The 72,089-nt window shown below is 39.2% G+C and overlaps 2 protein-coding genes across 2 annotated transcripts in view; both read right to left on the reverse strand.

Moving 5' to 3' along the window:
• Nucleotides 1-4,419: 4,419 nt before the first annotated feature.
• On the reverse strand, nucleotides 4,420-60,290 carry MAPK1 (mitogen-activated protein kinase 1). The gene is made up of 9 exons (XM_009888150.1): nucleotides 60,127-60,290; nucleotides 23,200-23,382; nucleotides 21,021-21,210; nucleotides 14,968-15,084; nucleotides 13,001-13,115; nucleotides 12,376-12,507; nucleotides 10,060-10,169; nucleotides 9,181-9,308; nucleotides 4,420-6,750 (listed from the first exon to the last, which is right to left on the reverse strand). The coding sequence occupies exons 1-8, from the start codon at nucleotides 60,288-60,290 to the stop codon at nucleotides 9,192-9,194; spliced, it is 1,128 nt and encodes a 375-aa protein (XP_009886452.1). The 3' UTR covers nucleotides 4,420-6,750; nucleotides 9,181-9,191.
• An 8,691-nt stretch (nucleotides 60,291-68,981) lies between these two features.
• Nucleotides 68,982-72,089, reverse strand: part of PPM1F (protein phosphatase, Mg2+/Mn2+ dependent, 1F) — a 20,238-nt gene continuing 17,130 nt past the window's right edge. The window contains exons 5-7 of the mRNA XM_009888151.1: nucleotides 71,553-71,696; nucleotides 70,455-70,548; nucleotides 68,982-69,355 (exon numbers count right to left, since the gene is read on the reverse strand). Of these exons, the coding sequence (XP_009886453.1) occupies nucleotides 68,982-69,355; nucleotides 70,455-70,548; nucleotides 71,553-71,696 (612 nt within the window). The remainder of the gene's footprint in view (nucleotides 69,356-70,454; nucleotides 70,549-71,552; nucleotides 71,697-72,089) is intronic.

Consider the following 72,089-nt stretch of genomic DNA (forward strand, 5'->3'; position numbering starts at 1 on the left):
GACTGAATTTTTCCATTGTTATTTCTGGGTTGTGTGTTCAAGGTCAGCATTAAAATCGTACAGTGGCATTAACAGACTGCTATCCTGCATAACGCCTTAGTTGGGGCCATCGCAGTACTGCCACAACTGAAGGCAGGAGAGGAGCTGTGCTGTGCGGTGGCTCGCTCTCCCCAGGGCCACAGCTCTGACCCGCGGCTCAGGCATCAGCTGCCTGCGAGCAGCGCCTGGCTCTGTGAAGCACAGCTGTAACTCGGGCTCAGCTTTACACAAGGAAAAAATTAAAAAAGCAAGGAAAAGTTGAGCTGTGAGACTGCAGGTAATCTACCACCACACAAGAGAAAGAAAAGTAAGAAGAAAGAAGCAAAGTCATCGAGTCAGTCAGTACTTTGGAGAAAAGTACTGTCGAAGTACTTTGGAGAAAAATGGCAACACAGACAGCGTAAACCCTGAGGAAGAGAAGCGTTGCTGGAAGACATAATTCAGGAAGATCAAAGGTCAGCCCAGCCCAAGCAGCAATGGAAGGAGACATGCACAAGTAGTTTTTCAGTCGACAGCTAATACAGTTGTGTCACACAAATTCATGGAAAGACTCACAAGATAAATGAAAGTATTGTTAAACTTTTTAAACTGGATTTACATCCGTTTAACTAATGGGATCAATAATCTGTTGTTTATCATCAGAAAGCTCATGAATCCTATAGAAGATTTTTGGAACAACTGGAACTTGTTTAGACTCACTTTGAACAGGAAAACAAAGAGAAAAGTAAATTATCAATAGAAGATACCCTGAAAAAACAGGCAGAGTTCCAGAAAACACCTGAAGGAAAGTTATCAGTGAGTAACTTAGACGGGTTACAGAACAATTCTCATATCTAACTTCCAAGATTAGCCTTCACACAACCACTGCATGAGCGGGGCCACATTTCTGACAGGGCATGTGAAACCTCTAGCACCTGGCACAGCACCAGGATGTTGTTTTGCAGACTCACCAAAGCCGCCTTCGGAACTGGAGTTCAAACTCTAGAACTCTTCTGAAGCTAGCTGAAGAGATTCACGTGTGGTGAAGAGAGACACAGAGCAAGATACCCATCAACAGACATGGCATGTATTGATGTGATGAAGTTTCTACACGCCTCAGATGTTTTTATTTTTTAAGCTTGTCAAGTGTTGCATATATACAATTTAATAGAAAGAGTATCTGAAAATGAAATGTACACAACACAGAAGGTGTCATCTTTGGACTGCAGAGAAAGTCCTGGGGTCAGAGCTCCACAAAGCTTGATGCCATCAAACCTATGCTAGTATCTCTTCAAGTAAATGTGGCTCGTACTCAAGAGTAGCAGTTCCTCACAAGCCTTCACAAGTATTTGAGTGCACCATATTCCCCAGTGCAGGCAGCTCAGCTCCCAGAACAGTCGGGGGCTCTCACCAAAACGGGCCAGCCCACACCCAGACCCAAGGGCCACTGCCACAGCCTTTGACTCCAATAGTCTGAGTGCCCATTACACTTGAAGCTTACAGATTGAGAGGATCGCTGTCCAATTCTGGTGAAATACAGGAAATATGCATGATATTTCAAACTAACACTACTTAAACGAGGATTACAAGAGCATTAAGTCAATCAGTAGCTTGTCAAAGCCTCCACTGAGACAAGCTGCAGCATAGTTACACCTTGAAGTACCTCACTGAAGTACATGCTATTGTGAACAAAGCCTGCTAGAGGGAACAAAGAAAGCAAGAGGCAGCTACAGTCAACAGAAAAGTAAGAACATACATAAACCTATCTGTGGCAAAAATTACATCATCTGCTGTGAAAGCCAAAGAGGGGATGGAGAGATGAGTTTTAACAAGCCAATTCTTGGGAGTTGTTACAGACCTGTCAGTTACAGCTAAGCTCTCTTTACTTTCAGGTCACATTTTCTGTGTTTTCATCTTAATTAGAGAAGTTTCTAGCAGCCATTATCCAACTACACCTTTTAAGAGTTCAGTTCTTTGGCACAGTCTGATTTTAGGCTGAAAAAAAAAAAATTAAAAGCCTATTTACAGTGATGTAAGTTTACCCACATTGAAACATGCGATTTCTGGGAGCAAACCCCTGGCCTGAGAAGAACCATTTGTAGTAACATGAAAACATTTGGCCTCTAAGGATTGCTCAAGTAATTATTTTCAAGATTTCATGGGAACAGGTCAATAGCTATATGAATATCAGTAAAAAGAGTGTCAAAAAGGCCTGTGAATCATCAGATGCACTGCAATCTGGTTGCATTACTCTGTGCTCAACAGTTCAAAACACTGATGGTTTCTTAACTTTCTTGCACTAAAGATAAAACATTTCTGCCTGTCTATAAAGAAACTTCCCCTGTGTTTTTTTGGATGGTTTCCTTAATTAAATTTCAAGCTGGTATAATCCTACAGTAGAAGAAGCACACGAGTATTTACAAATATTAAATGTAGGCTACTGGCTACTGCAGTGTTCCAGTGACAATAATTTCTCAGATAACCTAATGTAATACACATCCGTGTACCTCTGGTTTATAAAACAGCAGTTCATTTTAAAGCAAAATTCCAGTCATTCTATATATGCACAGTACTATGCTGATTTGGTAATACAGGGACACAATTTAATGATTTTCTTTGCATTTGTTTTTACAAGATTCAGATGCCAAAAACAAAACAGAACATTAAGTTACCTGATTTAAAAAAGAAAATCACATACGTTTACAACATCAAAAGAATAAGACGAAATATAAACCTTTGCTACTTACAATTGATCTATACAGATTAACCAAATCACAAATCCGTCACAATATAAACGTTTAATTGTTACAATGAATAAGAACATACAGAAAATGATTTATTTTTTTTATAAAATCTTCCTTTGCTTTTTTATTTTAAACTTACCATTAACTAAATTAGCTATGCAGGACTTGTGGGGTACATGACTAAGAAGGCACCAACAGTACAAAGCAAAGACAAAGCAGTTTGAGTATTTTAAGAGTGCTCTACACTGATACAACACAAGAAAAGGCAACAATAGTAAGTAAACCAGCTGCAACCTTTAGAAATTTGTTCTAGATTTACAAAGGTAGTCCAACTTTTACATTTCCTCCAATGTTTCACTTAGTTTGATCACAGCACATGCTACAAAAACCATTGTAAGCTTCACTTTACTAATGTGCACTTTTCACTAATTTAGTGTCTTGATTTCAATTGTTAACTAAACCATTTTGAACCACAAATGTATTTAAAACTTAGTAAAAGGATCAATTGGACTTTTTTGTTTAAACCACTGCATTTACAAAAATATTTCCCCTAAAATCTGGGATTGCTCGAAGACATCGCTGTACAAATATAAAAGTACTATGCAAGGGACCAAATTCATGAGTATATGGTGGGTATGTATAGACCTATATTTATACCATATCACTGTGCTGTAACAACACAATAAATTTATCAATAACCAAGGACTATATAAACTACACTAACATAAGCAAATATATATTAATAAAGTTTAAATCTATAGTACAGTTGCTCAGCAAACAACTTCGACATGGTATAAATATATCGTAGCATATTACAGTGGGCAGCAACAACAGGTTTTTCTTTTTCTCATTCCGTAAGGAAAACCACGCTCAACTCCTCGGGTTTCATTTGGCCACTGCCGAGTGATGTCATCACTGCTACTCCTGACAGCTCCCAGTGCACCACACCGCTCAGCCCACGTGCTGCGGTGAACACTTCAGATTTGATATAACGTGCGATATTGATGAGGAAGAGTCTGGCGACAGTCAGGACAGCAGAGTAAGACGCTTATTTGCCAAAGCATCCATGAGAATTTTACATTTGCATATTTTTCTTCAGCTGTAAGTTTGGAATGTTTTTGACAGTGAACTGTTTACATTCCTCATTCCCAAAACATCTTTACCATGAAATATGCATGTTACTTTGATTAAGATTTGCTGTTCTCCGCTCTAAAATATTAAAACTACATAAAGAAGAAAAAACCAAAAATCAATGTAAAATGATGAAATAACTGACCTAACACAGTGTTGTTATAGGCACCTTCTTCTAAACTATTCTCAAAATCCGACAAAAAAAAATAAAAATCATACTTCTGCATTTGACGCATCCACTAATTCAACCCAACAATGTTTACTGAATTCAGTCAGACTGATGATGTGGTTACTGATACTGATGGATGCCAATTGGATTCAGCAATAGGTAAGGAAGAAAGCCCGAAAGCACCAGATGTTAGGTAAAGCAAACCCTCGGCTTCTCACTTGGAGAGACAGAATGCAAGGGTAAGTCTACACCTCCCCAGAAATCCAAAATTAAAGAAAGTATTAAAAAAGGAACAGGGAAAGAGTAGGGTGAAGTAAGCTGCCAAACGTCTTCCTTAATAAATTAAAACTGAGGTGTTACAAACTAATTTCAGTAACAGTCATCTTTCCAACCATGCCAAAAATGATTCCTGTAGTGATGATCATACAAGTAGCAGAGATCCTAGAAATTTTTCAACTTCTCAAAACTGAGTGAGAAAAGTATTTTGGTAAAGATGCGTAGAAATGTCAAGAGAAATTTCTACACTAGTATCAACAGTCAAGTGCATATTTCTATAGAAATGTTTTTAGCATAGGTTCCATACCACAATCCAATGATCACTTGTGCAGCGTCCTGACAATGCTCCTAATATGTTCCCCGCAACAGAGATTTATGTACCACAGGAAGTTCCTAATAGAAAATGCCCTTTAATGATGAACCCTTGCTTATTAAAAATTAGTTTTGGCAGACTAACACTTAAACTATAGGAAAAAGAAAATTTTGAAATGGAATCTTGTAAGCACCCTTATCTATAGAAGTCTAAGTTAATGGCTTTCTAGGTTTCTTTGAAGAGCAGAATAAATGGTATGAGGAAGCCTGGAGTTATTAACCAGCAAGCATCCTTATATACTACAGTAGCAACTGAACCTGATTTCCATTCAAACACATTACCCAAGAGGAAACCAAAAACTAATTCTTAATGTTAATGTGAAGATATAAGATTTAAATTTATTTCCAGGAATTACAAGTGCATTTTGTTCATATTAGCAAGCAGTCTTTATACAATCCATTCTTCACTGCTGCCAAAATAAAATGAGAAAAAGACAGCAGAGATATGAAAAGCTAAAAATAGAACTATTTTTCCTAAGTTATTTGTTGAATAGCATTTCAGTTGAACACAACTCAGAGGTAACAATAGATTATTTTTTTTTCTCAATCATAGGCATGTGGCACTTAGACAATCATCTTTGCACAGAAAGCTTTAACAGTCATGCGAGGGCACAGTAATTATTTTAAACAAGGCAAATTTCTCACCACAGAGAGCAGTGGGGAAAGAAAAGGAGGCACTGCACTGGAACATAACACCTAGTAAACTCCACATTATACAATTTCAGTAACAAATACTTGAAAAGATCATTAAAAGGTATACAATTTTAAACATTATTTAGTGCTAGCTTTGTTTGGTTGTCCTAACTCAGCATTATCAGAAAAGTTTGATAGTACTTGACAACAGAACAGTACTTCATGTCACGAGCTCATGGAGGCTTGATTACAAATCACCATAGTGTAGGTTGCAAGAAATGAACTTGAGATGCTGACATGCTGTAGGAGCAAAAGTAAAATCAAACTTTCTCATTTAAAGATGCAGTGTTCCTCTCTGCAAGAATTCTGAATGTCAGTGATTAGATTCAAATGTAAAAACTATCAATCCTCATTTGAAGCATTTCATTAGTATGCAGTATGTAGACTGAGTTTATTAACTTCATATTTTGGTTTCTCGCTTGCCACCACATATGGATGCCTTCCACAGAGAAAAGCATTCACCGTTAGGTCATCATGCCATTATGTTCTTTGTTAATCTTCCACCACACGGTGAGCAAATATAAGTTGGCGAGCTGCCGCTCATTCTCTTTGCACAAGTCTTATAAACACTACTACATGGTATGAACTTTGGAAGTACTACGCCTCCAACATGGTTAAACTTTAAATGATCTCTTTTAGAAAAGGCGGGGAGAAAAAGGTACTAATTTTGTCAATACATGGAAAAAATGTTTCTTAGATGAATTCAATTAAGTTGGGTTCCTATGTGGCTCTTACGCTGTACAGAATACCTGTATGTGCAGCACAGGACACCCAAACAAGTGCATAAGCAAGATTAACATGAACAGGACTTATGCGGTAATCCATAGCATAATGGTATAAAATCCGCTGGATGCTAACCATTTATATTTAAAAAGGAAGTGCAAAAAAAATCTGGGATGTCACTGACTTAAAGTGCCCTGAATAGTAGCTTTTCTAAAAAAAATGCCAGCGACTTCAGTAAAGTCAGAAAAACATAGTTCATGGTGTAAACTTCTTAAAGGTTAATGAATTATCTTCTTGGATATTGATCCAGGAGTGAAAGGAACCACTGCATCTTTCAAACCAGAAAGCAAGCAGTTAAAATACGGCCAGCAGTAGGTGCACTTACAGTACAGTACTGCAACAGGTCAACAATGGGCATTACGCATAGGAGTGTCAATTACAATTCTTCAGGCTTAAAAGATTCATTGAAAGCATGAAAAGCCAAAACTACCAGGAACTGCCCTCCTGAATGGCTCAAAGGAGTTAGTGGATAAGCTGAGAGAGGCCACAAGACATGACCAACAATAAAGAACTGGGAAGAGGAACAGCAACGTTTGAGCATGCCCAGTCCTTTAAGTCCTTGTCCTACAAAAAAGAGCAGAGACATATTTCAGTGCAGAAAGTATTAACATCACCTTTTAAAACAAGCATACTTTCCTATTTCTATGCTTTATGTACACTACGTTTAGCACAGACAGCAGTACCAATATATGTTAAAAAAAAAAAAGCCCAGAGACAGTGAATATCAATACATTATATTTTAAATTAAAATTTTAAATCTTCAAAAGATTAGGAAGATTAATCATAACTAATGAGTGAAGTACATTATTTGATTATCTAAAGAATCTGTTATTTTCACATTGCTTTTCAATTCCAGTAACTACAGCCAAGAGGGAAGTTTTGAATTTCAAGAAATAAACACACTGAGAAGAGTTAGCTGATGAAGTACCGGGGGTGGGGGGTGTCGGGGGAGCAGCAATGCACAGAAAGAGACGCTTACTGTCCATTTTAATACAACTCCTGGGGGCCCGCCTTCACTAGGATGGCAACTACTTCTGTGTAAACCGTTGTGATGTGGAATAGCTAATAATTCTAACCACAAATGACTAGGATAAATTACCAGCTATCATTACCAAGCTGAGTACAACATTTAAATTTCAGTATCGTATCAGCCAAATCAACTCTTCCGAGTAGCATTTAACGGTAAGATTTTTAGCAAACCAGAAATTTCCATTAACACCAGATCACTGGTATCTTTATCCCTAATCCCTTTATCCCTTAATCCCTACTACAACCTAGGTCTGGGCAAAGAGGCAAGCAGGAGAGATCATAAACTACGATTTACCAGTGTTGGCTGCTTGCTCTCCCTTCCTTGATACTATGGCTTATTATTAATGGGTTTCATCTTGCTCCTAAAATTTATGTCATTTTCTTCCAGAAAGTGTACAGGAACTGCTAGTGCTTCTTGTAGAGAACTAGCTTTAGAAAATGCGGACAGGAAATAAGCACCACACATTACGGTGTCCCAGGTCTAATTCTATTGGCAATGCCCAACTAATAAGAGTCAGATGTGTGAACCTCAGATTTATCTAACTTTTAATCATTAAAATAGTTTCAAACATTAGCTAGTAAGCTTAAAGAAACAAAATACAGTATTTCTGAAGATCAAAATGACTTCATTTGTGAACTTCTATACATTTGAATACTCAAGCCAGTGGCAACAGAAGTTACCCTACTTAAGTAAAAACTGTATTTTCAAGTTTCCTCCACTTTTTTTTCCTTTCTTTCATGGATTTCTTGCAGTGAGGAAGTTCACGGGCTCAAAACTTAACCTTTCTGCTGGAACTGCCAACAAAAAACAGTGTCTGTAGAATGCTGCTGTTGACAGAGAACAGCAAAGAAACTACTTTTAAGACCATAAACCAAGCAATCTAGATAACGCTCTTTGGTTTGTTTTTCTTTTCCAGTCACAAAACTTTGATACTTTAAACTACTAGTATCACCAAAGTTTCACAAGACTAGATCTAAGGAAGAAGTTTTTTATGCTGAGGGTGGTGAGACACTGGCCCAGGTTGCCCAGAGAGGCGGTGGATGCCCCATCCCTGGAAACATTCCAGGTGAGGTTGGACTGAGTTCTGAGCAACCCGGTCTGGTTGAGGATGTCCTGGCCCACGGCAGGGGGACTGGACTCGATGGCCTTTAACAGTCCCTTCCAACCCAAACCATTCAGTGATTCTATCATTCTAAGTATTACAAAAATTATCCAATTCAGTATTTGACCAATTTTGTATGAAACTACTGAGACTTGCAAGCCTCATGGTATATGAAGACCAGTTAAGTTCATTGATTAAAAAAAAAACAAAAACAAAACAAACAAAAAGCACACCACCAAAGAGTCAGACAGTCAATATCAGTACATTACATTTTAAATTATAATTTTAAATCTTCAAAAGATTAGCAATATTAGTCATAACTAATTTATGAATATTTAGATACCTATTCTTATTCACTTACACTATTTCAGAGGTACTTAAAACTGAAGTTAAGTCCCACTGAAGCTTCACGGTTCCCCCCCCCTTTAAAATAATTTACGGGATTTCTCCTCTGTGCATTACATTTAAGGAAGAGGGGTTTTTTTTAAAGCATTTGAAGCCATATGACAAAATAGTCTGTAACATATAAAGAACATTGCCCCCTTAAAATGTTTTTTGAATAAAATTTGCATTTCAAAGTGTTACCATAGCTTTTATTCTGAGAAGCACTATTTAAATGCAATTCTTATTCCTTAAATGTAACCTAAAAACAAGGTAAACTTCTCAGGCAATTGCTTGGATTCCCAAACTGTTTCTTCAACAACAGAATAGGACTGAGGTCAAATGAATAAGCATAAAGCTGTCCTTTAACAGCTAGTTATTGTATAAACAGAAAATGTAAGTTCGACATTTCACCAGTGGTAAAAAAAATTCCAAAATTCTTCCCCCCTGCCCAAGCAGTTTCCTATTGCTGTGACTTTACCTATGCACAATTTAAGATCGATATCCTGGCTGGAATCTAGCAGTTTCCTCAAAAATCAATTCTTTCAGCTTTTCCTTCGGCAAGTCATCCAACTCCATATCAAACTTGAAGGGTGCTTCAGCTACAGGCTTAATAATATAAAGACACATTATTACATTTTTTAATATTACTGTAGTGTTGAACTTCATGTAGTCCCTGTATGGGGAAAAAAAACCTGAAAATGCACTTCACATGTGCAATTGTCTAATTTCACATTGTGCAAAATGTCTAATACTGTGCAGTCTTCAAGGGAGAACTCATTTGATTAGTCCTTTGTGTACTTTATATATTAGTTTACCAAATTTTAAATTAGACCATAGTAAGTAGCTACTCAAATCTAAACCACAAGTTAAAATATTTGTTCAAGGCTCATAACTTAGCATCCACCTGATGAAAAATTATCCAAAACATTTGTATTTCTCCAAATAAACGTATGTGTCCCTTAAGAAAAACTAGCTTATTTCCTCCTCCTCTACTTCTTCACCAGAAGTAACCTGAAACCTCATCAAAATTGTATACTAAACTACAGGAACTTCAGATCGGGGGGTTGTAAATGCATCATCTGACGGCAAACTCAGTAATTCTCTTCTTATCTCAGACATCATGAAACAAGACCATAGTGGGCTGAGAAGTTCCACTTTCAGGAGAGTACACTTAGCACACACCTTTAATGTGTTGTGCCTCCAAAACGTACTAGAACAAGAAATACAAAATTTTGGTAAAGTGATGCAATTCATTCTTCAACTCCATTAGAGCAGTATAAGCACTGTCCTTAAACTAATGAAGAAAATAACCTGCTGCATCATTTAATCCACATTTACATTTTAACAATGTCTTTACCTCATCACTTGGATCATAATACTGCTCCAGATAAGGATGGGCTAAAGCTTGCTCCACTTCAATCCGCTTATGAGGATTAAAGGTCAACATTTTATCCAACAAATCAAGTGCTAAGAGGGGAAAAAAAAAGTGAGCAAGAGTTTAATACACACTCCAAGGTACAAAAGGGTTATAAACACTGATATTACACAGAAAATACATGCTACCCTAAGCTTTGCGCTACTTTCAATTTCCAGCTGGGATTCCCCAGCTGAAGCAGCAGCAACAGCAGCAGCAGATTGTTTCCTGGGACTTAGGCAGAGCATCTTCGCCTGCACATCCTAACAGCATTGACGGTTGCAGGTTGCTTTGGCAGGGTCTAGGCTAAAGGAGGTATACCCTTTCAAAGGCTCCTCAGCATCGGAATGAATGTCGAGGGAAGAAATGCGTAGAACCCTATGGCACAATCTGTTTTTAACTACAGCAGAAATTGAACAGATCAGGCTTTTTCTTCACTCAAATAGATACTTCAGATTTTTGTGCCAAAAATCCAAACCAAGATAGAGCTCTTCTGAAATGAATAAGTAATCAAGAATATGTTCTTATTCTGAAAAGAAAACTCAGCTGTTTAATGACTAAAATGTCATCCAGGAGTCATTAGGAGTTCTAGATCATCACAGTGAACTATTCTAGCATAACTAGCAGCCCAGAAGGTACTCTCCTGCTAAGATGCAAATATATGCATTTTCATGAGATTCAGGTAAAATCTGTTGAAGACAGCTCATAAAGAATCCATAGAGAACTTGAAGATCCAGTAAGACAGAGAGTGAGGTCTGATTCTGGACAAACGTTACAAGTCAGAGTTACTGCAACTGTTCAGCTACTTTGATTATAATACATTTGCCTTTCTTTACAAGAAAAGTAAACAGAATTATCATAGTAGCAAGAAGTCCAAAGATATCTGCAGCATCCTAAACTCCATTCCATTTCTTCTCCTCACCACGTCATTTATGACACAGAACTTAAATAGAGGCTTACTTGCTGCAGCAAAGCAGTTGTGGCTTTGCATCAGGATAAGACGCATGCCAAGCATTGCAGAAGAGACAGAACTTTACCACCACCACCGCATTCAAGGACAGCTTGAAAAAGCTGTAAACTTGCAGAGCAATTAACATTAAATCTTTTTATGCGGTTTTCTCAATGCTGGAAACTCACATGCTCACTCCATGCTAAAGCATGTCGTGCACAATGCTTTTTACTGAAATGATTGACAAACAGCTTTTTCAAAAACTGCTCTGTCAAAGCTGCTCTGAAGATTTAGAAGAAAAGGAGTTGCAGAAGCCATGCAAACAGCATGTTCCCCTAGCAGCTAAGCATATCAGCATTGATACAATTTGAGCTGTCAGAAGCCCACGGTAAAAATCCGCGCATTGACAAGCACTATAATAAAAGCAGAATAAATCACTGCTGTTTCTCTGAATGATAAGGATAATCAGTTCTACACAGTTCCATCTGCAGAAATTAGCTTTTACATGGTAGTTCGGTAGCTGACCATATTCACTAAGAGTAAATTATCATATCAGTTTTCAAAAGTGACTTATGAATTGTGTCAGAGCAGACAGAACACTGTACTGTGAATACAACCACCCTTAAACTGTACAAAGTAGAATTTAAAAAGCAAGTTAAAAGCTATCTAGCAAAACAAAATCATCTTTACCCTTTACTAAAGCCTTGTTAAAAAAAGGCAACAATTATTACGTTCCTTGCTTTTATAACTTTTGCTCCACTTATCATAACTGAGTTTTTAATCCGTTAAATTTTAACCTTTCATACTGCCAAAGGATCCATACTTTGACATACTGACACGCTCCTGTTTCATCTAGAGCTGACATGCAGCCTGCACAAACTATCCTGAGTTCAGCAATAAGCAGCTATCTCATATCTGATTTTAGAAACAAAGTTCAAGATTTATTTGATGCCTATGTCAAAATCCAATGCCTATGTTCAACACTCGGGTAATGTATCATGCTTTCAAAGACAATAACAAGAGTTAGGATTTCTGTTTTACATGTAAGTTTAAAGATCAAACACCACAACACGTAATCTTAAAAGAGTTACTAAAATTGCTTTAAAAAGATAAGCTAGTATGAGGGTTTCATGCTGGTTTATGATTTTATATTAGGTTTATACTGCTGTTTTAAAGGACCTGCATATTCTACTTCCAACATAGATAAAGATAAATTCCTAGGGTGGTTTTAAAAATCCCACTCTGCCATTACTTTTGGTGATCATTTCTGTTTCTGAAGATCTGGTACAATGTAATAGAGCATGAAATACCTTTGGGATCAGCATTCGGAAACAGCCTGTTCCATGGTACCTTATTTTTGTGTGGTAGGGAAAGCAAGTAGTTTCTGGCTTTAAAATTGATTATACAATTCAAATCTTCTTGGGAAGGGGATCCAAGTATACCTAAAAAAAATGAATACAAGCAGTATTAACAAACATGTTTTAAGAGTATAGAATACCTTAGAATTTTTTTAGAAACCTTTACTAGAAAGGTTTAAGTTGTTTTTTTCTTGTAAATAAACAAACGCATTTGAGTTTTCTAATGATCTGTAATCTGTTTAAGCGATCCAATTAAGTGGCGTGTCTATAGACATTTAAAAAAAATTGACCAGGACCTAATAGGATATTTGACCTTTTTAAATTTTTTTTTTTTATTTTAAAAACCTGTCTGATGATGTAGTAAATAAACTGGTAAGTAACCTCCCAAATCAACGATTTGTTGTAGAAATCACTGCAGAAATAACTACAGGGAACAGATGATACACCGACAGATCCATACGTTATATATACTGACCAACAAGAGAAAGAAACGAGTGACCAAGAGCAGTTTAGCTGGTAGAAAAGGTATAGAGAGAGACAGAGGGATGTGGAAATGCTACTTTTATATAAAGGTTACCGAGGATATGGTTCAGTTGGTCAAGGTAGTGTTTTCCTGGAAAGATAGGTCTGTTGGAGAGCATCTCTGCCAGAATACAGCCTACTGACCAGATGTCAATAGACTTGGTGTAACCCTGCAAGTAAAGCGAAAACACATTTTGTCAAAGAAATTTTTGCATAATTGCAGCAACATGTTACTTTAGTAAATTTTGAAAGTGCACGCAAATCTCTTTTTTTAGATGAGTCATGCTTGTTCATGCTGTTTGATTTTTCTGTACAGAATGAAATAATTAAGGATTGTGTATCAAAACACTACTTTGAAGGGGCAGCAAGAATTGAAGTATGCAAGATACGCTTTTCCAAATGGATTCGCTAAGTTTAACTAAACATAGTACCAACTGCAAATCTCTGAGACTCCTTAATTTTACAGCAAATTTACACTAAATAACTTTGGAAACGAGCTATTCTTCTTAATTCTATGGCTCCTAACAGCATGCTAAACACATGCGAAAAAAACCATCTTTCTTCCTAATAGGATCTCAATACCACACAATAAGAAGCCTTCAGCATCAAAGGGGTGAAAGGGCAAAACAGACTGTTGGTTAGCTGTTCTGTAAAACACAACAGGTAGGTAAGTAGTAAAGATGATGTGAGAAGGCCAACAGCAGTAAATGGGATATAAGAAGAATGGAACAAATGCCCATATCTTCACAGGTATGGACAACCTGTGTTATCCATAAGAAAAGGCTTTTATTCAGAACCAGACCAGTGACAAGAGTGCCTGGGTGACACAAGGGCAAGTTCACCTCAAGAACCCCAGGCTCCATAAGCTCCCTTGCCTTATTCTCCCACAGCCTGCTGCCCCATGCTCCCCCTCCCATTAGCTGGGAGCTTCCAACAAAAGCTAGTAACTCTGGCAAATCCACAGCCAGCTCAGCACCCGCTTCTCAGGACGTCATTGCTTGACCATTTGTTTTCAAGGCGCTATAATTCTAAAAGGAATCGGGCTATCGGCCAGGAAAATTGTAAGTTGACCACCTCTTCAGAAATACACAAAATATTTTCTTGTAAAAGCTGATGACAAATGTATGTGGATATCCAGAAATAAGGTTAAATTGCCATATGTTTATGGCCTCAATGAGAGTTTAAAATACAAGAAGCTGGGGAAAAAAACCAAACCAAAACAAAAAAACCACCAAAACCCACAAACCACCTCGACTGGTCAGATGATTATTTTCTAGAAGTGCATTAGACACACAATTGCCACAACAAATCAAACCCAACAACCTATGAAGCGGTAATCCTACAGAAACAACAAAGTCTTTGAGGAACATAAAATATAGACACAGATGTCATATAGGTATTTTGTGAACAAGCATAGGGCTGTAAGAACTAAAGCAAGGGTTATGAAGGACACCTATTACTCACACCATACGTGGATTGGATACCCCTTAAAACAGCCACAGAAGAACATAAGAGTAATTCCAAGTATAAAAAAAACAAAAGGATGATTTTATTAAGACTATGGGAATGCAATTAAGATTGACACACAACAAAGATCACATGCCTTCAGAGTGAGATTCACCCTCATTATACATTCTACATCTAAATCAAGATGTCAAGATAATATTACAGCAACATTTGCAAGCCTTGATGAAGACAGTAGTAAAACGCTCTCATTACTAGTACTTCTCTCCTCCTCTGCGGAAAAGCATTTGATGGAAAGAAGTCTCATGATTGGCAAGGAACTGGACACCTGGGAGCTCATGCACACGATTACTCTGTTGTAGTATCCAATAATTGCATCTGGAACCACAAATTTATTGCAAGCAAGTAGCTATACTGCAAATCCATTGCCACATTTCCTCAAGACTATGCATGCGTTCTGATCCTAAAAACCACAGAAGGCCGGGGGGAAGAAAAACTGGTACTCACAAGTGAATAACCAGTAACAGAAGCACCAGAGCAGTGCACTATGGTTCCTACCTTAGAATTCAGCATGATTTCAGGAGCCCTGTACCAACGTGTGGCCACGTATTCTGTCAAGAATCCTGTGTGATCATGATCTGGATCTGCTACACGAGCCAGTCCAAAGTCACAAATCTGGTTTTAAAGAAATTTAAAAAAGGGGGGGGAAAAAGAAAACATATTAGACATACAGCTTCCAATACCACAACATTACTAATTCACCATTCCATGATGTAACATCTACAAATACAGTGATGGTAACCTATATTTTTAGAAACAAATTATTGCAAAAAGGTTAAGAAAAATGTTTTGGATTAAGTACAAACAGGACCCAATTAGGCCATGAAGGGGACAGTAAGAATAAACAGCTTGGGAAAAAAAGATGTTCCCGGTGCATAATTTTCGTTCCACTATGGGCTTACTTAATACCTTCTCTGCCAGGCGGGCGGCAAGGTACACTGCTCCAGCCTGTTATTAGAAATTTACCAGAAAACAAAAAGAGAAATTAAGATTTCCAGAAAACAAAATTACACACCAATGTATCTATAGCAGAGTTCAATACCCCTTTTTACAAATGCTACCATCATGACTGCATCTTTGCACGAGAAACTTCCTACCTAGACTAGAGAGACTGTAGGTCACTGAAGGAAGCATGAGCTTAAAAAATAAACACAAGAAAATATTTCTCAGCACTCTATGAGGAAAACAGTTTTATCTCACCATGAAAACAAAACCAAACTCTGTTCTAGACCAGTGAGTTTAACACAAAGGAAAAAGTGTTTTTATTGATACTCTGGTAAGGAGGCTCCACGACTTTCAGAGCTATTTAGTGCTTCTCTCCAGAAAGAAATCAAGAAAATTGAAAATGTGAAGAAAGACAGTGTTCTACAGTACAGCAGCTGTTCCTTTCTTACCTTCCAAAAGGTAAATGGCAAGCTTGTTGAGTGGCACATTAGACACATTCATGCGCTCTTGCTACCACCAAACAAATATCAGTTTGTGATAATGATCAATTTCCACACGAAGTATATTTGCATGAAAGAATATCTACTCTCAGAAAAACAAGGCAGCAGATGTAGAAGTAGCAGACAGTTAGGAGGTTCCTCTGGTGCACACATTTTATAATAGTTTACTCTTTAATAGTTAATTGTGTACACTGATTATATTAAAAATGTGTAGTAATAGTATGTTGTAGTCAATAAAGACTGTAACGGATAATCCTACCAAAACCACAGAAACCTCACTGTACCCTGGCAACCTACTCCTTTATTTTCCTGGTGGCCCAGCCTGTGAAACAATTGGTAGATCAGTTAAGGAAGAAGTGATTCAGCTGACTAAAAGCTTCCTCTGAAAGACAAGATTCAGCAGCTGACTGTTAAACAGAGGGACTGAAGAAAAGGAAACGATGAAATTCATAAGCCAGGCTGCATGTGACAACTCCTCTGAGTTTAGCTACATATTAAAAAAAAACCCAAACATACAAACAAACAAACAAAAAAACAACCAACCAAAAAAACCCAACAACCTCAAACAGAACCCTGAATCCTTAAAAAACAAAACCAAAAAGAATCCTTTTAAGCATGTCAAGGTTTTCTCAGGCTATGGAAACAGAGCAGCTGCCTTGTGTGCAATTAGCAGCTTACATAAAGAGAATCACTACAAATGATCAGAAGAGTCTCCTGTAAAGACAGAAGCAAAGAAACTGTAGAGGACAGCTTCATGGATTTCAGAAAATAATTATGCAGGACAGCAAAATCGTTGTAATCTCTTCCTCCTAACCTCAGAAAAAAACTACATAAAGCAAGGAGACTTGTGCAGAATTATAGTATTACACACAAGCAAAGCGCTATGATTTGTTATTGTTAAGACAAAAGAAGAAAGACACTCTGGTCCACAGTGAGGAGAAAGAACTGAATTAAAGAAGGTGTCTGTGAATCTCTCAAGTAGAAAAATGCACATGGGACGGAAAGGAAGATTAATGATAAAGAGAGCTCATTAAAATGACAAAAAGCTCCTGCTGACTAGAGCAGAAACAGGTTAAGCAGAAAAGAAAAAACACCATTAGTGAGAAAGGCACCAAGGTTGAAGCTGCAAGAAAGAGGCTTTTGGCTGTCAGCAGTGTTTTCACCAGCTGCAGAGCTGCCCAAGAGCATTAGCAGGGCAGAATAAGAGAGAAGCTGGAGAGGCCAGCGCTCTGCCCCGAGTCCCGGGTGCAAGGGAGGAAGCACAGAGACTGACTGTACCATGGTGAGGGCAGACAGTTCTTGCCCTCTGGCAACAGAACACATTTAACAGAGCAGCTACCCTATTTAGAGGGAAAAAAAATTAAAAATTATGAGTTCACCATGCCTGCTCAAATAACAATTGGTAAAAGTCAAAGCAGCAGCAGAAGGTAGGCTTCTCAATCAGAACTAAAACAAAAGAATCGAGAATCTGTGAGAGCAACATAATGACAGGCAAAATTTCCTTGGCATTTTGACTAAGTCATAGCAGAGAATAAAAAACTGCATAACGAAAGACCCAGGTATGTCAATCAGTGCTTCATGCCTTCATCTGTCTAGAACAGATGCTACTAAGAGAGAATGAATAACTTCCCCACTAAATAAATAAAATTCCAGCATCCTATCTATATATTTAGCTTCCACTTGTTCAAAACAATGTTCTTGTAATCAGTATCAGGTATGCTTCTCTTTTTTTTTTTAAAAAAAAAAACCCAACAGAAATGCCTTAAAATTGGATGAAGCTATCAAGCAGATGGGAAGGTTTATGAGGATCCTGTACATATGTCCGTTAACTAAGCAAATGAAATGACACTCAACAGGGTTACTAACACACTGAAACATCTGAAGTTGTATCACTGAGCAGTCTGTGCATTTGTATGTATATATTTGTATAAAAGAAAAAGGAGAGGCTTCCATTAAGTTTAGTTATTAATGATAAGTTGAAACAATTGCGTCTCTTCAGTAACTGGTAAAATCTTGAAATAAACAATACCTTGCAGTCTTCCTCAAAAAAACCCTCTCTCATCGCCTTCCTTTGAAACCTACTGAAGTATCTAAGAATTCTTGGATGTTTAATACTTGGAAATATTCACTGTGTAGATGGAAAAGCACAATTTATAAATAATATTAATATAGTGTGTTAATGTTTTAACCAAGTCAAAGAAGTAAGTTCTGCTAGAGTAAACTGGTACACCGAAGACACAATATACTAGCTGAGAATCTGTTTAAAATAACTTTAACCTCATTTTCTGAAATATCAATGCCACTGGCCTAAGAAAATGATATGGTCATGATAGTTTTTACATAACTTATTTAATTTAAAAAACTGCAAAACAGGTGAAATTGCTGGATGCAGATAATCATGAAAGTGTATGAAAATATTTCTGAAAGTGTTAGCTAGTATTTTAGAGTATATTCCAGCCTGTAGCATGTCAGTATACATTAATTTCATCTGTGGGAAAGATGCCAGGCTGCAGAAGAGAAGATCAGTATCTTTATTACCCAGGACTCTCACTGGAGAGATTCCAAGGTAGTAGTTTTCACGGACTCTCAAATCTAATCTTTCACTGAAAATATGTATCAAGACACAGTAGTTAAGTCAAATTATGTGCTTTCACAAACTTTCATTCGCTATGTGGTAAGTCATATTTAAGGTCTCATTTAAGTCTGTAGCACAGCCTAAGGAAATAGAAACAGCTTTAGGTTCTGCACTTCTGCCCTGAGCCTTTCGGCTGCTTAGGACAAGCAATAGCGTTCACAGACATATTTTGTCAACGCAGACTCATAATACGTTTCTTTCCTAGAAATGGAATCTAGGATCCAGAAGTCAAGAACATGTTTAAGGGGGAAGAAAGAAGGAGCTCTTGTTACAACTTGTGGGACTCTGAGCTCTAGAAGAGATCAACAGCTCTCTCGTAACACCATTAAAGAAAGAAGCTAAGAGCATTACCACTGAAGATGAAGAAACTTTCTTCCAAAAGCATAATTTTAAGTTGTTCATTTTCACAGTGTGCTGTGTTTTAAGTACAATAATCAACATTGTAAGCTCGCACACGTACATAGCTCACATACAGTCTTGCAGAACAGCCTTAAAAGAAACAAGTTAGTACAAGTTCAGCATTCATCAGACAAGGCCTAACCATGTACTAGTTTTCTCTCCAGTTCTGTTATTTAAACTTTAGATGTGGTATTAATACAACACCAGAGCTCCCTTTAGGTTATGAAAAAGCATATGCTCTGCCACACAGACTACCATATTCTGCACTGGGAAGCACACATTGCAATGGCACACTTTTTTAAATCTTAAAAAGAAATTGGAACAGTACTCACTATGGTCATATTGTATTATTACGCCACACAGTGAGTTTACCTTCTTTTTCACGACCATCTTACTTGTGTTAAAATATTGCCTTTTATTATTTTATTGCCTTTAATTGCGCATAACACAGCACTACACTCAAACTGTTCTTTCCTGCATAGTCATCGTAGATTTGACTCCATTTTTTTCATTAAGACGTTAATGCCTTGAAGGGATCTGGTGTATTAACAGCTGCTGAAATCCCATAACAAGAGCCAGAGGTGACCACTCCAGCAGTACTGTGCATTAGGAAAAGCTGACAAGTAGCAGTGGGAATGTAAAGCAAACTGATTGCGTAGCCCTTATTTAGAGTGGACCAGCATACAAACAGCAAGGACATTTCTTGGAATTGTGACAAACTTGTATGGCGAACAACTGGTTTATATTTTGAAGAGGGTTATTTTTGTTTGGTTGTTGGTTTGGTTTTTTTTAAATGAGAAAGCTAGAGCTGCTACAAAAAACAAAGTGTAGTTAGGTGCAACACAGTATGCAACAAACACAGTTGTACCACCTCAGATCAAAGTAATGTAAGCTCCGTTGTCTCGCTCCATCAGTGGCCAACAGCAAATACATAATGTAAAGTGTAAAAGGGAACATACTCCAATGCTCCTCTACTAGTCTCCCTCCTCTTCCATGGATTTGCCACCGTGGGACTCTAAACCAGAGACAGCATTCAATAGCTTTTTCTTCTACTAACTTGCTTGCTGTTTTTTTAAGTCACGTTATCTGTAATATCTACAGTGTTGTGTAGCACCAAATTCCACAGCTTAACAATGTCCTTTCACCTTGAGCATGCCACCTGCTCCTTTCATTCCCCATCCCCACCCCCTGCCTTTTTATTAGGTAAAGGCAGTGACCAACTGTTCTCTATTCCTGCTCCCTATAACAATTTTACCAAATTATGTTGTATTCTTGCTTTTCTTCAAGCAGCATCTTCCAGCAGAGGAGACTAGGCTAAACAGTTCTTCCTGATACGGAGAGATGTACTCTGAAGTCCTGATCTCCTCATTTTAAACGGATATCATACGGAGCAGTGTGATAACTACAATCACACGGAACTGAAGACTCAAAACCAACAGAAAGTTATAGAATGGCATGTTTTCTGTTTTATTCTCTATTTCTGTTCTAATTCTTCACACTTGGTTTGCTTTACTGAATGCCACTAAGCATTGAGATGACATCTTCCAAGAATCATAACAGCTCTAAGATCATCCTTCTGTAATATTAACTAGTACAGAGCCCAGCACTGGAAATGTAAATTAATGTTCTCTCTCCGAGTAATTGCTGTGCATTTAATCAGCAGTGAATTTCACATGCTATTTTAGTCACCCACTAATATGAAGTCCTTTTCCAATACTGAACAATTAATAGTTCAAACACAAAGATACCAAGACTTGGAATATACACAGTTTTGAATTTACTTTCTAGGTAAACACAATTCTGCTTCAGACAAGTATTTTCACCTAGCTTTCAAAGAGGCTGTTTCAAAGTCAGCCTCCAGATGGAAACAGTGATGCACTCATTAAAACAGCGTAACAGTGAGTTCTTAGTCACTCAAATCTTAATAATTATTTTATCAAAACCAATAATGTTTTGGCAATCTTTCCAGGATAAAAATCACATTAATCCCCAGTAACAAACCCACATTCACAGTTATAGCAGGTAGTTTATGAAGATCATGGGAGCAAAATTTGTAAGGAATTTCAACTAACCTTGAGATCACAAGTGGTGTTAAGCAGCAAATTCGAAGGTTTGAGGTCACGATGAAGCACATTAGCTGAATGGATATATTTTAACCCTCTCAGAATCTGGTAAAGGAAATAACAAATGTGGTCGTTGCTGAGGTGTTGAGTCTTTAAGAGCTTGTAAAGATCTGTCTCCATAAGATCTTGCACAATGTATCTGTCAGGCATCAGATGTAAGGCAGCAAAACAAAGGTGGTGTCATGTTAGATATCAACATACAGTACCAGATGAAACTTCCATAACATTTCTTCTGTCTTATTTGTCTGTTTCATGACAATTATGAAACTATGTAGCTGCTTTTTGCTTAACAAGTTTTGCATTGAATCAATCCTGTTACATGATGAAGCTCTTTACAAAATTAAGAAGCACCGGCACGCAGTCTTCAAATTAATCATCATAAACCTCTATTTCTTTATCTTAGAGCCTGATTTTAATTGGAATCTTAGTATGATCAGATTCCTATCCTGCTTGCCAAGAAATAAAGACTAGGGGTTTTTTTGTTTAATGAGTAATAAGCTTCTGTGACACCTGCTTCCAGCTGCATAAGGGCACTAAAGTAGAAGATCTGATCATTTCTGATCAGTCTTCTCTGCCATCTCTCTGCTTCAAAAATTCCACTGCTGTTCTCCTTTACTATATATATATCATGCTACATTGAACAGAACATTCCTTTGCTTACCAAATTAAATCCTAATATTTTCAGTCCTATGATTTTTTTTCTAAGATTGGAACGAACATAAAGAAAAGGGTTTGGTTTTTTTCTGCTTTGGCAGGAACGAGTTAAGTAAAATTTTCTTCTCCCTTAATTCAACTTGGCTGCAAAACCCTTGGGATGTAGTTCCATGATCACTTTTCACCAAAATAGGATTTTGTGAAAACAGACTACTATTGCCATTCCAGTTGGGCGTTCCCATCCTCTCCTCTGGGTATTCAGATTGGATCACACAACTAGGACATCTTTTTACAGGCAGAATGCTCTTATAGGACGAAGGGGAATGGATTTAAACTGGAAGAGGGCAGGTTTAGATTAAACACTAGGAAGACATTTTTTAGTTTGAGGGTGGTGAGGCATTGGAACAGGTTGTCCACAGAGGTTGTTGAGGCCCCAGCCCCGGAGGTGTTCAAGGCCAGGCTGGACGTGGCCTTGGGCAACCTGGTCTAGTGGGAGGTGTCCCTGTCTATGGCAGGGGATGATCTTCAAGGTCCTTTCCAACCTTAACCATTCTATGATTGGCCAAAATGGCCACAGAAAGGCAACCTTAGAACCCCACATAAGATCGATTGAACTCAAATAATATAGTGATTATTTATGAAGTGAAAACATTTGACCTAGGCTCAATCCAATTTCTACCTGTGTGCACTTATGCCTTTTATTGGGCAGACTTCTGCAAAGACCCGCAAAACCAACAGAAACCAATGCACACGGACTTGGGGAAATTAAGCTGGCTGAGTCTAAACTAAACCTTGTATCTCAGGTGGAGTCTCCCAGCTAAGACTACTTCATACATTAGATATCCACATGAAGTCACATCCATGCAAAGCCAACTTTCCCGTGAAAGAACAATTAGTATAACAAAAAAGCCAGATTGCCAAATATTAATCAAGCATGTTTAACTGCCCATGTGCAGTTTCAGAATTTTTGCACGTGCAGGAAGCACTGCAAAACTGGGGGTTGTGTTTTGCTTTATTTAAATGGTTTTTTTTTCCCCCCAGGATCTGTCCATTCTATTCTTTAAGAAAATTTCAGACAATTATAGAAGAGTCTGGCCATTTCATTTTACCCTCAAAGCAATCAGATAGTTCTAACAACAGCTTGATTGAGAGCAAATATAGTTTTAGGATTAAGTGACTAAACTAAATCTTTGCTACAATGTTGAGTTCTTTGCCTTGGAAGATAAAACTTAACATTCTTTTTTCTTTTCCTGAAAAAGAACAAATAAAACTAGTGTTCACCTACATATCAAATCTATCTATGTATCTATAAATGTATCAAGCACTATGAACTTCCCTTTCAATTTACAGTAAAAGAAGCCAGCTTTTAGTAAAATCTATTAAGGAAGAGGATGAAAAGGGAGAAATAATCAAAACAGAGAAGATGGCAACCATCATTAACTATGCAGAATAACTTAAAACTTTGAAAGGATACACATCTTTCATCTGTTCAATAGTCGGAGCTCGGATAATATCATTTATTCCAATAATATTCTCATGCCTGAAGCGCAGTAGGATCTTAATCTCTCTCAGAGTTCTCTGGCAATACGTCTGATGCTCAAAAGGACTGATTTTCTTTATAGCAACTCGAACTTTGTTGACGTTATCATAGGCAGAACTAGAATAGAATCAATAACATTAGTTATAAAGAATATTAAATTAATTCAATTCAGAAAGCAAGAACATTAATTCAATTGAATATAGGGGCGGTGCATTTGTTTTATATTTATTTTTATCAATTGAAGAGAGGCAAGAGCGGCACATATGTTTGATGGACAAAATACTGTTGTTTTATCACCAGCCTATTTGGGTATCTACAAGTCATCAGCTTGCCCAACTGCCTTAGAGTCGGCTGATTCCCAGGCACCTGAACAAAGAAAGAAGTATTCATCTTTATCAGCCTGTGGAACAAACAAGTTTGAGGTTTTTTCTATACACTGTAATTAAGAAGTTTGAGAGAAAAGGTTCATCTTGAGTTAACCCATTTACTTTGGGGTACAGAAAAGCCTTCAGAAATCATCTTTCAAGCAGCAGAATTCCACATCCTCTGTCTAACTCCTGCAAGTAATTCCAATTGCCACAACCTTTTACTCCTCCATTGAGCTACACTATTGGCACCTCCATGAAGAACAGACACTGAAGAACAAAAGAGACTGAGAATTTGTGAAAACACCTTTCCATGTACAATTCCAAAGATAAGAGATCAAAAAGAGAAAGAATGTATCGGAACACACGCATGAAGCGGAAGCAAGCAGGAGTACAATGAGGTAATTTGGCGATTGTGCCCCATGTTAACAACCACACTGGCTGCTACTTGTACAGTACTGGGATTTCAGAAGCTCAAAACAGCATTCCTAGCTATACCAATAAAGCAGTGTTTCTGTTCAAAATGTCTACGCATTTATGAAGCCTGAACCTAGTAAAAAGGCTCAGTAAAACATACAGTTTTCTAAAATTTGGACTCGGATTATTTTTTAGTAAAAATTAGTAAAATAGTAAAAATTTTTAGTAAAAATGTTATGAATCGTGACAAATTTTAGGTTATTTTCTATGGTCTTGCTTATATGAATGACAAAGCATCTCATTATAATAACTTCTTTGTATTAAAGTATATGGTAATTTAATAAATTAGAATTTAAATGTGCGTTTATGATTCTTGTTCCTTTCAAATTTCTCTTTGCTCACTACTGCATTGCTTGGAAATTAAAAAATAATCAAGCCTACATTTAAACATATCTGTTAGTCTCAACTATTTCATACAAAAATATGAACATACTAGCCAAACAGGCTTTACATTCCACCAATTGTCTATAATCGAGTCCCAGAATGTTCTTTGATACCCTCTTAATTGGCCTTACTCTGCTGAGATATCCAGGGATCTGGTGATCAGGTAAAGCAGAATGAAATATGAAAATCCAATTACAAAGGAGACTTTTAAGGAATTCAAATGCCCGGCCACATCGAGGTTCTTTTACTACTACTACACAGATTTATGGTACAACAAGATGTTTTTGAGACAGTACTGTTACCACCGTATGCAAAAGTGTTTAACATTTCTCACTTTCATTATTAAAAATGTCATAGAATTTGTGCTGCCAGTAAGATCTTCATACAGCTCATGCATATGTAGTGACATCCTTCTTGCACAATTTTTCTGCAGAATCACTTTGACCTGTCTGCATCTGTAACTCTATAATCAGAAGCAGATGCACAATTTATTTGTCTCTACAAACACCAAACTCAAATGCTCCACAGGGTGCTTTGGAACTCCACATGCTAAGCAAGTATTCATTACAACTGTTGCTATTACATATGTATAGATAACACATTAGCAGTTCGTAAGTCCCAAAATAGATAATAACAAAGTGCCATAAGTGGAACTTGGCATAGCCTTCAAGAGCGCTTCGTCTTCAGTAATTTGCTTAGTTAATCAGTTAATCACCTGTGGTGTTTACAATATACCAGTAAGGTAAGTCACAAGCAGAAAACAAAATTAGAAATAATTCTGAAGCCTGAACAACCTGTATTTCGGAAAGAAATAAAAGAATCCTATCATTTTACCATTATCAACTAACCTCCCACCTCCTTCTTTTTATTGACTTTAGCATATTTTTGTCTCCCACAATGCAGAATCTTACTTCCTTTCAAAGTACTGGACAGCAGCAGCTATGCAGAAAAAGGCAAAATGCCAACATTTACCAATTGATACTGCTTAAATAAAAGCTCCTAATCTTTTACAATATTTGATAAATCTCTAAGTTATTGCTTCTCAAGCAAAGGTTGGTTATTGATGAAAAATATGCTTATTTCCTTGTACAGATTCAATGAACTTCAATCTATCAGTTAAATATACTAAGATTTGCTCTCTTGTAGCTGTTTCACTTACAATTCTTGAAGCATTTTCTTAGCAAAAGGTTTATGCTGTTATTTAAAAAAAAAAGGATGGGTAATTTTGCTTTCAGATGGTTTGACTATAAAACACACGATTCAGCGTGGAAAAAAGCTGACTACTTGCAGTAAAGATGCGATCAATTTCCTCTCCAGTGTACCTTCTTCATACAGTCATTTTTCTGTTCCTATCAGAAGATCTCACCACACTAATGCAGTTAAGCATGCATTGCTGTTATCAGTGCAAAGCCTCAGCTAAGGAGAGCAAAACCGAAATACGACCTAGTCAAAACATTCAAAGGGACACTGGATTTCTGTTGCCACACTTTCTGAAATATGAGCTTTTCTGTAACTTGATTAAACGTATGAAAGATTACCTCAGTTCCTATGAGCAAGAAGCTAATCATACAAGTAGGTAGGTACACTTGCTCATGTACAATATTTTAAATATCATGCATGATACAGGTACACAGAGAATCTGTATTATAAAGCTAACACCATTTCACATCCTCAGAGCCACAGCCCTCAAAGCAAATACAGCTCTGAGCAAACACTGTGACCCTTTAAAAAACAGTGCTTTTTCAATTTGAGGTGTTCTACAGAAAACTGGAAAAGCTACAGACTAGACTGAACTTCAGTAGAACTGACGAGTCATGTGTTCTCTCATGCACATATGCTACAGACACCTATTTAGCCTATGAAACCATATAGCAACATATGTTTCACTACCTAGGAAACACAGTAAACTAACAAAATTGGGTCCTTTGTAGGTCAGACTGAACCATATCCCAAAGCTTTCCCTGTTCCTCACAAACTTCATCCGACCGCCATCCACCAGATCAACAGAACACAAACACCAGATTTACCCACTACTCTCCAGAACTCTGCTAAAGAAAGATGCTGCTTATACCCCGTGTCCGTTGTAGTGTCTGAAAATGAAACAACTATAAAAAGTGCAAATCCAAACCCTCGATGCATTAACTCACTGCAGTTAATGTAACAGCTTATCACTTAACACAGGATTCATCTTGCTTAGCCTTAGCTAGAATTAGAGATCTAATTTTATGACTAACAATCACCTGTGCTCCCCCTACAGTCCAAAAAGGAATATCTCCACATATACATCCCATCCACCACCCAGCACGTCCTAAATTTAGATTATTTGCATTCTGGAAGTGCTGTCCCAGTGTGCCCAGTCCAACCTCGCTTTCTAGACTTTCAGCTTCTACTACATCTCACAACAACTGTTTATATTTTCACTGAAGCAGTTAACTGGGACTCCTTCTAAAGGCAGGAACCTCCTATTAGAGAGCCTTTTCTCCAGAGAAGATCTGTGAAGTGGGAATAACACTTCACATACTAACAACTTTTAGAGTGCCAATTTATAGCTTTTAGTTTCTAATCATTAACCACACGTACCAATCACTGCACATAGAACTTTCCCTTGAACAGCCTGTGTGTCATTCACATCATGATTAAGTTAGTTCCTGACACTTTAAATATTCAGAAGGAAGGATTTATTTCCACCCCAATAATGTGCAGCTTCACAAGCTGATGCAACCATTCAGCTGTGAGTGCTATTTATCTGTAATGTGATAAATTTAAATATAGATTTTGCAACTGCCCAACTCTAGTATACACAACATTATTCCTATTTCAAGCTGCGGCTACTATCCAGTGACAACCTGCAACAGCACCGTTATTTAGATACTTTCAAGGCACCACATGAAAATCGATACAAGCTCTAGCAATACAGTTTATCATTCCCAACATTAAGCATCTTGTAAATATATAATAAAGTTTTGACTAAGAAAAACATCTTGCACAGCTGTACAAAACAAACAAATGAGCATTTATAACCCCCGAGGTTGCACCACGCAACTTTTAAAGCCAGTGTTACATCCTTCTACTGCTCTGGTACCAACTTCCTTTTTAAAAAGAAGCCCAGGGTGGGGCTGCTTCCAAACACAATGACCAGAAAGTGCACCACAGTATTTGAGCAGCCTACAGAAAACAGCATGCTAATTGCGCAGATGAACCTCTGACACGTAGTCCCTCTCCCATCAACTCCTTCTCAAGGAAGGAAAGCTTTTCACCAGACAGATCGGGACAAGTGCCAAAGCTTCGCTCCTTCTACCCACAATGGCTGCTGCATGTTCTTCCATCCATTTCTATTCTTCACATGTTTCATTTCGGAGCAGAACTGGAACAAGTGAGAGCATGCTGCAGCTGCCGGGAGGAAAGGAGCCAGCTCCTGGCAATCGTTAGATCCCACAGAGGGCTGTTTCTTCATAGAACCATGGAAAAACAACTGCCTACTCTGTCGGCACCCCATCCTCAGTGCACTCCTCTGCCACGCTGCCGGAGGGCTTACCCCATCATGGGATATTCTCCCAGCGCTTCTAGGATTCTTCACCTTATGGCTGTTTTACAGGCTGCTCTCAGCACATGCATGCATACACATAAAAATACACAGTGCTACCGGCAAACATCCTAATTACAGCTCTAAATAAAAGACTGATTTGAAGTTTAAAAGGGATGTTTTATCAGCAGCTTTGTGTTGCTGTGGAAACAAGATTCCAAGGGCATATCCAGGGATAAGAATCTTTCTGAAATATTGAATAATTCTGCTTGCAACCAGGAGACGAAAGGCAAAAATAATTCCCACCAAGCAAGCTGATCTGTGAAGATCTTTAATCTTTTCCTTCAGTCTACATTTAGCTCAATATTTCTACAACATGCTGACATTTATCAAGTTACAATGCAAATAGCTTAAACTTATTTTTAAGACTGCTGTAAGAAAAACAGCAGTATTATGACATAGTAACAACCAGCACTACCATAACAGAGTGTTTGCTACAATTTTTGGGGTGGGGGAAGGTGGTGTATGTGTGCAGACTTGTGAAAGGGACTGTTTGGTGTTTTGTTTGTTTGGGTTTTTTTATAATCAGATATTAACCCTTTCAGATTCTTCAGAATAATTGGTTTCTGGTTCTAGATGATTAAAATAAAGGGAGCAGCTAGATTGTATTATAAAGAGAAAACACCAGAAAAAGGATAAAAGTAGTCAAAGACAGCTTCAGGTTTGAGGACATCCAGTAATGTGTCATTTTTATACCGCTGAATATACTTTTTGTCCTCACCTGTAAACACCTAGAGTTACTAGAAATATTTGTTACTTTGTTCCATTTATTCATGCTATTTCTGAAGATAAGCAAGTATGTTATTCATTAGACCTTTTTTATTAGCACTAACAGAATTAGCACCTGGTTTTAAAAGGAATATGTGCCTACTCATATTAAGATAGATTTGCCTTAACAGACCTCGTTCATGAAGGGACAACCCATGTCTTGCTCAGAGTCTTTGTTTTGATTTATTAGCTTTGTCTAGAAGAGAAGAAGAAGAACAGAACATCTCCCAGGCTTCTCAGCTGTGAATTCACAAACTAAACTATAGAAACAAGGGCATCTCAATATGCTTCTACTTTTCTCCATTAAAGATTTAGTTTTACAGACTATTTCCTACCATGTAGAAAAGTTAGTATATCCATTAAAATGGAGAGCTACCTAAATATTAGATTCTTAATAACAAACAAAAAACACCAACTCAGCCTTCAGGCTCCAGTTGCTTTTCAAGCTATGAAAAGATTGTAACAACTTTAAGAACATGAGCACCACGTACTTTTTCATCCTACTCCAAGGGACAAAAATCAAGGAAGTTGTAATTCAGCACTCTTCAATCATCTATTGGTATGTTACCGAGACTCCAGATTGATTATTAAAAGACAGCTTTCACATTATCTTCTCAGTCTTTGGGAAACATGAATAAGCACTAATAGCTTATAATGAAAGAAGAGGCCAAAAAACTTGAATTCAAAATTGAGATACTTAACAGTACGCTTAGGTACACAAACTATGTCCTGAATTGCCAAAAGTCTGAGTGTTTAAGAAACAGACCTCTTCTCATCATTACCTGATTACTGAATTCTCCACCATTTGTCCAGTGTGTTGGAAAACTACCTCAAGTTATAAATTACAGGACGACCTCAGATTTATCTTAAGTCATGTTTTTGTTGAGGAAAGAAAAATAATATGCACTGCTGTGACATATGGCTGCCCACTGACACTCACTGACAATTCCTCCCTTTTCTCGTGCTCCAAAAACGGCAGCAGAGGAAGACTGAGCAAAAAGAGAACATTAAAATAACCATATACTAGATGTGATCCAATTTGCAGTCATATTAATCTGGCTCTACCTGAAAATTCCTAACTGCATGCTATTTGAAAAATCCTGGGTTTGTTCTGGTGTTGTTTTGGGGTTTTTAAGCATTTTTCCACTTCTCAGGATTCTAGTATCAGTGGATAGATTATTGCTTTGGGGCTAAGAAAATACGAATTCCTATTTCCAAACATTTTATCATGACCCCTCTGCAAAGCAACTGTCATACTTTACAAACTCCCCATGAGCTTGTCCATATTCCTAAACCCTTTTTGTCTGCTGCTCATCACCCAATGATCACTGTTACGGTCTTTTTTTGATTATAGAAGATACAAACAAAAATAGTTTGTTTAGGTATTTCTTATAAAGTTGATTTTTCTTTCCCAACAAGGGGAAAAATAAATATAATATCTAAACCAGTGTCCTTTATTTTATCATAAGTCGATAGCAAGATGCCCAAGTAATCACTGCAGACTGCTCTATCATGTTTTTAGTTAAACTCTGAAGCTTACTGGGTCAAAATGTAACTGCATTACCTTCACCTTTACTGCATACTTTTTCAGTCATCTTTCTCATAACATTCAAAATCAATCCTAATATTAAAGGTTTCTGACACAACTATGCCAACTCTTTCCTCCATGACAAAAGTGAATAATTACTCATAAGTGATTTTACTGTTTGGCAGTTTCTGATCTACTACAGGTTATTGCCCGTAACGCTACAAATTCTTAAGGCACTTCCATAACACCCTATAGGAGATTTGTTTTCATATATCTACTCAAATAATTCAAACAGGTTACAAAGGCACAATTTTATTTTTCAGAATTTGAAAAGTAAAATCTGATGGAACCTTCCAAAACATTACAGTTTTAAACTATTTACTATGCACATAATAATGACTTAACAGTTTAATTCCTCAGATCACTCCTGGTATTTTGAAAACAAATAGCTAGTCATGCAAAATGGAGTCTGTTAAATAAATTACTTTCGCCAGCTCATAATCCTGGGTGTGGCAGAGCAGATGATTTGTGTTTTGTTAGCACCTACTAAGCAGAACTACGAACAGCAGCAATTCTAGAACTACACCTTAACATTTGTATTAGAAAAATACCAGCTATTTCACCCAAGGTTCTCTATTTTTTGGCTAAAGATGACATTTAACTTCACGGTGTTTTGATCAATCTTAGCTGTTTGAAGAAAAAAAGATCACTTATTTTAATCTCTTCCAATGTGTATTTTTCTTTCTATACCTTTAGCTGTGAAGCACTGTGACTTAAAATCATCACCTATGCCTACTCCACTTTGTGCAACTTCAGTTCAAGTTGGTCTTCAGAAAATAGGCAACTTTTACATCTCAGTGTTTTCCCTACTTCTTGCCTTCCCACTTACCCTCCCTACTTTAGAGGTTTACAGGTTCTCCGTTGCCAATGTTTCCTTTGATAGTACCTAAGCCAAATTGAACATTTGGGCAAACTTCACTGTAATGTTTAAAGGCCCTTTGGCTATCTGCAAAATAAACCCCTCACTCCAAACGCACCCATTGCACTTGGTAAGATATTATGATATTAAAATGGCAAGATACTGGTAAGATTGGTAAAATATTTGGTAAGATATTATGGTATTAAATAACACTACCTTTCTTCTCGCTATATAAACTTAAAGATAATTCCTGGGGGAATCAATTTCAGGGTGAAACTCTAACAGCTCAGCAACGTCTGAGACAACCTAAGGGCTCAGTGAATTAAAAGGAGTGGTTGTGGTTCACTCTCCTTTTTGCGCCTGACAACCCTGCCCCTTTCTCACTTTTTTGGTTGGAGCAGTGGCTTTCTTTGTGAGAGTTCAGAGAACTGAAGCAGCTCCAAGTCAAAGCAGCTCATGAACAGGAACAGTAAAGAAGTCTTTACCTGCATATTCTTATTCCCTTCCTGCATCAGCACTAGCACTGACAGGGTTTTGCGTCAGTCCAACTTACCGCCTTTAGATTTTATTTTATTTTTTAATGAAGTAACTTTTCAGCTAAATCAATTTTCCAACACAGCTAACACTACAGCCGTGTAAGCACCAGCACAAGGGCGGAGGAAGGAATGACACGACCCGAGGCGCGGAAGGAAAGGCTGCCCCTCTAGAAGCAGCACAGCCTGAGATCAGCTCAAGTCAGTCATGGAAACCACAGCGTGTCTAGGCCCGACCGTCACGAAAGCCAAACCTCCACACGTGAGCCGATGAAGTGCTGACTTCCTCCTCCTCTGCTTACGGCTCCTCAAGAGGCAACTAAACGCCACCAAGACAGCGATGGCAGGTCAGTTACACGAGCAGCGTTACTCCATAGCCTGGAATGCCGCCGCCACCCGAGCAGCAAAGCAAGGCACTGTCAACACGTGTAGGAAATACTTCCCTTTCCTAGAGAGGAGGGAGAGCACTACCAGAGAGCTGCGAGTCATAACAGTATTAACAAATACCCCAGTGTGGTTTACTCTTTTGTCTATTAAGGTTCTAATTCACTTACATCCCAAATACCCCTTCTAAAAACAGCTTTAGAAAAAGGAAAAAACACAAGATCCAGACAACTACTATATTTTTCAGTAATTAGCTTATTTAATTGATTCCACATTACATAAATCTTTAGAAGGGATAGTTAACAGTATTTCACTCCAACAGAAAAGAAATAAAGAAATAAATCACTAAAAAAAATCATCCATGCATACTTAGAAGCAGAAGGTTTCCTAAACCTGTAGAAACATCAGAGCAAAATGAAAACTATCACAAAGCACTAGAGAAAGCAAGCTCATTGCTGCTGTCCACTCTGCCATGGTTACTTCAGTATTCCACTTGAAAAACACCACAAAAAAACCCAAACCACTTACACCGGGTGTGCATCTCACCACTATCAAAAGTTACTTCCCTTCAGCATCAGCTTACAAGGCATTTTTTGCATGTTTTTTTCCATCTTTTTAAAAAGACATGCCAACAGCAAACCCTAGCCCCTCAATATATTAAGAATTTGGGGTTTTGTTCAGACAGGGTATCAGCATTAAGACATGTTGGCTACTGTAACTAAAATTAATATATTTCACAATTACAAAACACCCAGAAAAATCCAATATAAAAGTCAGCCTGAATGTCATTTAGGGTTCTCTGCACCATCCACATCCCAATAAAATCGGGCAAATTCTAAACTAAAGCAGTTTGGGGAGTATTGATTTGCGGTGCTCAAATGACTTCAAGTTTTACTCAGGACACCTCAGCAATATTTGGTGGAGCAAACTGCCTTCCTGCCAACAACCAAGTAGTAAGGTAATGCACAGAGAGCTGCTAATTTTAAGGAAAACGGCAAAATGAAGTAATTGCATATTATAAACTATAAGCCTAATTGCAAGTTGCTGGTATTTAAAACCTACCCAAAACACAGACTAAATACTTTCTACGATGTAACAAAAACTCTCATTTGCATTCTAATCACCACAGAGTATTTCAGTATTTTATGAAAATTCTCTTGAAATACAAAAGAACTTCCAAGAGAAGAGATTTTCCCTTAATAGAACTTAGGTTGTTTTGATTTTAGGTACTGCTAAACAAGATAGATAGTAAAAACACATGCACAACTCCACTAAAAACCGGACTGTCACGAAGATTCTGCCCAAAGTTAAGAGAACAGATTTCCAGTAAAGCCTTTCTACAAGCCACACACGCACACGCACAAATCAGTATTTGATCCCCCGCTGAAAGGCAGCCAGGGCCAGGGAGGCACACGTCAGCCAGCGTGCCGGCAGCCGGGGCGCAGCCCCTTCTGTGGGGGACAGGGGCCACCTCTGCGGCAGCTCCCCACTGGGAAAGAGGCAGCAGCAGGGATGGATGCCCTGAAACAGAAAACAACCTCCTGCGTGCTGATGAAGTACGAGAAACCTCAGCTTGCTGAGCTATCTACCAACATCTCATCAAATAACCCCATCTGAATTAATGAGATTTATTACCACTTGGATCTTACTAATCTGCCTGGTCCAAGCTGATAATGAAGTAATGCACATTTGGCTTTTAATGTACCTTACAAATAGATGACTTTGAGAATAGCTTCTTTATACGCCCAAACGTTGTAATAAAGCAAAGGAAAATAAGCTCCTTTCTGAAAAGGAGGTTCATTCACAAACAAACAAATGTCTTTAATAACTGACCTAACAACTAATAGGATCTAGGTTTGAGAGAGATAAATCACCTGAAATAAACTACACTCTGCTGCATTTCACATATACTATTGATTTAATTTACCTTACAACACAGTAGAAGACAATTTATATTCTATAATACGTTACGGCTCCATATGCTCCATTTGAGTGATTTGGAAATCAAAATCAAATACAACTGAAATCACTTAATAAAATGTTGTAGGGTTTGGAGTTTTTTTCAGGAATTATTTGAAAAGTTCCTAAATTATCTCACTTTAAGAGCAAGTAAAAGTATTTTCTAGATTACCAGAACAACATCCAGCTTCATCCACTGGCAGCACCTGCTCACAGCGATGAGGGCTAACCATGGACTGGGCTGCGTTACTAAGTGCCTAGCCAGCAGGACGAGGAAAGCAGTTACTGTTGTGAGGCCACATCTGGAATACCGTCTCTAGTTTTCCTCTCTCCCAGTACTGGAGCAAGTCCAGCAGAAAACCATTAGGATGCACAGGGGGGAGAAGGACATGACATACAAGAAAAAAGAAATTGAGGAAGCTGGGTTTGTATAGGCTAGGAGGGAAAGCATCTAACTGCTGTTTTACATCACATAGAGGGGGATTACAGCAAAAACTGATCCAGACCCTTCTCAGAGGTAAGAATTATAAGGGACAGGAGGTGACAGTCCCGAGTTGTGGCAAGGGAAACTCTCATGTTTGTAAGGGCAAACGTTTCACGGGGCAGTTGGTTAAACACTAGAACCAGAAGCTGCCAGAGACATTGTGGAATCTCTATCCCTGGAGATTTTGGAAATACTGAGTGGACAAGTTGAGCAACTTGATCTAATTTTGACATCAGCCCTGCTTTGAGTAGGAGGTTGGACTACACGACCTCAGGAAGGCTCTTTCAACCGACATTATTCTGTGAAATATTCCACAGCAAGATGTCATAAAATATTTTTTGTTAAATATCAAATTGATCACTTAATTTCATTTCTAGATCACAGCTGAAAGCTATGACAAATCATCAACATAAAAAGCATTTAAAAAATCATTATGTTGGCGAAGTATTAGTTTTCAACTCAAGTCAAGCTGTACACCTACTCAGTTGGTAAGTATTAACTCTTCTATGGGCTGTAGGTCCCCTCTCCTAAACAAGAAGCTCACTGAACTACCAGAGCCTGGTGTTCTACAAATACACATTTCTGGTCAATATTTCTTATATATACACATTTCTGGTCAATACCAATACATCCATCCACGAAACTGGGGCATCTGTCATGTCTCTTTGGGGGAGTCTGACTTCTCATACGTGCCATCCCGATGCAGTCTCCACCTCAGTGGAGCAGCACATAGGATCTCTTCACTCTAGCAAAATACTGATTTTTAAGAAACTTGCAGAAACTTCTCATCTTTAAGACTTCTAGCATCCGGTCAAATTTGATGGAAGGCAGGCAACAGGTTCAAGAGCTGTATGTAGGGGCACAGGAGATAGACTGATGCAATGACATACACATACTATGAACACAAAAGCCTTATTTCCTTAATAAATCATGCTTTAAAAAAAATAACACAAGTTATGTCTACCTGTTTCCGTGGGCTGGACCATGCTATGTTAAGGAAATGTGTATTTATTTATAAAATGCAAGTGTCCCTGAGCCGCACTCTTCACCTCTTAAGCCAGTGTCCCATTCCTTCGGGCAGACAGGAGAAGTTGCTACCTCTCATCTTCCATAAATCTTAAAGACAGCTCTGATAGGAGCAGGTAGAGCGAGTGCTGCTGTCCGGGCCCTGATGCCTGCTGCACAGCTTGCCCACCACCGCTGCATCACTCGGGAAAACAGCAAAAACGGCTCAAATTGCTCCTTTCGTGTTCCTGCATCAGGTTAAGCAAGCCCCAGAAGTCTGAGTGACTGAAGGGAAATGCTTACCTCTGCCTCTCCCCAGAGGGAAGAAGCTGATAACTAGCCACCAATTACATTCCCCAATTCTCTGCTCTGATCCTTCCACTAAGGAGGACCTATTAGGGTTGGCTAACTTGTATCAGCTCCTTATTTTCCTTATCACACAGACCAGAACATGTTAATTACCAGGTATCGACACCCATACCCAACCTGTGCTCCCTAAAAGCACATACAAACAGGGACATGAATCTCTGTACTTGCTCTATCATTACAGGCTACTCTCTCCAGATCAATGCAATAGTTAACAGCCAAAAAAATTACAGGCTGTTTCCGATCTTTGCCACTAAGCAGTCCACCCCAGGTCACCAATATGACCCTCACAGAGAGATGCAAACGCCACCTTTTTGTGTAACGTTGCACTGTCTCAAAAGAAAATATTACACAACCATCAATCCTATAAAGTTTTCTATTTTCATCTTTTAATATAAATATCTATGCCATGCAGATCATTCTATTCCTGATTTTTTTTCCCGTTTCAAGCCTCTTCATGCATATACTTCTCAGATTTCATTTTAAATGATCCATCCTCTAAAAGTAGGGCTCTTCCTTGAGACAGAAGGAGCAGAACTTTGAAAAAAACTTCTGCCAAATGCTTTAAATATCTTCAGTACTACTTTCGTGTTCATCTATTGACTACCTTAACTTCCAATATCACTCTTCTATAGCACATCAGTAACACAAAGATGCCTTTGTAACAACGCCGTCAAATTCAGGCCAAGAAATGCAAGATTTGAGCTTCAAGATCTTCTTCCAACTACATTCATGTGTATTACTTATACGCAGTTATTTGCAGCAGTGATAAAACTTTACTTGAGCCTGATGACAAAAAGGACTTCCCAAATACAGAATATAAAATAGAACATCCCTATCATATTCCCACTCACCATTTCTTTACAAAAAGATGACTTGTTTGAAGTGTCAGATGATCATCCTTGCCAAATTACCACTGAGCAACATGACGAAGAACAATTCACACTGGAAATTTAAAGCTCAACACAATCATACTTCTATCGTTGCTTCAGTGTGTCTAAAGTATGGCCTGTTAACAGGTTGATTTGGGGTTTGGGGTGGTTTTTGGTTTTTGTTTTTTTTTTTCAAAAAGAGGAAAAAAACCAACAGAAAACCCACACACATTTGGGAAGAAGGAGACAATCTCAAAAACCTTTTGCACTTTATTGTGTCTGAAAGGCAGTTCTGAAATTTCAGACTTGGTCTGAAAGTCAGTCCCAGCTGACTCTGAGGTTGATAATCCCCTAACACTGAAAGAAAGAGAAATTCACATAAAGAACTTCACACCAAAACCCCTCAAAACAAATCTTAAGCAAAAGAGAAGGGGAAGGAAAAAAACCCCACAACATTTCGTATATTTGGATAAATTACTTCAGAGTAATAAACATGACCTTATGACTAAATTGCTCAAAGACTGTCCTGCAGCCCTATAGAGTGCTGAGGATTTTAGCTAAAATTTTGTTTGCATTCTGGTCATCCCCCAGTTTTACATGCAGAAAGACTGAAAACAAAAGAATAGGTTAGAAAGGACACTGACATGGATATTCACTTACTAACCACCACAACAACATTTCTGAGTAATATGCAAGCCTGTATGAAAGGATGAACATTTCTGGCAGAGTTAACTGGAGGACTTAAAGATGGGAGTTTGCCTGATAACATGCCTTTTCTGCTTACAAAGCCGGGAAAGTGCAAACACAACACAGCAGTAAATATACTGCTCTGTTAAGTTTATTTTTACTCAAAACCTGATTATGTTAAAAATGACTGCACTAGGGAAAAGTTAAATGCCTTGAAGTGTTTTCAGATCCAGATGAGAGAACATTCGCATAGAGTCTATTTAGTCAACATCTTCCTCTATTTCCTGTGCTGTTATTTTATGTTGTGATCAATATTTCTCAAACATTATTCTCTGCTGCAAAATCAAAATGGAAGTCTGACTGTAACAGCACTATCCTAAGAATACTTCATTTGCCCTTTTATTCAGTAACATAATTTAAAGAATTTTATTGTTTTCAACTCCTTAAGCCAGAAATATAAGAATTAGGAAAAACAAGGAAAAGAGTGAAGGATTTTAAGAGTTAAGCCACTTGTTTTCTGTGTAACAAGCCTTACGGCACAATGCACTTGTGAATAACTAGCATCTCCCAAGTTGTATGCATTAGCTGTAGGTCTAACACAAAATCATCAGAGCCTTCTCTGCTTTCCTTCATTAAAGTGTACAAATTGAAATGGATTTTGCAGTTGCGGGAAGCATCTTCATCTGCACACTCATAGCTTGCCCTCTACCCCATCCCCCAAGGGAGAAGCTTCTGCAGATCCGCACTGCATTAGCAATCAAAGCATGCTAAGAAACATGTAGTATTAAACTGCATAACCTATACCTCCTTTGATTGATAAGTAATCTTATTTAATCACAGTAGCTTGTATGTTAGGCACTACAATACATTACAGTTGCCATGGCATTTAACTACAACAAGTGCATCCAACACTTTTCTTACCGAGTATACAATATAAAGTGAGACTTTGCTCTGTGTCATTTCACTCCCAAGGCAGAAAAGCAATAATTAAGAGCACAACATATCAAATTTAGTACTTCGCATTAATAATTTTAGAGTAGAAAACACAGGAGCTGAGCACATATTTCAACTGAAAGAGATTTGGATTTTTTTTTTCAGTAATTCTGTATAGCATTCGTAACAGACACAATGTGTTAGAGTAAGTTTTAAAATAAAAGATAACCTTATATAGCTTTGGAGGGGAAACAGTTTCAGTATAGAACTTAATAGCATACCATTTGGAGGGGCAGAAAGTGGCCCCGTTTCCCCTGTATCTGCTGCCTAGCATAGTGATGCCAAAAAAGGGCATCAACTGCCATCGTGCTGCTTCTTGTATTCTCTGATCTGTGGCGAAATATTTTAGCTTTAACACATTGTCTGTTAAACACACTTTTAACACCCTGTTGGTATGAACTGGACTATACACAGCATACATCTTGGAAGTACTATTCCCAAGAACCTTCCTAAGTCGGACTGCACTGCAAGTGTAAACCAGCATAGTCAGTACCAAGGTTATCTGCACCAGTGTACTTGCCCTAGCTCAGACGATAAGCTACACCATAATAAAATACAGCTTGTACCATAAGCTACATTAACAAGTTTTGGACTGGATATATTGCTGTGATTTCTAACACAAAAACAATAACAAGGATATTTTTACACCATAAACAGGATTTCTGATTTACATTTTGAAGGTTCTTCCCACAGCAAGAAAGCGAAGGCCGCAACTCAAAACTTTGTACGAGAGGCCCATCTCCCAGCTAAGTTCAGGCCTAGATGAAAGCTTCCACCCTGAAATACAGGATGACTTCATCTTAACAGGCCAGCACAATTCAATGACTACACGCAAAAACCTATAGCTATAAAACACTGTAACATACAGCTGAAGGCTGTGGAGAGCCTTCGCTGAGAAATGCACTAGTTTACAAAAGATTAAGCATCACAGAGAGAAATTAATGCTGATAAAGCTTTCATGAAGTCATAGCCTGTAAACCTCGTTTAGTATCTCTGATCAAAAAACATGCTGAAGAAACAGAAGCAGTGTTGGAAGAAAGTTGACAAAACGGTAACAAAAAAAAAGTTTTCCATCTGCATCTCTTAAATTGTTTCAGAAGTAAGGGGATTTTTAATCTGTTTTACTCATAGAAGACAGAATAAGAAATCCTAAGTAAGGTCACTGAGCATGTCAGATTTATAACCCAGTCACCAGATCTACCATCACAGAGCATCATCCCAACTCATTTTAGATTGCTACAAAAACCCGCCTCACTCTCTCAATCCGGTTAGTTTACATTTTCGGTATTTTGTATAGTTCATTCACCTTGTTCTTTAAGACTGGTATTAACCAATGCAAACACACACATAACCAAGCGCTAGAACGGAGGAGGAGAACTTACACCCGTATACACGTTAATTTAGACACTAATCGGGCAGGCTATGCAGCACAGACAGCACGTCCCAAGAAAAACCAGGTAGGGGCAGCAATTCGGATGCAGAGAATCACTTTTTTTATCAACTGTGACCTCGGGGACATGCAGCCAAGTGAGCCTTCGCAGGGGCACAAAGAGAAACGCGGAGCTGCTAGCAGGATTTACGACCTTTTCCCCTTTCTGAACGCCTGCAATCACACCACGCAGACGGAGAAAATAAAGAGAGCAACCAACTCCAGAGGCAGGGAGAAAAAATAGCCAAGAAAATAAACGCACGACTGAAAGGAAACGAGACGTTCAGCTGCACCCACCGACGGAGGAAATTTGGGAGTGGGGGTGGGGGGGTGCGGGAGGGAGGGAGGGGAAGGGTGATGCCGGAGGGACAACCTCGGGAGCACGAAGGGAGAAGCAGAGCTGAGGAGAGGGCGGCAGAGATGCTCGAGCCCCGGCTTCCCCTCCCCCGAGGGCAAGGCCCGGGCCTCTCCCCATTTTGAAATGCAATTTGAATTTCCATGGAAGGCCACTTATGACCTATATTTCCAAGTAGCTGGTAATTTGTGATAGCAGAAGAGAATCTTTTTTTCAGTAAGTGCTAAGGATCTGTGGGCTGAAATTTTGTACCTTTTAAGGTCTCTCCATCTGAAACACATGTGTGCATGTAGAGGGAACTGTCTAGCTGTTCTCCAGTCCTAAACGTGGCTGGGTTTTTTACATGTTTTGACAAGTTGCCAAGTTCTCAGGGGGAATACGAACAGGAATGCAAAAGGTGAAGCATGGAATGAGAATTCTTTTTCATGGGGTGGACCTAGCAACAGAGGTACTCCTGGCAGCTCATTAGTTCGTACCTTACTCACACTAATGCTGCGGCAGTAACAGGTTGTCCTGTTTAATACCATTGTCCCCTTTGAAAGCCAGTCAGATTTTACCAAGGAGAAGAAACCTCTCCTCCTTGTGCAGCGCCAGTTCTGTGCATCACAGCCAGACTGCCACTGAGCTGGCACAGAAAGGAGGGGTTGGACATGGAGTATGTAGCATTTACTTATTTATTCATTATCTCTTTTTTCTTTTATCCTCTCTAGTCTTTGATCAGGGACTCTCTACATTTCTTATTCGACCTCCTTGTGCTCCATTTCCCCCATCTTTTTTTCTGTACTGAGTTATTTCCTCTGGGTCTTTTTTCCTTTTCATTTTTTCATGGCATTTTTGAAGCAGAAAATGCATCAAGGATGCCTCAAGTTTGAGCTGAACTTTAAAACCCAAAGCTTTTGAGGGACTTCAGGGCCAAGGTGGATTCACTTGGTGAGGAGGATGGGGCAGCGGCAGGAGCGGGAAGGGGCTCGGCGGTGCCTGAGGCGGCTGGGCCGGGCTGCGGCCCGCTGGTGGCATCCAGCGCCGGGTTACTGTACGCTGAATTGCTGTAACAGGGGCGAGTTTATTTCTGACGTGGCCTAACTCAGGAGTGTAGTTTTGCAGCCTGTAATTAACGTACTGCTTTTGTATAGAATTCTGTTTTCCTGTGAGTTGTTTCCTGTATAAGTGTAAATAAACTCGAGGCTTTGAATGGGAGGTGAGCGGTTGGTGATGGTTTGTGCCGTGCCCGCTGCTCGCAACACCATCTGCCTTTTCTGTTACCCTGCAAGGCTCAGTTTTCCCCAAATAGCTTTTGGTTCATCTGGAAGTTTGCAGAAGTTACACACAAGGATCTTAACACCACTACTGAAATTTTTTCTGCAATTCTGTAACGATCTTGACAAAAACTATTAACCCCTAATCCGAAATCCTACTGCTGCTTGCTTTAACTGCTATTGCCACAGCTGCTCAAGATGTGCTTTATCTTCTGTTCCTTTCAAAACTAATTCAAACGCATATCTCTATATACCTTGGCATGCCCGCACCTCCATGTTTGCACCCATTCCAGTCTGCCAGAAGACCCCAGCAGCATATCATCCAATTACCCCTTAACTATCAAGCCTTGGTTGGTTTTTTTTTTTTTGCATTCCTATTTAACAGCGCTCAGGTTCTCACCGGTTGTACTTTGCCCTCTCTTTTTCAACATTTCTCTCTCAGCTCCACTCTCTCTTGTCATTTATACTGTTGACATCTCTGCTGACCATCCTGCAGCTTCACGGTCTGTCTTTGCTGTGAAGGAGTCCCAGCCCGTGTACTCTCCCTTTTCCTTCTCCCATCTGCCAGAGGGTCATTTCTGGCATCCCACTGTCTTATGTCACTACTTGCTGCAAACCAGCCTCCTTGGGCAGCGACCCAACAACTGCAGTTTTCCATAGCTATTTCCAAACGCTGTACCATCTCCTGATTACAGCTCACCAACAGCCCCCAGAGCATGGGGACTGCTGTTTGACCAGAAGTGAAGAGGGATGAGTCTCTGGTTTCGGTTGCGCGGCCGGTGAGCCAGACGCAGCCCGAGGACTCTCCTTTGGCGCAGACCTACCCAGCAGGGCCTGGGCCTCGCATGCAGCCCCGGCCTGTTTGATGGAGTGAAAGCTGTCACGGATGACCAACGGAATCTAATAAACTCTTCTCTATATTTAACAGACATTCGACTATACAGCTTGGGTTTTTTTATGTATTTGAGTGGGATAATGCTTCTGACTTATTTATTTTTACTTGTATGTAATGCTTTCCTTTCCATGATGTGTTCTTCTGCACTTTAGAAACACGTGTTTTTTTCTCAGAAACGCATTATTTTTCTCAGAAATTTTAGACAGCAGTAAATGTGAATAAATGTTTAAATTTTCTGAAACCAAGTAAAATATTATTTAAAAGGTTTTCTTAACTCTAAAAATGAAATTATGCTTACAGTTCTGATTACATACATAAATAAAGCTGTCATCTGCAAATGCAAAACAAATGATTATAGAGAATCTAGCTTAAACACAACCTGTCATAGCAAATTTAATTAAAAATTGGCACGTATCTAGATTATTTTCTACCTTCACCAGGATGCGTCTGATCAAAAAGGAAACCAACCAGGCCGACCAGGAAATTGTGGAAAGACTGTCAGCTCCTTTGAGTACTGTGTTCAAATATATGTCTAATCCAATTAAACCCAAATAAGCGGTCAAAAGGCTATGGCACGCTTTCCCACCAATTTCTCCAGTGACAGAACTTGGTGCATGTACTTCAATGAAGCATTACAGTTACGGAGACAGGCAGAGCAGACAGAAGTGTTACCAATTGCTTTTCAACCTATTTAAATACACTGCCATTACCTGCACTTAATATTGGGTCTTTTACCTTAACAAGGTGACATTAAAGCCTCAATTCTGGAAGGAACGTAAATGTGTTTTAAGAAAATTATTAGTTCCATGATCAAAATAAAGGGTTATGTTGGGGGAGAAGAGGTGATACTTACTAAAAAATGATAGATAATGAAGAGCAGGAGCAAAAAAAACCTTTTATTTCAAACAGAAATAAAAGCACTGCTAAGAAGAGTTTATCCAAACAGAAACGCAGTATCTTCAGTTTGAATGCTAAATTAGGAAACAGCTAAGCCATACAATCGGGCAGCTTAAATATGCCATGGATTGGACAGTCTCATTTTCATGTCAAGTCCGGGAGTCACAAGGATGACTTCATCCTATGATCAGGGTCTAGAAATTGTCTGTACTGTTAAACACATCTACTTCAACTGTTATACTTCGTGTCTTGCAAATAGGTCTCTTGAAAAGCAAATGACATACTGTGGATGGCCCTGCAAGTCCTGGAAGGAGCATTATTGGGTTTAGGCACAGGAGACGTGCCATGCAGCTGCCCGACTGCCACTCTTTATTTGGGATGGGAGGGATTTTGCATTTTTGTGCTAATTTAGAACCAAAGCTACCTCTCCCAAAATCATCATTATTGCATTAGTTATGTTATTTGCCTGGGGACATTGCAGACGTAGGTTTCTCAGTAGCTGCTGTCGGAGTATGGCATTTGCTTTCAGTGTGCCCCAGCACGGCCCTGAACCTCCCCATCATCCCAACAAAACACAGGCATTAAGTATATGAAACAATTTTCCCAGCATTATTTAAAAAGACCTCAAGCCTCTGTGCGGGGGTGACAAAAGAGTGAAGTAAGACATGTAAGATGTTTTATAAAGATATATTTTAACTTCGAAGGCACTCAGGAACCATGGTGATGAATGTGACACAAACTTAAATTGCTTAGATATGAGCTCTGATCCACAGGGAACTATCCTAAGATTCATAAAGAGCATCAGATGCTAATAAATTCTCGTCAGTACCTACCTGGGCTTGATTTAACTGGTGACATACAGCTGAAGTCCCTTGAGATGGATTGTCATTTAAATGTCAGCCACTGCTTTGACACTGTAAGGTGACCTCAATGAAAATGGGGATTTCCGTGTAATCTTACGCCACATTGCCGGGCAACTGATGCCAAAACAAATTTACTTTTCCCCCCTCAGTGTTTCCTTTTTTCCCCATTCAGCATTCTGACTTTGCAGGAAGCTCGTGGTGGCTTATACACCATGGAGTTAGACCCAGTAAACAGATTGCTATGTTTGTTTTGTGCATGCCAAGGGGAGCAGAAAAGATTATTAACTGCAGAACTAGACTGGCAGTAACAACCTTGGTCTTGCACTAGGTATCATTCCGCCAGTGTCACAATCTGTCACTGTTGTAGGAGAGGTCTTGTATTATCTATCACGTTCTTGTTAGCTTTGCTGTTCACAAATATAGTTTGAAAACACAGTAGCAATTTCAACTCATTTTATGTTCCTTAGTTTTGTACAACTAGTTTACAATTATACTCTAAATATTTTAAAAGGGATCCATTTTGCAGCAACCTTAAAAGCTTTTTATATAATTCTAACAATTTGAATTAATATACAGATATTTTGTTGCTGTCTACATAAAATTAAGTTGCTCTTATTTTTCAACTGCAGTAGCAAGCAGTATCCAGGCACTGTCCTGCACTTCAGTAATGGAAATTTCCCAGCCTCAAAGCACACTCTGTCTCAGTCAGCTGCAATAAAACTCTGAGTGATTTCAATATTGTTGTGTGCTTTACTTGTCCTCGGTTATCTGGAGCTTGTATCTTTTCAAAACCAGCTACTCCTCATGAGCTTGCTTCATCTTGCCCAAGACTTAAAATTCAGTAAACAAGCTGTGAATGTTGAGAGTTGAACCACCAGATAAAATGTTATTTTTTTTGCAGGACTGATAAAAAACTCCATACGGATAGTCAACATTTATAGAGAACGTTACAGTGACTTGCGAGGATGCCACTGAAGTCCCACTTTGTGACCAATGTTTTCTTGTGCCGAAGCTTTATACACTGCAAGGCTATTAAGTTTTTACAAAGAGATTTAGCTAGTGTATAATATCAGTATCTTGATCACTGTATTTCTGATACCATTGATTGCTAGGAAAATACAAGAAAATAAAAAAAAAAAGGAGATAAGATTATTAAAAAAGATAATCTTATTACAAAACCTCACAAGTCTAATGATTTACAAATACCAAAACACGCGGTCTGTTTCCCCCACTTGTTCTCAGTTCAGCTGTAGCCAGGACAAGTGATGCCTCCAACAGAGGCAGAAGTCAAAGAATGTAGGAACAGGGTTATTAGGGTTTTATGTTGTCCAGATGTTGCAGTAACTCCATTTTTAATAGTTTCCATAGCTAAAAATTTAGGGAGCATTTGTGATGAAGAGGTTGGGTGATGTGAGGGCAGAGGAGAAAGGATGATGAAGCAAAGAATAAAAGAGAATACAGAATGGGAGGGAAGAGTGTGAAATAGAAGACGAACAGGTAGTGGGGATGAGCTCTGGGAACAGAGGGGTTGGAATGGCGATACCCAGACCCCTCTGCCTCTGGCTTTGTGCAAGTGAAGCACTTGGCAGACACCCGTGAGGAGCCAGTTTGGGGAACAGTGCCAGACCTAAAAAGAGCTAATCAGGACTCGCTTTCACATGACGTTGTTGTCAGCTGGGGTGATGTTCAGTGCAAAGAAACACGTAGCTAATGATTTTGTGATGGCACAGGTATACGTCCTAGTTGTCTCCTGATATTATATTTTGCCTAAACGATGAGCAGTGGCTGAACAGAAACAACGGATGGAGAACAGTACACCAATGGGATTCTGAGATTTTCCCTGTAAAAGTCACCAGGGTTCAAAACCCAGCCAGCACCAATACCCCATCACAAGTGCCTGGCAGCCTTTATGAGCAAGCTGGAGGCCACAGCACACTTATTCTGAATCTGAAGTTCCACATAGGAACTGTCATACTTAGCTTTCCTCTTGCTGGTTGTGGCCAATAACAAGACCTGGCTGGAAACAGGACTGCCCTTTCTCCTCTACTGGCCGGATCCTGTCCTTGCTGAGGCTCAACGACAGAAGAGGCACAGCCAGACCTATGGCTGAGATGCTTCGAACACCTGCAGGGAAACCTCCGTCTTTGCTCTCCAAGCTGCACCTGTGCTGTGGGAGGGAAGGAAGGTTATCAGTCTCTTCTCCTTGCGCCTTGTTCAATCCACTGACCTGGGAGCCCAAAGAGTCTATACTGCATTTTTTTAATAGATATTAGAGACATCTGTTTCTACAGTCCAAAATTGATGAATCACCATGCGTTTTTAAAACAACCATTTCTTTTGCAATTTTGCATATCTATAGCAGATAAGACCTGTGCAGACGAGAGAGGTTTCCTGAAGGAAGTGGTGTCACAGCATTTCAAAAAGACAAGCCAAGCTGTTGGAATCTGTGTTGCGTTACAGGGGCAATGCAATACCTCTGAGCGCTTCCTGTTTATCACAAGATACAGTTTTCACCACATCATAAAACTTTCAAGTATTTATTAATAAACACTCCTAGAGAAAAATTAATATCCAAATATACAACCCCCTGTGGCATCTGTCATTGTAAACAAAAGATGGTTTTCATTATATATATATATCAGGGGACTATTTGTGTGAGAGAAGTAGATTTTGAGGGCCCCATCCACCTCCTGCTAAAGTCCACGTTGCAGCTCTCATTAGGTCATCGGACCCCCAGCATATGATTTTTCTTATATGTAAATATCAAGATGTTTGAATGAGCAAATGTAATTTTTACTATCAGCATTTGTCATTTTTGTAAACAGTGTAGGTATACAGAGAACAAACATCTGCAGAATTAGAGCAGAGCCTTATATGAAAGTGGCAAAAGAAAGATTTGCTTCTAACAACAATAATCTGCAAGTGCTGAGGTACCTAATCAAATATACAGATTGTGCAGATGTTCAGAGCAGTGCTGGCGTGCTGTGTGGCCTCTCTCACTTGACAGCTCTGTTGTCTCAATTAATTCTTCTGGATAAATTAAACTAGCCTGGAAACGTAGCGCTGGGGAGCAGAAGGGTGCAGATTTTTCAACACCAGCGACCTCGATGGTGCAATTTGCACCCTCAGCAGATAAGATCTTTAGCAAGGAAATGCAAATTATTGAGACTGATTCAGGATGTTCTTGTGATCATGGGTAGGACTTGGTCTGCAGCTGACAGGCATGAAGAGTGGGGGTCAGGGAGGGAATTCAAGGTTTCTGCCAATTCTGTAGGGAATAAACGTTTTGGTAGGTAACTGCAAAACTACAATGCAAAGACAGGCCTTGTGTCTTACAGCTCCACGGCTGAAGAAGGCTGGTTAAGTTCAGAGCAAACTATAAGGCTTATCAGTTTCTTCAGGCTTTCTGGGACAAACGGGAAGATCTGAACTGCAGTTTGGTGTGGTAACCCTGCTGCGTGGAAAGTCAAGATGGGTAATGACTGTATACAATTCTTACTTCTTTAAATGGCTGTAACATTTTAAACTCTGCCGCATAGACTGTTATCAGTTAGACCAGGGGAAAGATTGAACTTCAGGAAGATGTTCCCTCCAGCCACCAGCACTAGATCTAGCTAAACTGAATTAATATTTACAACATTTGTAGCTTTTGGGATTTGGGAAGTTTTAACAATGGGAAAATTATCTGACTCGTATTATCATTGTCTTACCTTCCATATGGTGGTTATTACTCCAGATACGCAGAGCCTAATGATAAGAGGTGCCTTTTATAACTTCAATATATCCATTGTAATCAAGCACTCCATTTCTCTTACTGCATTACAGAGTCTCTGGGTTTTGTACAAGTGACAGAAAATTGTTGTGAGGATCTATCAGCGTCCTGCATCTCAACTAACTTTTCAATATGATGTCTCATCTCCCACTGATGTTAGCAGAGCCAAACTGAATCCCTGGCCTGGAAATCCTGAGAGAAAGACCAACAGCAATGGAAAGGTTTTTGACTATTACAATAAAGGTTGCTTTAAGAAAAAGAAGGAAAAAAAAAAAAAAAAGATCAAGAGCGAGAACACTGCTCTTTTTGAAGGATATGACAAAACATCTGTAGGATGATGCTCTGCATCCAATTTTACAGGTACCATTAATGGCAGTAGGGTAAGATTAAGCGATTATGCTCTGCCAAACAGTAAGTGTGAGAGAGCAGACAGCAGATGTCCAGCCACTTAGGCCTATGCCTTGCGCACCAGACCGTGGTATGGAAATGTGTGCGGATATTTAATTGTTATTCAACTACAAGTTGCTTGGATTTATGAGTCTGGGAAGCACATATGCTGCAGTGAGAAATGAGTGTTTATTAGCACAGTAGCTGTGCTGCCCTTTCCCGCAGAGAGGCAAAGTCCCCCTCTCTACAGAAAATGGATTAAAAGGGGGCAGCGTACCACTCGCACATCCCATTTACCTTTGTGAAGTGCGGCTGGATAAATGCCAATATACAGATACATTTCCATCATGAACTCTGAAGAGCTTTTACTGCTGCTTCTCACAGATAATAAAAATACAGCAGCTGTTCTCTTATCAAATCCCAATTTGGAGAAATGTATACCTAAATAAGGGACATAAACGGGACTCCCCCTTCAGGGACAGCCACATGGATACAAAAGAATAAACCCTTTAAGAGGTAGATTAGGAAGATGGGACCATTGCCCTGCATTCAAGCATTTTTCCAGTGCTTGTTGCAACAACCTTCTGGGTCGCTCTGAACATGTCCTTTTTCTTCCTTGGTTCCTCTTCCACTCCTCTTACCCATGGCAGCATCCTCCTGGGCTCCTGCACTCCCCCTCATTCCCTTCACTGCCGAGTGGGTCACCTTCCTTCACCGATCCAGTCAGCCTCCCTGATCAGGCTGTGTTCATCCCGTGCCCTCCTGAGGGACGCACCACCTAGGAGGTGAAGTGGGAGGTTGGGCACAGAATAGCAGCAAAACATCCCCCAGCACACCCCAAATCTGCAGCAAAAATCTGCCATGTGTACTTCTCCCACTCATTGCAGTTCCAGTCTCCATTCTCACAGTGTCCAACTCTCCTCCTTTCCTGGGCTGGTATATTTTTTTGCTGAATTCATTTTCTTAGCATTTATTGAGCTCAAAGGGCCTGACACACACCAGAACTGCACAAAGAAAGCAGCAAGGCTGGGAGCAGAAGTGTCCTTTTTGATAACCAGCAGTCCATTAGATTTGGCTCAGCTGCCATGCGATATCACTCCCTAAGTCTAGTTTCATCTGTGCAACAGGGAGGTTTGACTACACTGCTGAGAAGCCTTCAGACAGTTCCTTTGCCATCCTTTGCTGCGCTTTTCTCTGATCTGGAAAAATGCAGGAAAATATAATCACAAGGGCAGTTTTATAGTGACTTCCTTACCACCTCCTTTCTGCTTGTCCTCTTCCTCTCCTGCTTCTGCCATTTACACCTCCCCAAATCTTCCTGCTGTAATTCTCCATGCTCTGGGTGACCTCGTCCTACCATCTCAGAACCAGCTCTTGACCTCTAGAAACGCACTCCTGATCCAGGATCTTTCTCCTTTCTTTGCAAAGGACACACTGCACAAGCAAGACAGACAAATGCAGGCCTCCTTTCTCTGGACCAACAGCTCAAAAAAAAGTATTACACAATCCACAAGACATGCGCATTACTCACCAAAACAGTCATGGGTATCCTATTTCTGCAGCCCTGCCTCTCAGTGCTTGTTTCTTTCCAGTATCGTACCAGTGTACTGAAGCCAGGGCCCAGTAACAACTGCGCATGTATAAACCTAAAGCCTTCAATGGAGGGGAATTTTCTGTACAGCTGTAGTAATGATCAGAGGCAGTCCTACTGTGAAGGACAGAAGTATCTTGCCGCGATTGCTTTGTGATGTGGTCTGATCATTTATACTGTTGAATTAACAAAAATAACAAGATAGAAGCTTTCCAAATGGAATCCGTTGCTCACTGCCGTTCATTGCTCTATTCTTATTCCACGTACATTAGGAAGCGCACATTATCTGATAAATCAAGACATAAGAAACAAAAGAAATGCCTTTTTATTAAGGGAAAAAACTCACCCTTTCTAGAAATACTGTAGGAACATTCACATCCTCTATTTCTGTCTTTTATGAAAGGCAGGCTGTGTCTTATTATCATCAAGGAAAAAGTAAACAAACGTAATTTAATCAGTTCTGTCTTTCGTTGATTTGCATCAGCAAGAATAAAAGACAAAGGCAGAATGGAAAACAGCAGCTTTGTGCTAAAAGTTTGAATGCACAAAATACTTCTTTCTCCAGCTGTCAAACATTAAAAAACACTACGCATACCAGTGATAATAAAAGTGTCAAACAACTGACCACAATGGGAATCACAATGCTTCATTAAAAGCTGTAAAGCAGAGCAGAAAAGCTTCCAGCCATTTGTTAAACAGAACTAAATGCTCAGATACTTTCAAAAAGTGTCAGAAGATGCTTTTATCTAGTCTAGTCAGTCTGATAAATATCTCCTTGCTTATTTCAGCCCGGTCTTGGAGCTCGCATCGATTCAGCAGTAACAGCTGTATGTGCCGTTCGCGTTCCTGAGACTGGGGCATCCCTCAGTAAACCAGAAAAGGTTAATGTCCTTCCCAGTGATCAGGCCTTCATTCCATGCGGTGCAGGGATATAATCAGTGATTTTGTATTTACATATGTAATTATGTATTATTTGGAGAACCTAACCTATTTGTTCAGCTGACAGGCGATGTTGTGATAAGGAATTTCAGCAGACACGATATTTATAGACCCTTTATCTCTACGTACAATCAGAACTAAAACGTCAAACAATACCCTGAACGAAGGGTTGTTTCAGTTCAACTTTTCCCCATTGTTGCTTTTCCCTTTTTTTTCCCCCTCCTTCTGTCTGGTTACTGCCTAAAACTTGGCAGTGAGGAAAAAAAAAGGGAATGTGACTCACACTGACAACTTCATTTGCTGTAAGAGACCTCGGTAATTGCTCTAACCCACGTACAGGAAAGCTTCCCCTCCTCTCTCTCTCCCTCCGCCCTTAGACAGCCAGAGCCCATGTTTGTAACCGGAGCAGCCTGGCTAATCTCGGAGGTCATGCTATCACTTACGAAGCAACCAGGCCTCTTTCTTTTCACTTTTCTTCTCCTGGATTCAAGCTGACCCCTCACAAGAACTTACCACAGCTTCAGCTTAAGGGGCGGCTTCCTGCCAGGGATTTCTCATGAACCCGATAACTGGGGCTGCCGAAGGACCCGTGGGGTTGGAGTGGCTGCTGTCGCGACGCACATCACCCTGGCAGCTCCAGGATAACGCTGCCGAGTGGTCAAACAATCGTCACCCTTTCCTTTTCTGATGGGATGGGGGGCAGGGGACGGTAAATAGGAACTGGAGAAGAACCAGCACAGATGCCTATGCAGCACTCTACCAAAATATATTTTCATTTTTAATTACATAATCAACATAATGAGAGTGGCATTCGTAGTGAGGGGGCGGAACAGATGGCAAAGACTTAGTTTTCAGCAAGACATTAATTAACAACAACTCTGGTTTCTGCTAGAAAAGGGGGTTTGTTCTGCTCTGGCAGGGTTAAGATGGGTGCTTAATGCACAGGACAAAACTCCGTTTCTCAACACAGAATTGTGATCTTTGAGTTGTTTTTTTTTTCCCCCTACATCCCTAATTTCCAGGTACTCTCTAAAACAGCAACATCCTGCATGCAAGGCCTTATTAAAGACCAACACAAGTCTGGGTCCTAGCAGTAGCTTGGGATTCTCCTTGCAAACACTTCTGAATGTTCTGTGGACATATAGATACAGAGAGGAAAGGGAAGAAAAGCTAATATGACTAAGTGAGACAGTTTGGTGCAACTTATCCTGCAGGTGAGGCTTGTGTAATATACGGCAGCTTCACAGAGGTATGGTTAAAGTTAAAGCTTTCTTAGATGCTCTGCGTGAAGTTCTCTCTCTTCTTTCCTCTGTTCCTCACACTCGGGCTTAACATCTGCACACTGGTGCAGCTGAGTTGGAAAGAGCTATCAATCCCAAGGGGGACTGAAGCAGAAAGTAGCTATGAAAGATATTTATTAAAACCACAGGCAGAGAATACATCACCCAGACACAATGAATAGGGAAACAGCACACACAGTCAAAAAGTCTAGCCTCTATTTTTCGTCTGATAAGCTGGCTGGACAGCCAGACACGCTGAACAGCCCACAAAACCCCGGCTCTTCCCTCCCTGTGCTGCCAGGTGACGCGAGATTGCTTTTTCTCTGCTTTGCATTCACTATCAGAGGCTCTCCAGAGTCACACACCCAAGTCCTGCAGAGGCCTGTGGGCCACATTCCTCCGGGGATTACATCCATCCCCAGCAGGAGAGGGAGAGATGCAGGCCAAAAGGGATGGGCAAGCAGTGGGGAGGGAGGAGCTGGGGGCAGGGAGAGGAAGAGAACATCAAGATGAACACAGGCAGGAACTGGAGGGCAGTATTGCAGGAAAGGGAGAGGGGAAGCACTCATATACTGTAGCAATATTATATAAAATAGGGCAACAGGGCATCTAGATTCATCCGCTGTGGAGCTTGGAAACAAACCTATTATTCCCACGTCTCACCACTCATCCCTCCGCTGCCAGCAAATATCTAACAGCTGACGAGAAATGTCTCTGCCCATTCTAGTGACACGCACATCTAGAAAGGATGCTTCTCCATTACTCCCACTTACTCCGTGCAGGCAGTAGATGGTTGTGGGTCTGTGCTGTAAGCTGAAAATCACACCCCTACCCATTACCCAGGGGGAGTGAATGATATGATAGCAGATGATTTTTTAATTTTCTTTCAATGTGTTTTTTTACACACATAGTTGGGATAAGTTAAAAATGACATTACAAGAAGATTATGAAGTCCAACACTAAAAAATTAGTATGTGCCTGAACTAAGAATGTCTGTTCCACCTTTCAGCAGCTACTTGAATTCAAAATATCAGGTCAGCTCCCATGCCATATTGCTCCCAGCCATAAGAAAGTGCATCCTGACATCATTATACTGAACATAACTAACCTGCAGAATTGCACACAACTTGGGCCTCCATCAGTTCATGTTGTGTTAATCCAGAAATGGGACAGAGAGAGGAACTCAGTCACTTGCATACATCAGATGGCAGAGATTCTTTGCAGGATAATTTTTAGGAGAAGTGCCGGATATCACCAAAACTGTGCTTAGGAGGTGCAAAGCAGAGGAGAGAAAAGAACACAAAAAAATTTATATTCTGCTTAGCCCTTCCTCCTTTCGCAGGGGTTAAGAGGGAGACGGAAGTACAAATGCAGTTCTGTTGATTCTCTCATCTCCTTTATTGGGAGGAATGGCAACTAAAAACCCTTTGCAGATATAAACTTTAAAAGAAATAAAAACAACACAAGAAGTTAACTCTTCAAGCAAAAACAAAAAGAAAAGCGACCAACAGATGCACAGACAAGCACTGACTTCGCGGGAACTGCAAGACTGAATTTGGCTTGAATTCTGTGAAGTACTTTCAAAGTAGGAGCATACTGCATACAAATGAGCGTTAAATAATTCGCATCATTAAGAGAGCTCTGAGCAGCTCATCTGGACTTTGAAAAAAGCTAAAGCAAATGTACATTGTTTGAATACCATTAGGCACAGTCATTAACTAGCATTAAGACATCTACAGTATCGACACTTAGTGCTGTAATAAGAGACCCATCCTCCTTTCCAGGTTATTTGCCTTTTATTGATTTGTAGAATTTCTTATACACAAGCTTTAGAGTGCCACAGAGCTCAGCAATTCATGTAGGAATACCCATTAAAGAACTATACAATTACTTCTTTTTTTATATTGCATCTTTTAATTTTGGTTTTTAGAAATGTAGTCCTACTTGTTTGGAGTAGATACCATAGACAATTTGAACACCACATATATCAGGGAAACAAAGACACAAATAGGTAAATGGATTTATCCAAGATGACACAGAAGGATGCAGTGTAAGAGAAATAGACTAAAGGATCTGGATGCCCAGTTTTCTGGTTTAACCATTTTACTCGATCAGCTCTAAGCTACAGGCTTAGGATAAACTATGGCCTCATACTGTATCTCAAATGCTTGAAAACATGTTTCAGAAGTAGCAGGGACAGTACAGAACAGGCCAGGTGAAGAAAGCAAGTTGTGCAAAGAGCCAAAGGTACAATATAGATTAATATGGTTGAAGGTATTTAACTGCCAGAGCTGCAGGAGGTGAGGAGTGATGGAATACCGAGAGCTAAATATGTGCAGCAGAGTGCATAGGGGGAGGCAGGGGCAGGCAACAGCCTACAGGCAGTTGAAGGGGAGCTGGAAGGAGTCTCTAATGAAGGCAGAAATCATTCTGAGTGACTCAGAATATTGGTATTCACAAAGAGAATTGAGAACAGGCAAAAATAAATAAAGCTGAAAGCAAAACCCAAAGGCCAAATCCCTCTCAATAGCCAGAACACTGATATAATCTGTGCAACCAAACAACAGGTCCTTGTGAAAACCTCTCTCCGGCTGCTTCCTGCACACCAGCCTCTCGCGAGGGCTGGAGGCAGCTCCCAGTGCCCAAGCCAGAGAGCTTTGCAGGCTGCAGTTGTACTGACATCATTTTTCTTACAAAACGCACCCCGGTGGTCTCCCCTTTACACCCCCAGCCCTCGGCTTCCCCTGACATCTCAGCTCGCGCATTGTGTAACTTCACAAGCCTCCCTTGAGCCCTGAGCAGCTCAGCTCCGCTTTCACTAGCTGCCAGCTTTTGTACATGCCACAGGGACACACATCGGTCACCGACAGATTCAAAGTTCCAGTAGTTTTTTTTATGAGTGGATTACGCTAGCCAACTTCCAGACCCTGCTGCCATCAGCCCAAAATGTACGCAGGCAGCATTTAACTAAAAACCCAAGTTCTGTAAGTTTTACAGTGAAGACTGAAAAACAGACTAGTTTCAATTTTTTCATACAAGTGTGATGGCTTTTTGCCTTTTTTTACTTTTCATTAAAGAGTAGTCAAAGAAGTTACAGTTACATATATTGGAACTGAGACCAGTAAGACTGAAGGAGAAGAAAGCCTTCCTGACAGCGAGATCTATGCGTCAATGGAGCAGTCTCCCGGAGGGGGCGATGGGAGCACCAGAAGTGCTTTGGCAGGGCCGGCACTAAGTGCTGCCAGTGATGGAGCCAACTCCCAGAGGACTGCCATGAGACACACGGCCCTCAGCCATTAGCCTGCTAATGCACATCCTGGCTTGGCCGACTGCTGTTTGGGAATAGCTCACTGACTTAACATTTCATTAACAAGAAAAAATTAGAAGACAATTTTCTAATGGTAGGGGCAGGCCTTTGCAACATATCTTCCCATTACAAAAGGTGATTATTAGTAAGGGGAAGAAATGAACAGTTTTCATGAGTATTTGTATTAGGATTTATTCATTAACCTTTCCTTGAACTACTTCAAAGTAAAAAATACTAAATTGCTTGGATCCCCTCTCTTTTACCCTGCAGAAAATAGCCACTTCCCAGTTTCTTGCTAGCATTACCAAATAAAAAAAAGTAAAAGCCACCAGTTACAAAGGGGCTTAAGACTGCAAATAGAGATCCATAATTTCTTTACCTTAGAAGGCAGACAAAACCAAGACACAAATTGAGATGCTAAAATCAAGGCAAAAACCAGCCTTATAAACATTTCCAGGGGGAAGAACATAATGGGTGGGGGAAAAAAACTAGATTAAGCTATTTTTCCAAGGTTTTAACGTCAGTCGAAAACCAAGCACTTTAAATGCTTTCCTCATAATCTTCTGGTTAGTATACACCGCACTGTGTAGCAGGAACATTGTTTCAACAGTTCAACTGGTAGCTTCCAAACACACTGTATTTAGACTTTGAATGTAACTGTAATACTGAATGTCTAGGGTCTGATGTTTACTTTTGTGTCCTCATCCATCCCCAGTACATGCAATCAGCTTTAGATCTGTAGTAAGCAGAAAGGTCTGTCCATGTATGATTTGATATTTCCAACATTTTGAAGAGATGAAAATCCATTGACGGATGGGACAGAGAGAAGGAGAGGATTAGTTTTTGTTTTTAAAAGCAGACTCACCAATGTGAGAGCAAAGCCTGCCTACACTGTTGAATTTGACCTTTGCCTCAACTGCAACGTTTCATTTCTTTGGAAAGATAGTAGACTTCAGACCGATAGGACTCTACCGAATGGCAGAGTCATTTCAGCATTTAATTAATTCTCCCATCCCAGGTACCTCCACAGCAGGGGTTCAGCGGGAGCAGGGCTAAAGCAGCCGTGCTCTAGGGAGTCCTTGGAGAGCCAACATGAAGGACACAGTAACCTTCAGAGACCAAAGACATTTGGCCAGCTAAGCCTGTCAGGGAAAACTCTGGACACGTGTCCACACTTCACCCCATGCTGGCCATTCCAGCTGCTGAAACAGCTGTGTAGTATTAGCTGCATCAACAGAAAGCAATTGGGTGAAATACCTGATGTCAGTGGCCCAACTCGTGTTACCTGCGCCTGTCTGTAACCCAACAATTAGATCCATCATTAGCAGCTCAGCTTAATTATAACTTAGAACTTCTCGAAGCATAGACTTTGCACAAGATTTTAAACGACTACAATTAATTATACAGAAAGCCTGATGTGTCTTCTGGTCATTGTTAAAATATTTTTCCTTTCCCCACACTGACACCAGAACTTGGTTTCGTAAAGGAATGGGGCTGTAGACTACAAGAGAGGTATCTCTTGTAGCCTGATAAATACACAGAAAAACACCTTTTAGGTCTTATATAAAAGAGAAACAAGGCTTCAGATTTTTTTAATCTTGACTAAGAGATGCAAAAAGGAGTATTATTGTAGCCTATACTTGTTTAGTCCCACTCTTTATATGCATGACTTCTTTCCTGCCTCTCATTTAAAAGGCTCTTTGACTCTCCCCAAATTACTACTGTTCGCCATTATCAGAGATAATGTACCCTGGCCTGAACCAACTACTTGACTTTTAACCAGTAAAAAGCAAAACCCAGGATTAGTGCCAGAAACACTGCAATTTCTTAAAAGATACAGGGAAGGAAGGGAGGTATTATCATGCATAAAAAATTTCCCCCTCAGCTTTCCAGTGCCTACCTGCAAGATGACAATATTATTGGAATGACAGAGCATGCAGAGTGCTCTTTTGAACAATTTGTGGCAATGGGCGACATTACGTATCTTTTCCTATTGCTATTTGGTTTGCTTTGGCCAAAGGAAAGAGGGAGCCCTCTAGGGGTAGAAAGACAAAGCCCTGAGGAGCATTCAGACACCTGTAGGACAATTTGCCTTTTCCATACCGAGACCCTCCTGCCTTACCTGGTGAGAGAAGTCTCCTGACGTGTGCAAGGGCTTGGAAGCCGAAGGTCGACGCAGAAAAATCAGGCTGGGTAGCAGGAGGTCACAGGCTCTTTCCTGGAAGTGCTTACTCTACAGCCTAGAATATGATGTGGGAAGTAAGTCTCTTTTCTATTGTTTCTGCAGTCTTTTTCAGGGAAAAGAGAACATCATGAAACTGCAGATTGAAGTACTGTTAGCTAGTCTGGCCCACCACAACATAGCTACATTTTTTTCTTTTAGGCTATGCAAAAGAATTGGTTTTGCCTTACTATATGCCTCAAGCGTACAATGAACTCTTGTATAAAATGAGCAGGTTTATGTTTGTCAAGGCATGTTGAAAATATTTCTTTCCAAGAGCTACTTCTATTTCAAGGCTAGATAACAGCTGCACCATTTAAACATTTACATATTTTCTCATTCTAATGAGAACTTACAATTCCCTCCAAACAGCTCAACATAACAACATAAGAATGTGGCAAACCGAAATTTCAAAACATTTTTACTCCAGTAAAAAAAAAAACAACCCACACCACCAAAATGCAAGTATCAAAAAGCACCTAACAAAATATTAATAATTATTTGTAGTGCAACAGGTAACAGATTTTGTTAAATATGCAAAAAAAAAAAGTTCAAGAACAGCTTAACACTTTGAAAAAAACAAGTTTTGTTTTATATAAGGGATGTCGACTGTAAGACACCTGCACAGTTACATATGCAAAACTGCATTATCAGTTTGGTGAAATAGGTAAATACCCATTACAATCTCTACACATAATTTACAAGCAATTTTCTGCATGACATATTCAAGGTCATGCTTGATTTCTTAAAAAAAACCAAAAAACAGACAGTAACATGAAAGCCTGTAATCTACATTAGTGCTACTTGAATAGCAAACTTGATCTAGATGCAGAAAATGTTTTGTCTAGCCCTCGCCAAAGAGCAGAGACAGATGAAGTCTGCATTACTAGAGGAGAGCCCATAATTCTTACAGTTCTCCTAGTCTCTGAAGAAGCACTTCTGCTCACTCCTTTTCCCAGGTGTAGAGGACAGGCATTTCCAGACTGATCTGGTAGAGCTAAAGAATTAATTCCTGCATAGCAACCCCCCGTAAAGTTTCCTATAGAACCTGGATGAAACCAACAAATACGAGTCAAGGTAAACTGAGCAGCTGTACAAGAATTAAATAGCCCTCATCTGTGTTGTAACAGTCACTAATTCAGGCTGAAACAGAAACATCTGCCTCATCACCACTGTTATTTCATTACTTTCTACAGTCTAGGAAATGAGCGGCTACAGATTTTACAGCATGTTGTCCGCAAAGAAACATACACTAAATGGGTGGTTAAAAAGAATATGAAGATTGGTTATTGCTTGCTCAAACAATTGAGGTGGATAATGCTTCTGTGTCATGAACCCCATCAATGGCATCTAAATTTAGCTTCATGTAGCTTTAAACCAAAGGTTTACATTCATTTCCATGGGCTTATTGATTGCTTCTTGCTCAAACCCACCAGTGACAGAGACCGCAGATGACTGATATCACAGAGCAGAAGGTTGGCTATGAGCCCCATGTTGAACACATGGTCTACTGGAGATCTGCTAGATGAAAAAGAAAACATTCATGAGTAAGATAGCACAGCCAACAAGAATCAGCAACGTCTGGATTTCACCTCCTACTCATGAAAAGAAGACAGTAAAGCCAATGTTGGGCACCAGCAAGGAGAAACAATAGCGATGTCCAGTCCTGTTCTCAACTGCAGCTGGAACAGGCTCAGGTCTATAGGAAGACAGCATCCTTTGTTAGGAAGTACCAAAGATGCCTACACAACACTGGAGTGATTTTGTTCAGCTCTGTGTTGTTATCAGCAAAGAGTAGCTGCAGTTGCCTTTGGACTATGGAGTTACCTGGATGATGGATTCCCATAGTTGCTTTACATAATCACAAAAGAACAGCAGAACTTGGCTTTTGCTTATGCTCCCTGGTGAGCTAAGTGAATCACAGGCTGGGAAACTGCTGCTAAACCTAGTCAAGCAAATCCCCAACCTACACTTTTCTGAGAATTTGCTACTTTTCTAGAGATTATTACAAGTGAATTTTCACCCCTGGAATTCAAACAGCTAAACCACTAAAACATTTAGAACCATGAAATGGAAGATGTTTTCAAGAAATTTGAGATTTGATCTGAAGTAGGTTCAAGTATGCCCACAGCATCTTGAGCAGAATCTACCTTATGACTGATTATGGTTATCCTTGTTTTTGTATTTGAAGAAATATCTTATCTGCTTCCCTCTGATGCAGCATTCTGGGCTCTTACTAGATTTGTGTCTTCTTCACTAGGATAAATACAATAGAATTTAGACAAACTGCCTAAAATACTGCAGATCCCCAAGATTGTTAAAGCTTGCTTTTTGTAGAGTCCGTTATCTCTGTCCTGCCCACCTTACATCTTCTTTTCTTGAGGATATGAACAGCAGCACTTCAGAAACAATCACACAGATGAGTTTAGCTTCCAAGCCATACTTGAAAGACACCATCCTTCTCAAAACTTCCTCTATGTTCTGTAGTAAATTAACCCTAACGTACTCCAAGAATTCACTGTCCATCCTTCCACTTCAGCAGTTAAAGACCACTTCATTAACAAGTATGCAAGTAAACAAAAAATTGTCACAATCTCTGCTGCAACAGGGTCTTTCAGATTGTTATTACATTACTGTAAGACATTAGGTAGTACGCCAAACTTAATCTGCACTATTACTGTTGTTAGCTGGTAAAAAGAACGAAGGAAAACTTAGATCAAATCAATGAATTAGAGGCATGCAGTCCATTTCTAATATGGTTTTAGTGACCTCATCTTTTAAAGTAAGCATGCTCTGTGATCCCAAGATTTGTTTCCTTTCCACTGGCTTCTCTTCCCAGAAAGGCCCTATGGAAGAAGGTAAGATTTGGTGACAGGGTAACCACTCAAAGATGTGCAATGTGACCACTGCGGATCCAGCCACTGGGAGTATTAGAATGAAAAATACATTTAAGAAACAAACAATGCTTCAAATCACTATACTTTATTAATACTTCAGAAACATCAGATCCTACAGCGGAGAGTTTTATCCCCACCTGTTTCCAACCACTGCTTTGAAACAACTTCTTGCAATATGCAAATAGATACATGAGGCACTGTGTGAGTACAAAAGTGACAATACAAAAAACCCAACATTTAATCCTCATGCAATACATACACACACATATATATAAAAAATAAGGTAATGTAGCATAATACACACAAGCACTATTAGAACAACCCATGTAAATGAATGTACAATATGCATAGCATTTAATGATCAATGACAACTGGTTTCTGACCTGTGCACAAAACCAGTCAGCTTAAATAAGATTTTTAAGATACTAGATAACTGGTTAAGCCACAGCTTATAAAACCTGCCGTACTGCAGCTTTTCTGCTCAGGGTCACAAGTGCAGATTAGCATACAAAATAAATAAGGACTACGATTCTACAACACTTGGCTAACAGCTCTTATTTCAAAATCACTGGCCCTCTTACTTTCATTCAAGATTCATTAGCCAACACAGTGGCAAGAAATGTGCCTAAAGCAACAGTTCTGCTCTTGTACTGTTTTAATACTGATAAGAACACATATTTTTAAGTCAGCAGGAGTAGTTACAGAGGTCTAACTTACCACTAAATAAGCTCAGGATTGACGTTATGGTACAGAGCAGACACTGAAGAACGACACTGACTGAGAGGTTGATTAGCCACGTGGTATGCTGCAGTTACCAACCTGTCTGTTGGGTCAACTAGGGCAAGAAAGAGAGAGAACTGAAAAAAGCAATCTTTCCCTCCCCACACTTTAAACAGTGCAAATGTTTGAAAACACAAACAATCTGCAGGAACAAGGAAATACAGAGACAAGAATATTTCTGAAGTCCTACATTCAGGCTGAGAGCTACTGTTACCTGAAATAAGCTTAAGTATTCCTATGGAATAACATGCAAATAACAGGATTTTCTTACACGTCCAATACTGGTCAATCCCAAAGACACAACAGTTGTTGCAATCTCTTATCTTCCTAGCTGACATGGTACTTTCTACACTCTTGGTGTTGCAGGCTTCCAAATATTGGACCACATTCACTATGAACACAAATGAAACTAAAATTATAAAGTGGCAATTAAACTTAACAGCCAAGGGAGTTTACAGTCTAAGAAGCAGCATTCTGGGGAGGGGGGCTGACAATGTAAAAAGACATAAAAGATAGAAGAAAAAGAAAATTGGGAAGAGAACAAGGAGGCGACAGAGCAGGACTGACTTTCAGAAGAGGAAGTTAAAAGTAGTTAAGTAGTAAAGTAAAAGTACTTAAAGTTAAAACTTCATACCGGCCTTTTTTTTCCTAGTATAACGTTTTAACCCCCAACCAAACATCTTGCTATTATTAAACACACTGAAAGAGGGAAAAAAAAAAAAAAAAAAAAAGCAACATTAATCATCCAGTATTAAGCAGAATGCCTTTTAACAAAGTTAGAAAGGGCAACATGAAAAAGAGGAAGTCATAGTATTTAATTGCCCTGAGAAGGTCCCCATAGGATCTCCCTAGTTTCCTAGCTATTATCTCTTTATCCTTAGACATCCAAACCGAACACCATTCCTTTGATAAAAGGATGAACACTTCCTGCAGGGAGTGATGGTCACACCTTTCAGCTCCATTTGCCAAAGCGACAAACCTTCCACATGCCTACTCTACTGCCACACGAATGACAATGAACTTCAAGAAGTGATACACTAGATCAGCAAAGACCGATGAAGTTCTTGTGCGTGGAAATTCAGAACCATTTAATAATTAATAAGTTCTGTACTTGCTATATTAATATCTCCTGCAAATTAGTAATCAGGCTTAACAGTTGAGAGAAAATTCAATAATCATAATCTAATTAGTCACAAAACCCAGATACATTCAGCTCCTTTGAAAGTTAAATATATCTTCTCTCTTCAGACTAAAAAGCACATATCAACAAGACATGAAACCCTGACTGAGAGGAGTTTGTTAACAAAATAAAGAGACATTACAAAGCAGCCAAATTCTTTTGCTTAAAACAGTGGTTTTAAGCTGACAGTGCACTGCCAACTCTTCTAGGTTGGTTTTTTTATTCCATTGTTTGCATTCCAAGAAGCTTGAAAACATTTCTTTTCCTATTGATTTGTCCTCTTCTGTTTGACAAAGCTGCATCTTGCTAAATTTTCTATGCTGCCAACACAGCTGTCTTTTGTTTATTTTTGTGTGCACCAGCAGCAGCATGTACAGCTTGGAAAACACATCAAACTAGCAACACTGAACAGCTTGTGGGGAAGGCTTGTGAGCGTTCAGGCTCTGATGGGTCACACCGAAATAAAGGTTTAAGTGATTCTGTGTAAGCTTTTGGTTTCCTGTTCTATTCAGAGATAAGGTTATCAGAAAAGCCTACCAGTTCATTTTAAGGTAGTATTTTAAGTGGTGTTTATGAGACAGGTGTTCAGGTCCAGTCACTCCCTCGTGTCTCCATTTGATTACTTTCCAGCTGACATGAGTGATATAAACAGAAACAACTTTAGATAAAGTAAAATCCAATAAATATATCCAAAACAACCAAAACATATGCAGAAAGTGGCTGTCTTAGCTCTAAGAGCCATCAACACTGCTAAACAAATACTCAACAGGGCTGGCTGTTTGAATGGCTCGATTTAGGACAGCAGGGAGGACCAGCCTCTTGGGTTTGGTGCTGTCAGTTTTAAAGGTTATGACTAGCCTGGCAGAAAACCCATTGCTTTCCAGCACAACTATTCAAATGCAATCAGACCTGCTACAAACACGTGTTTAGAGAGAATACATAACTTAGCTTAGATTGGGAAGGTTCGCACTCATTTGAAAGCTCACTTTTCTCCCTCTCCAACCCTTCCTGAATGATGTTTTGTCCATTAGGAGTTGTTTGCCCCTCAAAAAGGGGAATGGACCATTACTTCCTAGGAGGATTTTGTCTGATGGCTCAGGCCCAATTGTAGAAGGGACGGTAATAGAACTAAGCAGGGAAATTTAATTCAGGCTTAACTAGAGCTAAATTCTATATGAATCATCTGCAATCTGCTCTGTTGTGGCTAACATCCCCCCACCTTCTCCCTAACGCATTTGCTTGCTACTTCAGTACTGTAAGACTAGAAATAGACCTTGTCTGGTGCTGTGCATTAAGTACCTGCATCCACAAGAACACAAGTAATTTAACCAAGTCTCACTTACACAAAGTGGAGCTGCAATCTTAATTTAGACTTTAAGCAGCTCAACTAACTGTTTATGCCCGTTACAGATTGAGGGTATTTGCCGGTTACCTTTTCTGCAATGCCATTTAGAAACACCTATGTTCCTCGGCCACTTGTTGCAGAAGCTCATTTCTGTTAGTTTTTAAAGGACTGCCTGGGAGGGAAGTTTCAACCCCAAACAGCTGCTTTAAGCTATCAACTGAAAATAGGTTTTCCAGTGCAGACAGCCAACTTCTCTCCAGAATTCAGAAAGCAAGAGAAGCACTTTTCCCAACATCCAACAAAAAAATGGAAATTTTAGTGGCTTTTCATGACAGAAAGCTAATAGCACTGGAAATGCTTTTAAAAAGAGCAGTATCTCATCTGACTTTGAATTCAGCTAAGTGTCTATTAAATGCTATTAAAGTCATCACTGTGATTAACACTATTCAACTGCCAACTCTGCTGTAACCACTCTGTGCCCAATTACTCACCAGCCGTATCGATTCATTAACACGCTTCATGGCACTTACTCATGGCAGCAGTTGCGCAGTGACCAGTTACTGCATATACCGAACGCTCCCTCTGAGCACTACCTTACACATACGGATGTTTAGAAAAATCCATTTACTAGCATTAGCTTCCAAGACAGTGTTGAGGGGTCACAGTAAGTCACCTCAGATGCTTTTACTGTGATTCCTTCCTTGGCTGTTTGAAGACAGAGTTACCACATCTGAGTTTTGCCTTTTTAATGGGCTTGTTTCTAATTCTTTCAAGCACTGGTATTTCACTCTAAAGAACTGACATTTGTAGCTCTATTTTCCAGCCCACTTCCTTTTTAAAATAGGCATTAATAATACTTAAATGCATTCCTGTCTCTCTTTCACTGCTCCATCATTCCGACGGTGGATTTTACTTAATCTCCCTCTGTTTTAAAAAATTTACTGCATTTCTGTCCTCTGTATTCTCAAAAAAACCCAAACCCAAACCAACCCCCCAACAAATGTAATTTGTAAAACTGTAATCTTCTCTCTGTCAGACCCAGAAAAATTCAGAGTCTTTGATATGTTTCTTTGCAGGAGAGGGCAGGGTAGGGAAGAGAAGGGAAAGAAAGGTAGAAGTATGAATTACCCAATTACCCATAAGCAAAAGAAATGTTGGATACCCACCAAGCAGATGACCAAAGTTAGTTTTCAATCAAGCACAATACAAGAATTTAAGCATGCTCTGTTTTGAAAATGCAAGCTCATTTAAGGAGCAATTTTTCTGGTGCTGGGTGCTAAAATGCAGCAGCAGATATTCGTTTGGAGTCTAGTAAAATACGAAAATACTTTCAGTTTTCATTGAACATTTGTCTTGAATCCTTTAGCTAACTTCTCCAGCTTCAAAGATTTTGGCTAGACTCAATAATTGTTTTTGTTGCAGGCCCATCAGAAAGAGAACAAATAAACTGGCAAATTAGTCCATTTGACATTGGTGGAGAAGTGTTAATATATTGTAGATGACACTGGGAAGGCCCAGAGAGGCAAGATCACACTCTCACCAAAATTACATATTATTTTTAACCAAAGGAGGGAAGGAAAACAGAACAACCAACACCAGAAATCCAACAAGTTTTTAAAAGAAAAGATAAGAAAAGCTGATGTAGCACATTAGCACTGTAAATTCAAAACATAGCACCACTCCATATTTTGGACTATTTAGCTCAACTTCATAAACTTCTGCTGGAGCTCCTTCCCCTCTCTCCTCACCACCCATCCTGGTGACACTTCCTCTAACAGTATTATGTACTATAGCTTGTGGATTCTAAAAGTGCTATCAAAGTCACAAGTGAAACAAAAATTGAAGGTTGCTTTGCCATGCCAAGGATAAGACCATCCTGATGACCATTTTCAACTGAATTTTAAAAGTCCGCTTCCAAAATCCATCTTTGCACCCCATGTCATACTTTCCTTACTGATTTTACATCAAAGTTGAAATGTTGGGTTTTCATTTTAAAAAAAAAAAAAGTTTCAAGAATAGATAAGACATCTCCAAAACCAAGTTTCCCCCTGATAGTATGTGAAATTTTACTGTAGATGACACATTAAGACTTAGTCCACTGATAGGATACAAACTGCCATTTTTGACCCAGTTACAACTCCTACAGACCTGACTAGACTTTTTAAAGCTAGTAAGAAGTCTCTGAGAATTAGCAAAATATTTCGTATCCCCTCTGAAATCTGTATGAGTTCCCAAAGACTATTCCTATCCACTTACAACTCAAAGAAATGAGGCACTAAGTCAATTCAGAATGAAAACATCTATGTAAGGGAACAGCTTCTCAGAATGCACAATTTCTTCCCTACAGCACAGCTTCAGAATTAATTTTTTTTATTACCACAGGCAGCTTTCTAAAGGCCACTTTCACTTAGCTCCCATTAAAAAACCCCCAAACTATTGAATTTGAAACAAATAAAAATATTCTCACATAGCTGTAAGTATCCACTGAAAGACTTAGACTTTGTTTCCTCCGTAATGCAGATCTGCCCCAGAAAGGTTGAAATAAAAGGAACACTACAAAGAATTTGGCTTGTTCAGTTCCCTCCATGTTTTGGGAAATTTGGCAAATTTCAGAAACTAAACCATATTATGAATTTACCAACGTTTCACACCTCCCTTCATGAATACAATAGCTTCCCCCTTTCCTGAGAAACCTCAGATAGCAGTGAAATCAAACAATTCCATATGATTCTTACTATATTAATAACGAGAACTGTTTTCAAGACACGAAGAGGCACTAGTGGTCATCAGAATTTAGCATGACACAGAAAATCTGGGTTAGAAATCAAAGAAATGGGAGATGGTAAATCCAAAGGGATTACTACACGTGTCTGAAGGTTCCCTTAACTGAAGTAGGTTCATTACAAAAATTAACAGCTACCCTATCAGGCTGCCATCACAGCAAGCCTTCCCTACATATATCAAGGCCAGCAAAATGTAGGATGGAAAAGTGCTTGCAGCATTCTCAGAGGGAAAGCTCCTGTTGTTGCATAGCAAAACAAGGCAGTTACTGTCCAAGTTGCTATGTAATGAGATGGTAGCTCACTGAGGAGTTTCTGTGTTAAACCATACGGTCATCCGTAGTAATCCAACCAAAAACCTTGAGTTGCTCACGTAACTGCCTCACCCCACACCAGCTGAGGATTCAGAGCCCCTATGGCCATAAGCAGCGCTGCTCTGTTCTTCCTGTTAGCCATCTCAACTCTTCTACGTTAATTTCCTCCCAAAGCAACATTAACATTCAACACATTTTAATGAACAGGACTGACACATTGCAATGCTGTGTGCTTCTAAATTAGGCATACAATCTTGCTGCCAGATGTAAAGCACTTCTTGTTTAGATACAGAAATTACTAGCACATTTACCATTGAGCCTTCAGATCTTGTTGAGTCCTGCTAGCCAGGCAAGAGAAAACACAACCAGAGGCTCTAGCATGTGATGTGAGGCACACAACAGCATACACATTCGTTAAGATTCTTTCATCCTCACCTTTGATTCACATCTCCTTAGAAAGTTATTTAGACCCCAAAAGTTCACAAAGTATGGCCAAATTAACCATCTATTAATCAAAAACTCTTACTAGACTGTTTCTAGTTCATGTTATTAAATTTTCTTGTGAAGATCAGAAGTGTGTTTGTTTTTAAACAAAAGTCATGATGACTCAGATTGTTACTTTATGATTAACTAACTAGAGCTTTTTGCATGGGGCAGGGGGTAAGTCACAGTAACTATTGTGAAGCTTTTATTACAAGCCACAAGATTTGGCAAGAATGAACAAAATGTTTTCTTGAAACCTAGTTCCCACTAAATTCACAAAAATGAAACATTTAAGTGCATTAAACATAAGTATTAATGAAATAAAAAAGTCACATTCTAAAACCGGTATAAACTGGCTCACCAGAGTATGACAGGAAGCCAGCAATCCTTGGGTGAAATATTTAAGGCACTTGAGGGTAGTCAGTTTTTAAAACCAGACAATAAAGACACAGCCACTTTAAAATTCAAATTTAAATAAAAACCACAACAAAATAAAGTAACACTGCAAAAAAATTCCTCCAACTGTAAAGTTCAGTAAACAAACAAATAAACACTTAGAATAAAAATAAAATTCTCATTTGTATAGTACACAAAAAAGTGGCAGAAACAGAGGGTATTTAACTGCTTGAGCATACATACTGTAAAGATCTCTCTCAAATAGGACAATAAAGGGTCCTTTCTTTTCAGGTTGCCAAATAGCCTATAAAGTGTGTATGTTAGGGAGAAATAATCCAGTGCAGTTAAATATTGGATTCCAGTTTATAAACCAGAGCACCCCAGAAAGCAGCTGATTTTGTGTAATTTTGCCTGGGATATTTCTAGTTAGCTTTCTTGCTCTTTTTCTGGAGCATTCAGGCTCATTTTCTCCTCTCCATACACACACACAATTAAATGTCTCCGTTTGAATAAAGAGACCACATCATTCTTGTAATATCATCTTTGGTACAAAACAAAAGCCACTTACGCAGCATAACGATGTCACCCAGTCTCTCGCACACCAAGCCTGTTCCTGCAGATCACATACAGTAAACAAGCTTTTGTTTTCTGATGGTGACAGCTTCTCTCCTCCCAGTCTCCAAAGTAACATCACAATTAAATACAACATACAGCATTCTTCTTAAGCGCTAATTTAAATTTTCACTCGGAATTCACAAACGGGTATTCTCACCCATTAGCTTATACATATTATGGTTTCTTACCACTTCCAGGGCAGAGGGATATGACCAGCAGCCCTGGGACACACTTTAGAAGTCTGCTCCCAGAGATGAAATAGCTGTACAAATCTCCATGTCTGCTCAGTGTTTTTTGAAGGGAGGGGGAAGGAAGGAAAAGACAAATGTGAACTCAGTAAAAGGAGTCTTGCCTTTCTGTTAAATGTTTGTCCATTTGTCATTTTTTTATGTGAACTTATTTCAAGGTTCTGGATAAGCAGATTTTGTCACTGTGTGGCTGCTGCCTCACAGCTGAGGAAATTAAAGTGTGAGCTCCGAGCATCATCACCTGCGCCAATGCCCTTAGGGTCTCTGAGACAGTCCGCCAAGATGTCCTGAGGATCCCTCAAGAACACCACTAGAACAGTGATGTTATCACTGGATCCATTTTCCTTTGCAGCAGCCACCAGTCTTTCTGCTGCGTTGAGACCCACTCCGTTGGTCTGCATTAAATGATCTAGGACCAAGTCTACAACCTCATATGGCTTGACAGCATCAAAGAACCCATCGCAGGCTAAGAGCAAGTAATCTTCAGAACCAGTCAGCTCAAGTGAATCTCCATCTGCATCACCAGAGATGTAGGGTTTCTGACATATGTCACCTAAGACAAACAATCAAAACAAAGGTTTTATTACTTCAAAAGTAAACAGTTACTTCTTCACCCACCAAGTGCTTGCACCATCCTCAAGGACAGCCAGATCATATTCCAGAGGTACCTGATGCAGTACAAGAGTAGCAAAGAGCTATGAAGTAAGCGTGGAAGGTCTTTGTTTCTTTAAGAAGGCTTGGACCCTGCCTAAATCCAGTGGGTTTCTAAGGAGTTACTCTAATTCACACTTTCTTAATTTTGCAGGGAAACTAAGGAAATTCTTTCAAAGTTTTTTGTCTCTGAAATATATTTGTGCAAGGAGATAGGCCTTCATTTTGCAAGTGCGCCTCTCGTACAGCCTTCAGAATGCTATGAAAATAAGATTTATTTTTTTTTATCCAATTATTCAGCACGATGCCATAAGAATCTGCTCATTGTGTTTAGTTCTTCAGTTTCACATGGACATACTTATTAAACATGGGTTGCTATTGATCCAAATAGTATTATACAAAATTATACTATTTACTTCCACTCATACATTACAGTTAGATAACTGTACTTGCCCATGGTCTTTTATCTTTTTGCCCTAATTGATGAGTAGCAAAGTAAGCTCCTTTAATAAGATTCTGGAATAGTAACAATTAAAATGCCCTAAATTGCTGGATATGTGTGATTTGAAGGAGGATGCGGCAATCTGACTTATGAACTGCAGTCAGGAGAAAGATATATTAAAGTGGACAAAACCACCACAAAGCACATAAAGAAGGCTAGACGAACATTTATTCCTCCACTTTTACAAATTAAATACTCTACATCTGCTAAGCTCCTCTAGAAGCAAAAGACTTAGAAGTTTAAGAGAATTAGGACTGTCATGACTAGTATGTAAAATCAAACAACATTCTATGCTTTGGGTAAAACCAGTAAGATTATACAGCTGCAAGCTATGTAAGTTATATAGCTGTAACCTAGCCTTATGGCAAAGATAGTAATAGTGGTTTACTATTTGGTCAATGCTGAGCAAAACATCATTTACAGTAAACGCACCCTCTCAGGTGGTGGGTTTGATATCAAATTTAATCTGAACTATACTAATTCTGATGGTTTAACTTACCAATTGCTCTGGAAACAGCCAAGGTCCCATTAACCCGCCAGCAGTCCATGTAAGTTACACAACCACCCAGAGTCTCAATACGTGCTCTCTCATCCTGAAAAAACAGTAGAATACAATTTTTATACTGAAAGCCTACCCATGGCTTCCTGACCTTGTTGTTATCCAATCGAAGAGGGGGGGAAAAAATACAAAACCTAAAACAAAGAGCTGCTTCAGCTTCTGTATTTTCAGTATGAATATAGCAAGCACATATATCGGAATCTATCTCGAAAACGTGCAATTAAGATTACCAGAAGCAACCCACCTACTTCCAACCGTACCGTGGACTGTCCACAAAAAAGCAGAATTCTTAAGTTTTTGTATCATCATGTTTTTCCCATATGAATGAGTACACTTCCTGCCACTTCTTCGCATCTTATACAGCAGTTGCATAAATATATAAATATTTGGAATAAAATACAAGATAGCTAGAGTATGTAACAATAGCATTTGCATTGATAATCCTTTAACTACTTCAGTTACTACATTAATGCTATGAAGGCAAAGGGTCATGCAATGCTATCTAAACTCACAAAAGCCCCACCAAATTTCATGTAATAAAATAGCTGGCTATTTAAAATATACAGAAAATGCAATACACTTTAAGCCAGTCAGGCTAGTAGATTATTACTAGCTTTTGAATGATAGTATAGCATATTATGAAAGGCTTGCATTATGCTAACATTTTAAATAGCTATTATCTCAAATTAAAAAGTTACTTTGTAACAGGCAGTTTGAAATTCACACGCAAAAAAAAAAATACCAGTGGAAGTCTTTAATTACTATAAATTTTGAAAAGACAGTCTGAACAGAAACTGAAGTCAGGACTACTGGTACCATCAGTACTTTCAAGGGGACATAGTTGTAGGGATCACCTTTTCAAGACACAGGAGTGGATGGAAAAAAAAAAACAAACAAAGCAGTCAGTTCTCTGAATCCTACCATAAAATATATGTAATTATGTAACGCACCAAACACTTAAGAAGGCTTGATTCTGAAAGGTTTCAAGAGATTCTGACAATACACACATGAGAGAAAAAAAAAACAAGTCAGACTTACCTCTCTTTCTGGTTTGTGAGGTTCCATTAATGTCACAACTTTTCCTTGCCGCACAAGCATTACCTGCGAGTCCCCTAGCCATGCTATGTGTAGCTTGTTCCCTACAATCAACGCAGATACACCTGTTGTACCACTCCGCAGCTTCTACAGAAGAAAGCAGGTACGTTAGGTGAATATTCAATAAGCCCTACTAGGTTACATGGCAATATTGTAAATCTAGGTTTAATCGCATTTCAGTACAGTGCAGTATACCTGCCAATCATAATTCAGATACCTGAAAAAAAGGTAGAAGATATCAGACAGATTTGAAATAAACTGTTTACTTATTCTAACATGCAGATGGCTAATACTGCTTCTGTTATGTTCTTCCTTCTCTGCTATTAATTCCCAAAGTTATCTAGGAGACTAAGACCCACACAGAGACATAAAAAAGAGAGAGAATCTGAATTTCAGTAGCATGAACGTTTCACAAAAAACACAGGTCTCCCCAATCCCTTTCACATCCTCCACACTACCACTAGCAACTACAGACACTTT

This window comes from Charadrius vociferus, unplaced genomic scaffold, assembly GCF_000708025.1.
Source record: "Charadrius vociferus isolate BGI_N301 unplaced genomic scaffold, ASM70802v2 scaffold326, whole genome shotgun sequence".
NCBI lineage: Eukaryota > Metazoa > Chordata > Aves > Charadriiformes > Charadriidae > Charadrius > Charadrius vociferus.

What these genes read in the sequence shown, in the direction of transcription:
- MAPK1 (XM_009888150.1), bottom strand. Translation starts at nt 60,290, where the DNA reads ATGGACAGTGAATTCTTGGAGTACGTTAGGGTTAATTTACTACAGAAC. An exon ending in ATTGAACAGATGAAAGATGT is followed by an intron (nt 21,211 to 23,199) that starts GTATCCTTTCAA and finishes GATGCCTGACAG; the next exon opens with ATACATTGTGCAAGATCTTA. An exon ending in ATTATGATCCAAGTGATGAG is followed by an intron (nt 9,309 to 10,059) that starts GTAAAGACATTG and finishes TATATTATTAAG; the next exon opens with CCTGTAGCTGAAGCACCCTT.